Here is a 56405-nt window from a genome sequence, read left to right on the forward strand (position 1 = left end):
TTAAAGGGACTAACCCACACACTTTTTGGGAAAAAAATATTATCTCTTAAAAATCCATAAAAAAGTAGATCTACTCGGAAAAATACTCGTGGTACAAACTTATTGACGTAAGATTTTTCACGATATTCTTATAAATAACCAAAAATATTGTGAAGAAAGTAGTAAACCGTTGCAACGCTTTTGAAATAATGCAGAAAACTTACATTCGTCATTTTAGTCCACTTTATCATTTTTAATGTTCTATATAGATTCTATGCCAAGCTTTGGCGGAATTTTTTTAACCAAACTGGTCGTGTAGTTTTAAACTTAAATCTTGTGTTTCTTTCTTTGGCAGGGTCGCAGGGTCAAAAGGAAATGGCACAAATCAGCCACTTTAAACTTAATATTCTAAAGAAGGAACCCCATTGATGTAACAATAGCTTCTTACGTCAGGTCACACAATTCATTACATGCTTGAACCTATATCATTTTGATTTGTCTATTTTGGGTTAATGATTCTGCAATATTTTAGATATACGAAACTGAAATAGAACTAACATCCTCCCCACAAGTAACAGCAAACTTCTCCACATGAATGATCTATCAAATGGTCAAGGAAAACACCAATAGATTAAACTCATGGCCATACAGTCCATATCTCTATCTGAGCATAAATGTTTATCTTGTTTTATCTATGTTTTACATTCATGATTTTTGTTAATATGGAATGCATTTTTGTTTGAGTTGAATGCGTATTAGTTTCTATCATTTGCAGTTGGAGAAAAAAGTAGGATGTTTCGGGAATTTCCTTTTATTTTTTAAGGAATCTTAGTGAAACGTCCAAAAAGCAGATCAAATTAGGGCCACTTGTCTGAAATTACCTAACATTTTCAACTTTTTGGTGTGACCTTGGCCTTTGAGCTAGAGGTCTGGGTCCTATGTGTAACACATTGTCTAACTGTGGGGAACGTTTGTGCAAAGCACTTTGAAAATGCCTTAATTGATACAACACTTGAGGACACAAAACAGAACCTGTAAACTTTTAATCGTCAAGTTTATGTCATTTAGTAATACATAAAATAGAGGGAGGTTATTTGTCATAAATTCAGTCAAAAGTTATCTACCCTGATTGTCCGAGTCCATCTGATGGCATAAATGACATTTCAAATCAGTATCTTCATTGGTTACTGAGATACACCCATTTTAATTTGAAACAAAGGAAGGTAATTTGACATAAAATCATTCCATAGTTATCTACCCCGATTGTCTCAGTCCAACTAATGACAATAATGAAATTTTTTCAAATGAGTCCTATAAATACTTACTGAGATAAATCCATTTTCATTAAAATCAGGGGAGGTGTTCATGAATTGGTATATGCATGTAGAAGATACAGAGTACAAGCCTTTCCAACAATATATTAGACAAGAGGACCATGATGGTCCTGAATCGCTCATCTGTCCCCAAATGACCCAGTTTTGAACTGAGTATGACGTCGTTTTTTCTATTATTTGACAAAGTGACCTAGTTTTTGAGCTCATGTGACCTAGAACTTGACCTAGATATCATCGAGGTGAACATTCTGACCAATTTTCATGAAGATCCATTCAAAAGTATGGCCTCTAGAGAGGTTGCAAGGTTTTTCTATTTTTAGACCTACTGACCTAGTTTTTGACCGCAGTTGACCCAGTTTCGAAACTGACCTAGATATCATCAAGATGAACATTCATACCAACTTTCATACAGATCCCATGAAAAATATGGCCTCTAGAGAGGTCACAAGGGTTTTCTATTATTTGACCTACTGACCTAGTTTTTGTCGGCACGTGACCCAGTTTCAAACTTGACCTAGATATTATCAAGATGAACATTCTGACCAATTTTCATGAAGATCCATTCAAAAGTATGGCCTCTAGAGAGGTCACAAGGATTTTCTATTTTTAGACCTACTGACTTAGTTTTTGACCGCAGTTGACCCAGTTTCGAACTTGACCTAGATATCATCAAGATGAACATTCAGACCAACTTTCATACAGATCCCATGAAAAATACGGCCTCTAGAGAGGTCACAAGGGTTTTTTATTATTTGACCTACTGACCTAGTTTTTGTCGGCATGTGACCCAGTTTCAAACTTGAACTAGATATCATCAAGGTGAACATCCTGACTAATTTTCATGAAGATCCATTCAAAAGTATGGCCTCTATAGAGGTCACAAGGTTATTCTATTTTTAGACCTACTGACCTAGTTTTTGACTGCAGTTGACCCAGTTTCGAACTTGACCTAGATATCATCAAGATGAACATTCTGACCAATTTTCATGTACATCTTGTGAAAAATATAGCCTCTAGAGAGGTCACAAGGTTTTTCTATTTTTAGACCTACTGACCTAGTTTTTGAGGGCACATGACCCAGTTTCAAACTTGACATAGATATCATCAAGATGAACATCCAGACCAACTTTCATACAGATCCCATGAAAAATATGGCCTCTAGAGAGGTCACAATGTTTTTCTATTATCTGACCTACTGACCTAGTTTTTGAAGGCACATGACCCAGTTTCAAATTTGACCTAGATATCATCAAGATGAACATTCTGACCAATTTTCATGAAGATCCATTAAAAAATATGGCCTCTAGAGAGGTCACAAGGTTTTTTTATTATTTGACCTACTGACCTAGTTTTTGATGGCACGTGACCCAGTTTTGAACTTGACCTAGATATCATCAAAGTGAATATTCTGACCAACTTTCATGAAGATCCATTGAAAAGTATGGCCTCTAGAGAGGTCACAAGGTTTTTCTATTTTTAGACCTACTGACCTAGTTTTTGTCGGCACGTGACCCAGTTTCGAACTTGACCTAGATATCATCAAGGTGAACATTCTGACCAACTTTCATAAAGATCCCATGAAAAATGTGACCTCTTGAGTGGTCACAAGCAAAAGTTTACGGATGCATGCACGGACGACGGACGCCGCGCGATCACAAAAGCTCACCTTGTCACTTTGTGACAGGTGAGCTAAAAAGTAAGTAAAAGCAGAAATTTCTTACCATGGAAGACATAAATAACGTTTCAAACCAATCTCATTAGAAGCTGTTAGGTATATTCATTTACATAAACAAGAGGGCCAAGATGGCCCTAGGTCGCTCACAGTGTAAAAAGCAAGTTTTACCTAGTGATTTCATGGAGACAAATATTCTGACCAATTAAGATTGGACCAAAAAACATGGCCTCTAGAGTGTAATCAAGCATTTTCTTTGATTTGACCAAGAGACCTAGTTTTTTACCCCACATGACCCAGATTCGAACTTGTCCAAAATTTCATAAAAAACCAACAAACATTCTGACAAAGTTTTGGGAAGACTGGGACAAAAAATGGCTTCTAGTGGGTATAAAAGCTTTTCCTATGATTTGACCTAGTGACCTAGTTTTTGACCCTACATGACCCACATTTGAAATCGTAAAGACTTCATGATAACAAACATTCTGACCAAAATTTATGAAGATAGACTCAAAAATGTGCCCCCTAGGGTGTAAACCAGCTTATTCTTTGATTTGACCTGGTGACTTAGTTTTTGACCACACATGACCCAGATAAAAATTCATAGATATTTCATGCAGAAAAACATTCTGACCATGTTTCATGCACATCAAATGAACAAGAGTGTTAACAAGCTTTTCCTTTGATTTGACTGGTTGACCTAGTTTTTGACCCCATAGGAATTAGTTTCAAATTTGGCCTAGGAATCATAAAGATAAACATTCTGACCAAGTTTCATGAAGATAAGGTCATAAATGTGGCCTAAAGAGTGTTAACAAGCTTTTCCTCTGATTTGACCTGATGACAGAGTTTCTGACCCCATATGACCTAGTTTCAAACTTGGCCTAGAAATCATCAAGATAAACATTCTGACCATGTTTCATGAAGATAGGGTCATAAATGGGGTCTCTAGATCGTTAACAAGCTTTTCTGACCTGATAACCTAGTTTTCCACCTAACATGATCCAGTTTCAATCAAGGCCTAGAGATCATCAAGATAATCATTCTGTGCAAGTTTTATCAAATCAAAGCATAAATGAAACCTCTATATGGCTGAAATTGCAAAAATAGAAAATTTTGCCCATTTCAGGGGCAGTAACTCTAGAACCCATAATGGAATCTAGCCGGTTTTCGATAGGAACCAAGATCTGACAAATTCATCCAGGAATCCAAGATTTATTGTTGTTGAAGATATTTTGCAAGTTTATATCAAATCAAACCATAAATGTAGTCTCTATATGGCTGCAAAAGCCAAAATAGCAAGGGGCCATAACTCTGGAACCCAAGATGGGATCTGGCCAGTTTTCGAAAAGGAATCGAGATATTACGCTAATACAAGTTGTGTGCAAGTTTGATTAAAGTTGGTTGCAAAATGTGGTCTCTATAGCATTCACAAGCCAAAAATAGCAAATTTTGGCCCTTTAAGGGGCAATAACTCTGCAAACCCAAGATGGGATCTGGCCAGTTTTCGAAAGGAACCGAGATATTATGCCGATACAAGCTGTGTGAAAGTTTGATTAAAGTTGATTGCAAAATGTGGTCTGTATCGTGTTCACAAGCCAAAAATGGCAAATTCTGGCCCTTTAAGGGGCCAGAACTCTCGAACCCATGATGGCATCTGGCTAGTTTTCGAAAGAAACCGAGATTTTATGCCCATACAAGTTGTGTGCAAGTTTAATTAAAATCAAATACAAAATAAGGTCTGTATCGTGTTCACAAGGAAATTATGGACTGATGGATGGACGACAGACGAAGGGTGATCACAAAAGTTCACCCTGTCACTATGTGACAGGTGAGCTAAAAATGTAACTTTACGATGCTACAAATGATAAAACTAAATCGAAATATCTTGGTGTGCAAGATTGTAATGTCATTATGTCATCGCTGTTCATGATATTAACTTTCCTCACTTTTTTTACGCAATGAGAAAGGGTGCTACAAAAAATCATTTCATTTTGCTTTATTTATTCTAGAATTTGATAAAATACTTAATGCAAGAAAAATAATCTATCACTGGCTGTAGATGCAGATGGGACAAGAGCTGTTTGTCCTACTTTAAAGTCACTTTGATCACTTTGACTTTGACTTACTAACCCCCATAACATTATGGGGTCACACTTTGTATGTCAAATCATGCTATCATGTTTGAAGATATTGGATCAAGTTGTTCTCAAGTTAACATACATAAATAGTTATCGGATGTTCAGGCCTATGTGACCTTGACCTTCGACGTACTGATCCCAAAAACAATATCGATCTTCTACTTCATACGCCCAGTCATGCAATCAAGTCTGAAGGATCTGGGTCAAGTGGTTTTCAAGTAATTGAGCAGAAACTGTTTTGAAGATTATGGTCTATATGACATTGACCTTCAATGTATTGAACCCCAAAACAACAGGGGCTATCTACTTGATAAGCTAAATCATGCTGTAAAGTTTGAAGGTTCTGGATCAAGTGGTTCTAAAGCCTTTTTCAAGGTTCCGGCCCCTGTGACCTTGACCTTTGAACTATCAACCCAAAAAACTATGTTGGTCGTCTATTTCATAAGCCCAATCATGCTACCAGGTTTGAATGTTCTGGTTCAAGTGGCTCTAACGGTATTACCATTCACTCTACGGGCCGACTGGCCGACCAACTGGTGCAAAGCAATATACGCCCACTTCCTCGAAGGGGGCCATAAATATTCCAGCTCTTTGGTAATTGTTTTTGAGGTAACCTGCAGAGCCAGAAACATTTACCCTCAAACCATATATTCCCATCTGCATCTACATCCAGTGACAGATTATTATATTCTATCAGTATTTAATTTTACCCTTATTAGTAGAACGTTTTAGACAAAATACATGTAACTCTTTACATTCCATTATACAAGAAGTAAATTACTGTGCAAACAAGAACAATAGTACAGATATAATAATAACATTTATTTTTAAAACAGTCATAAACACTTTTCTGCACCATTCAATAGTCAATAAACCTTTTATGAAAGACAAAATTCCAGATTTACAATCAAGTTCAGGTCACAAGTGTGCAATTTTAACTTTTTGGTTTAAACCCAAAGTTTCCAAACAATTTGCTGAAAAAACCAGCATCTTCTTTTGTAAGTTCAGTATTCACACTGGGTACAACTGTAATAGCACCTGGATCTGTCACCGGAGAGATTGGTTTTGAGGAACTAGGTTTGTCAGGGGTGGTAAGACTTGGGGCACCATCTGAAATAAAGAATAATATCAACACTTGATACATTATAGAAAATAGTCTGAAAAAAAAAAACATCTAAAATTTCATAGCTGAAATTGTGTTGTTGTAAAGGCTAATACAATGAACAATCAACTGTGTGCTGGAAAAGGACAAAATAAATTTTCAATACTTTCATAAATGTCTTGTACAAGGGACATTTGCTTAGAAGACTACATACTTACCGGTAAAAGAGAACGCCACTAGTCCGACACTTAAAAAAATGATTTTGGACAACTCTTTACTATAAAGATATAAATTAATAATTTAAAAAAATGTTTTTTAGTATCTTATATTTCAGAATCAAATATATGGTCATCTTTAAAGTGTGTGGATACAACCATGCATGTCATAACCTAATGGAAACAGCTGAAAACTGATCTATATCTTATATTCATAGTTTCTTTTTCTCCTTCATTTACATTGTTTTGATTGATCCAACATTCTACACATTTGAAGATACAGATATTTCAAACAACAAAATCATCAGTAAGAAAAACAGAAATTCTAACATGACACAACAATGTACGCTTCCAATATCTCACATGACAATGTATAAAGTATATGAACAATTATAGCCAATAGAGAATTTTGACCTCTTAAATGTTCAACTTTTAGGTGAAATCACTGTCATATAACTCATTATGAGCCCATAAACAGGTCATACAGGTTAATGTTTCCAATGCATAAGCAATGTACAAAATGTAAATATTTCCTTGTGTCTGTAATTATAGTAAAGAATTAAATCTACTCTTTACCTATAGCAGGTCTATCACAAGTTGTTGTTGTAGTAGAAACACCATTAGGATCTGTCTTGGTGACAGTTGTACAAGTACGCCCATTCTCTGTAGTTTTCTCTATCCTCTCCACTGAGCCGTCTCCATGACGAATAGTCTGAATGCTCTTCATTCTACCGGTCACCTGTAAATAATATATTATACTGCTGGAAAAAATGGCTTACAGATGTAGCTTACCTTGTAACCAAGGAAAATTCAAATTCATTGAACTGTAGCAATTCACTGGATTTCATACATAATTCAATTAAAACAAATATTTGTACTGCATATAAACGTGTTTGTCTGTAAAGAACACATTAAAGAAAGACAAAGCTTTAGGTTCAGCTCCTTATACCTAGGTTTGATTGAATAAGTGATATTCACAAAAATGGCAAAAAGAACAGTACTCAGTTCAGTAAAGCACTTACAAATGAGTCACTGTTAGAGAAGACAGACAGTCGGTTGTCCGGAGTGTTTGTGGACCAAAATGGTCGAATCTCTGACTGGGAGTTTGGTGAGGACTCCTAAGAAAATATACATTAACAGAAACAGGTTAGCTAGAATAATATAGGTTTATGTTAGGTTTAATCAAGTTTATAAGCTGCATTTTAACTTTAATTTCTGTCTGTACATCGGTCTTACTTCAATGTAAACTGTAATAATGTCCACTAATAATAAACAAATACATGTAGAACTTCAATTCAAAGTACAGAATAGCTTATACATAAAAGCGTGTTTTCTATGTTGGCATATGCATCTTTAAACGGCAAGAAAATACAACAACCAGTTTTGTAATTTCTAAATTCAGGTCTAAGACCAACTTCTACTATTTCAGCCATATTAATAAGTATTCAATTTGAGATTTTTCAGGAAGTAAAACTTAACCAACCTGGGTAAAATTCTTCCTTTCATCAGCACTGTCATTTCCTTTCAACATCTGATCTCGTGGATCCTCATTTAATGGAGGGGAACTTCCCGTCATGCTGGGTGGGTGGAATCCTGTAGGAATTATAAACTGCCATGTAATCCTTGCTTACCATAATACATGTACGTACTTCAGAACATAATACAGGCATGATAGAGGAGTACAAAAAAACATTTAATAGAGATAAACATTTCATATAATATATGAATACTGTACTTGAATCATTTTAACTGACTGCTACACTGGCTCTAGCTGACATGATTTCATTCTGAAAAATGCTGACATCTTTTCATACAGGTCAATTTCTTATCTATGCTCTGGACTGGTGACCTAGTTTTTCAACCCAGCTGACCTAGTTTTCAAACCAGACCCAGATTTCACAACAGCAAACAGTGTGACCATGTTTTATACCTTTATCTATGGGGTGGAAAATGTAGACAAAGTTCTGCTATGATCTGATCTAATGACTAAGTCTTTTTCATATCCCAGATGACTAAGTTGAAAACTTGATCTAGCTTTCAAAAAGACAAACATACAAAGTTACATGAAGGTTTGGTTGTGAATTCTGGTAGATAATATGTGTTCAATTATGGCCTCAACAAGATTTTTCTAAAGACTTGGTATAGAAACCTTGTTTTAGACCCAGATGATTCAAATAGAAACTTTTATACAGACAAACATTTTTACCATGTTTCATGAAGATCACATTAGAAATTAATGTGGTCTCTAGAGTGGTTTTAGGCTCTGAGGGCCAAGGTCTGAACTTGACCTAGATTAAGACAAAACATTTGACAAAGCTTCATGAAGATCATGTAGAAAATGTCGTCTCTACAGTGTTAAAAGCTTTTTCTATTATGTTTTTCACCTCAATAATCCAGTATGGAACAGAACAGAGATTTTATTGAGTTCCATTAAGACTACAAAACAACTGTGACCTTTAGAATAAGTAATAATGGACCAGTGTATTTACAATAACTTTGAACACTTTGTGGGTGCTCAGAGCTAAAATTCCCAAGGTTTATCAGGATGTGCAAAGAACATATTCAACTTTTTTTCCCAAATATATTAAGTCATTCTGAACGATTCTAGTAAAGGTTTCCTCATTAAATATATAACAGAATAAAACATATTACACAAAATGATTGGTCATTCACTGCAGCATATATGTGTAAATTGAAATGCATTGCAAAATGTACAAAACTCCCACTAAATGGTATGCATGTCAGACCATACTCATTACAGTACCTATTTATCATACCTGTGAAGTTTACAGTAAACTGAGAATAATTACCTAGAGGCAATATTGTTCTTCCTAGCCTGTTCTGTGAAACTCTATCACTTTTATTGTAGTCTATACACATAGCAGCAATATCAATCAAAGACATACACTCACACAGAACAAGACTTTTTTAGTGATCATATAATTTCCCTGAGAACGTACTGTGACAACAATAAGCACACTACCTATGTTTATATTTCCGCCCTCTTTGAACATATCTTCCATTTGCCTGGACATTTCCTCCATATGTCGTGACATGTCCTGGAAATATTTGTCAAACCCACTGAACCCTCCGAAAAATGGGAAACCTCTGTCACCATCATCATCTCTGTCATCATTCATCATGTAAGTCTGAAATATTCCAAATGCTATGTTATCAGTATGAACAAGTAAATCATGTAAATTACGTTTATTAGATTGGACGAGAAATGAGTACCCTAATTATTATTTAAAATAGTTTGTCACAACGTAATTTAACATTATTTTGTGTAATCTTCATGAAAATGCAAACAATCTGGTAAATGCTGTTATATGTAAATCATTTAGATTAATGCTTTAGGTGCAGAATGATTCAGCATTTAGATCCAAGTTTTAGGGGAATACTGATTAAGAACTAAGTTAGCATATGAAGTGTCTATCGCCACAACGGTCGTGCCGATTATTTTTCTTATTCTCATGACAGTTGTGCTGATTAGTATCCTTATCCGCAAGACTGGTGTTTCAGTAGCGTTTCTATTTTTAGCTAGAGGTGTATCCTAGTTAAAAGATTATTACTTTAGCATCATGTTAAATCAATAATCAATTGTATATTAACACAACACCATAACAAATAATAATATGACATAACGTTTTTATAGTTAAACTGATTAGTTTTAAATTCATCTACTACGAAAGAGAAAATTAAATACACAGAAAACTAATTTAGATCTGGATACATTAATTGGTTCATTATTATACCTTATTTTTGTCAATGTGTGTCTAACTTTTTACAGGACGTTTTTAATTCAATAAATCAGATTAAATTTATACAACATGCTAATTGTAAGCATCATAATTGCACGCTGCTGTCGGGGGTTGTTAACATAACAAAAGGTGCATGCTAGAAATTGTCAACAAGTTGGTACAATGGTGATCAGATAAGCAATACAATACAATACAATATACAATAAATTTTATTTAAAGTCGGCAAGTAAAGTAACAAGAGCTGTCACAGGAGAAAGCGCGCTCGACTATTTCCATGCTGGATAGTGAAACAGGGCACATCTAAGGAAACTGAAGCTGTCACTGGAGTGTTTAATGACTCCAATAGTTTTTAATTTTGTCCAAATATTATGCTGATTTTGTGTAGGAAATAAGCAATAAATCTATTGTGAAAAAAATGTTATATTAAAATTGTTTATATCGCACATAGTTTAAGAAATAATTTATAGCAAAACAGTGCTTTATCACTGTAACAGTCTCAGGAAAAATGTGCAGCCTCGACCGGGATTCGAACCTCGGACCTTCGGCTTACCATGCCAATGCTCTACCAATTGAGCTACGGAGGCCACCCGTTACGAGAACCGCTACACAACTTCCCTCTTACTGCAAGACATTTGCACTCCTGGACAATGTCTGCCGCAGACTGTTAACCGCATTCAGATGCTCATCCCAGCCAAACTGCTTCGCCCAGTATGGGCTCCAAGGGTGAAGATCCCAGACAGGCCCCCAAATGTAACAGTCTCAGGAAAAATGTGCAGCCTCGACCGGGATTCGAACCTCGGACCTTCGGCTTACCGTGCCAATGCTCTACCAATTGAGCTACCGAGGCCACCCGTTACGAGAACCGCTACAATCACTATTTACAATCACGATGGGCGGTTATACACCGGGCGTAATAATTATTTCGAATGACGTATAACCGCCAGAGTGTATAAACAGTGATAAAACAACATTTTGCTATAAATTATTTCAATTCTAATATGAATTTTATTGTAAAATCTAGATCAAATATGACAGAATCTATTTATCTTCATAAAGGCAGTGGCTACGATTACGGTACCATAATCCTAGCCTCCGGTTCTAGGATTACAGAAGTGCCGTATTCCTAGACAACCCTATGAGAATAGGCTAGGATTACGGAATGTTTAAGAGGTATCAAATATATGTTAGGACATGCATAAATGACATTATAAACTTACTTACTTCACTTAATTTATATTATTTCATGCTATTGATCGGCCATTTTGGGTTAATATAATCTTAATGGCGGCGCGGGGAAATATTATAGAATTATCTATGGTTCGTATATACCTGTAATTCTTTCATCAAGTCAACACAAATGGTCTTTAATAACATACAATATGGGTATAAATCATAAAATTCAAAGTATAGAATTTTTTTTAAATCTAACTTTCACACTCATATTTCAATGATATTTCCGCGCGCCGCCATTAAAATTATACTAACCCAACACGGCAGACAGATAACACGAAAAAATAGGCCAAAGGCAGGCATGAAAAATCGCTATTTTAGTAAAGTGAAGAAAGTAAGTTTACAACATCATTTATGCATGTCCTTACATAAATTTGATGCCTCTTAAATACTTCCATAATCCTAGCTTCTCCTCACAGGGTTGTCTAGGAATACGGAACTTCCGTAATCCTAGAACCGAGGCTAGGACTACGGTACTGTAATCGTAGCCACTGCCCTTCATAAATGCCCTAACAACCTATACAAAATATATAAAATATAATTATCTTAAATATCAAAATATTTCTGGATATTTTCAGTATATCAAAAATTGGGGGTGGAAAGTCTAGGGTTTGTAAAATTGGGGGTGAAAAGTCTTGGGAGGAAATGTCTTGGGGTGAAATGTCTAGGGGAGGAAAAGTCTTGGGGGTGAAACGTCTGGAAGGGCGAGCCTTCCTAGCCTGCAGAAATGCATAGCTTTTGATTTCGGTAAAAACTCACATTTTAGAGTTTTACTGCACCTAACTGATGCCTGAAAAACTACCGGGGAAAACAAAGTCGTCTCACGCAATACGTATATCGTAAATGTTGTTGTTGTTGTTGTTTCTCCGGAACATATGAGTTATCCCCCTGTTACTTCCGGTAAATAATGAAAAACACACTGCTGAGGTTTTTGTGTAATAATTACATCAAACAGTCCTGCTTTGGTAAGGTCAATAGTGGCAATATTTTATGCATTTCTCAAGAAGGTGTTAGTATATTTTATAAAAGGCAAATACCTTTAATTTTCTGAGAAATGTGTTTGTTTCAAGTTTTCGCGACGGATATTTTGACCTTTGGCAAGACTATATCCCGGTACAACCCGTTTTCGGACAGCTAACGGTATATCGCTACGGTTTCGCTACGTGAAAAATGTGCAACAATTATAAATGCTGGAGTTTTGTTCAACAATCATTTATCCTAAAAAATAAGCAAGTAAACAAACCTCATCCCGCAGCATGTTTTAGATATCCTTTCCAACATGGCTGACCCACTTTTCCATTAACCGGAAGTTGTACAACCCGTTTTCGGACACCTGCTTCGAAATATACTGCGCTCCAAAGTTTACGTCACAAAAAGTCAGAAACAGTTTAAACAAATCTCGAACATCAAATGTAACTTTTAGTAACAAGAAAACAACCCAAAACGTATTTACAAAGTATTTTCAGTGTTAGTTTATGGAGTTAGTTGGTGGGATCAGCATGAATGGGACACAGGAACGTGTCTCCTATTCTGATTACCCTCACTGTTACATACAAAATGATAAGTGTACCCATCCCTTACATATTATCAGCATAAGGTCTATATGACCCCCTAGTGGGCAAATGATTCAGAAAAGAAACAGAGAAAAAAAAACTTTTCTACTATTTAAAATTTTATTAAGCAGCTGATTAAGAAAACCTCGTAAGGTACACTGGTCTATAAGTGGTAGCTTTTGTGTGAAGTATACTTTTGCAAAATTTGATAGTGGGGGCGGAGCCTGTAAAATAACCTAATCTGTCGGACGACCAGAGCTTTCAACATGAAAACATTGGATTTATTTCTAAAAACACATATTTTGGACGTGAAATTTTGGGAATAGTGAAAAAAATTAAAAATGTAACAGTATGTAAGTTTTTATCATTTGCTTACCCTTTTCATTTCAATTTTTCTTCAAAACTACCAGCGTGACATTTGTATGGTGTTTGTAAACAAAGCATGCGTGTGGGAAACCGGAAGAGGCGTGTTTTCCAGGAAAACTAAAACATTACCGGGGCCGGCCAATACGGGTTGTGTCCGAAAATAGGTTGTCGCGGGATACCATACCACCGAGTAACCAGTTTCCGTTATGGTAAGGAAACAGCGCGCAATTTCGTTGGAGCACTTGCACTTTAGCGGTCCCTATAATAATAGTAGTTTGATAATGTCTTAAGGGTTAGGGTTAGGGTTACTGTTTGCCTTGTTTTCGATGCTTCCGAGGGATCTAATTTCCAGATTTTATTAAATATTAAAAGTTAAAAGGGGTAACTTTATTTTGAGATGAATATGTTTGGGGGCTGCTGCCCCCACACCCCAGCTTTACCCCACACCCTCAACTTGCGCATGCGCATTGTAAACTTCCGGGAACCGCTAAAGTGCATTCTACCCATTTCGTGAATAGTAATTGTATAAGCTCAAACTATTTTATTTATATATAAAGTGAAAATATTTCCTCGCTTTATCCCCACAGTTTCAAAACGTATTTTATGTTGCTAACTGATGGGCGCTGCCATTTTTAAATATCAACCAGAACTGACTTCCATTTAGATTGGTAGAACAGTTTTCGTTACCTTTACGAAATGGGTGAATTAAACGGAATAAAAGGTACTACAATAACATTAACAGACCTTATAACATTTGGAATTTATTCGTTTTCTATCACTTTTGACACAAATATACTGTTATAATTTAATTTGCATTCACAAATTAACCCTCTCGTTTGCCCTGCCAAAGATAGTTGGAGAATACTATTACTACCTAATTTATAGTTTTGCTAGAGGTGGGCTTCTATAAACCTATAGCAATTTTACAAAGAAGTTTACAATGAACAATCTATCTATCAGAGATATGACCGTTACCTGTATATTGATAAAACAGTCAGGGGTGTAACTGTTTCATGTTATCGCAGTTTATAACCCATTTGAGTTATTGCTTATATTTTCGTAACTTGTTTCAGATATTGTAAAATATTACAAAGCCTTCCTGTGCCAATTCCTCATTTTGAATATGACTAAACTGCAATTATTTCCTGAATACTTGAACTCTTATCTTTCCAGCAATGCAGTAAATTTTTTTACGCAAGGCTGATAAAGTTTTACGCAAAGGTTTTAAGCTATAAAACTCTTAGCATCCCATTATGCTTATCAGGTCATGATCACACTAAAAGAGAATTGGATTAACCACAGATTGCTACTTATTTCACTGTATAGGTCACTTTGTGAGAACAGCAAAAAGACTTTTTTTGAATAATTTACTTAATATATTTTATAACTAATACAGGTTATAAAATGCTTGAAAAAAATAACTGAAATAGGTTACGTAACTTAAAACAGTTACAGCCCTGACAGTAAAATGCTTTGATTGAAACAAATGAGCATGACCTTCTTATTAACCTGCAACAGTACTTCAGGACTGTTTACACTGTACAGAAGTCTTTTCGAGTCTCTAGCCATATAAGGTAGTACCTTTTTCTCTCCATTTCGTTAAATTAATTATAGCTTTTGAACCGCTTCCGAGGCCGTGACCTTCTAGTACCAAATGTAAACAATCGGCTGCAACATGCTGTTTAAGTTATCCGTATCTGCATTTTACTGTTAGGAAGACGAAGACATTAAAAAATCCAAAAAAGTCATAATATACTGGTCAGACTTACTTGCTTTAATAAATTAAACATTAATATTCATGTAGAAACTTCAATGGGTTGAATTTAATTAATAATTTTAAATAAGAGACATAAATCTTCGAAAATATGATCTGACAGGTGCGAGGAGATATCTAACCTGACACTGGTTTCAAAAAACAACAGACTGCCGATTCCACTAAATTGCAGAAACAAAACACAAAATATACATTCAAAAAATGTCAGTGGGGCAAGTTTGTGCTTTAATGTCACCATAAATTCATTTTCAGAGATGTAATAATTACAAAAACTTTGTACATGTACTAGAAAATGTTCCCATGGGATTTCAATTTGAGATTTCCTAACAGAAATATGCAGTATAAGTTTCGACGTGACAGAGACAGTGACTGTCAAAAGTTATCACATTGTCTCGAAACGTCCTATTCAGGTCTTTTAGGATCAAATGCTACAGACTCGCCTTTAACTTTAATATTTTTAATCCATTTTTCTTGTGATCTGACATAAAATGAACCACACAACACCATGTTAAAACAAGTTATACACAAAATTTTCAAATTGGTACCACTGCCTGCAATATTTTGCCCACAACTGCAGTAGTTGCGTGATCGAGGTAGACTCTTCATTTAGAAAACAAATACAGCAGTAAGAATTTTTTGTTCATTTAAACTTTAAAACTAAGGTTTGTTTTATGAACTATGTTAAATATGGGGCTTACATTTATATGTCAACTAAAATTCATTAAATATAAAAAATGTTTATTTTTATATTCAAAATTAACCATGTTTTACGAACTTCGCATGACATGATCAGTTTCTCACGAGAATCAGTGTGCAGATGTTGCAGCTAGACCTGGTTTAAGTAAACAAATGGGATTACGCTATAACTTGATGGACGTGACCATCAGAATACAAAAATAGGGTCAGTTAAGTTATGGTAGCCAGAACTAGGACTTGCACAATTTTATAAACTTGCATGGTGTCATTTATCATCCAAACCTCATATCACCATGATTGACTGTTTTGCATGTTCCCTATACAAAACTGACTGGTTCACAGATGTAATGAAATGATACATGTATAGTATATCCCTTTTGGAACGGAAAGTATCTACAGTCAGGTAACTAGACTTCTAGACCTGGTAGATGTGGCCAAAAATTTGCAGTGGTGCACAGTTTTGGCCAACTATAAGACACAGAGTCTCTGGGTCTAGTAAGTGATGTACTATTAGTTTTGCGGTATATAAAGAAAATCATAATATTATTACAATGATAAGATGGTCCCGAGAAAACATGAATATGATAAATCTTTCATTACATCATACAAACTGCTAATTACTATAAATAAATTATCGAATTTGCAAACTTGATTTTCTAGGGATGAAATGGTATAGATACTTATGTTTTCTGTCACTTTCAGTATTTAACAAAACAAACAAGGGCTAGTTTAAAAAAAAAATGTAAATGTGTATTTAACTTTTGAAATAATCTATTCTTATATTGATAACCCTACTCCATGCCACTGTCTTTCGAAAAAATGTCAGTAATTCCGTTAAAAATGTGCTTCCGTGGTGTAGTAAAAAAAAAGTCCTAAGTACTACTTTAGTAGATCCATCTCAATTTTTCCATATTTTGCTCAATGTTTTTGTATAGCGGTTGCTCCAATCACACGTTTTCACTGCTAGAATGCATTCTGTAGCAACAGTCACCAGTTTTTAGCTCACCTGTCACATAGCGACAAGGTGAGCTTTTGTGATCACCCTTCGTCCGTCGTCTGTGCGTGCGTCCGTCAACAATTTCTTGTCTGCACGATAGTGGTTTCATTTATCATTTTATTTTACCAAACTTGCACACAACTTGTATCACCATAAGATCTCGGTTCCTTTCATGAACTGGCCAGATCCCTTTATGGGTTCCAGAGTTATGGCCCCTAAAAGGAGCAAAATTAGCTATTTTGACCTTGTCTGCACAATAGCAGCTTTATTTATGATTTGATTTTACCAAACTTGCACACAACTTGTATCACCATAAGATCTTGGCTCCTTTGTTGAACTGGCCAGATTCCATCACAGGTTTCAGAGTGATGGCCCCTGAAAGGGCCAGAATTAGCTATTTTGACCTTGTCTGCACAATAGCAGCTTCATTTATGATTTTATTTTAACCAAACTAGCACACAACTTGTATCACCATAAGATCTTGGTTCCTTTCTTGAACTGGCCAGATTCCGGTATGGGTTCCAGAGTTATGGCCCCTGAAAGGGCCAGAATTAGCTATTTTGACCTTGTCTGCACAATAGCAGCTTTATTTGTGATTTGATTTTTACCAAACTTGCACACAACTTGTATCACCATAAGATCTTGGTTCCTTTCTTGAACTGGCCAGATTCCGGTATGGGTTCCAGAGTTATGGCCCCTGAAAGGGCCAGAATTAGCTATTTTGACCTTGTCTGCACAATAGCAGCTTTATTTGTGATTTGATTTTTACCAAACTTGCACACAACTTGTATCACCATAAGATCTTGGTTCCTTTCTTGAACTGGCCAGATTCCATCACAGGTTTCAGAGTGATGGCCCCTGAAAGGGCCAGAATTAGCTATTTTGACCTTGTCTGCACAATAGCAGCTTCATTTATGATTTTATTTTAACCAAACTAGCACACAACTTGTATCACCATAAGATCTTGGTTCCTTTCTTGAACTGGCCAGATTCTATTATGGGTTCCAGAGTTATGGCCCCTGAAAGGGCCAGAATTAGCTATTTTGACCTTGTCTGCACAATAGCAGCTTCATTTATGATATGAATTTAATCAAACTTGCACAAAACTTGTGTCACCATAAGATCTCGGTTCCTTTCTTGAACTGGCCAGAGCCCATTATGGGTTCCAGAGTTATGGCCCCTGAAAGGGCCAACATTAGCTATTTTGACCTTGTCTGCACAATAGCAGCTTTATTTATGATTTGATTTTAACCAAACTTGCACACAACTTGTATCACCACAAGATCTTTGTTCCTTTCTTGAACTGGCCAGATTCCTTTATGGGTTCTAGAGTTATAGCCCCTTAAAGGTCCAAAATTGGCTATTTTGGCTTTTGCAGCCATATAGAGACTTCATTTATGGTTTGATTTGATACAAACTTCCAAAATATCTTTAACAACAATAAATCTTGGATTCCATGACAAACCTGTCAGATCCAGTCGTAGGTTCCAGAGTTGTTTTATATATCTTATTACCTCCCCTGATTGTAATCAAAATGGATTTATATCAGTAAGTACTTATAGGACTTATTTGAAATTTCATTATTGTCATTAGTTGGACTGAGACAATCAGGGTAGATAACTATGGACTGATTTTATATCAGATTACCTCCCATTATTTCAAATTAAAATGGGTATATCTCCGTAACTAATGAAGATACTGATCTGAAATTTCATTTATGTCAACAGATGGACTTGGACAATCAGTGAAGATACATATTTACTGAATTTATGACAGATTACCTCCTTTATTATTTATCTAAATGAATACACCTTAGCAGCTTCTAATGAGATTGGTTTGAAACGATCATATCATTTTGAGCAATGGTACTCAGGTGAGCGACACAGGGCCATCATGGCCCTTTTTAGCTCATCTGATTTTTTGAAAAAAAATGATGAGTTATTGTCATCACTTGAGCGGTTGTCGGCGTCAGCGTCGGCGTCGGCGTCTGCGTCGGCGTTGCCTGGTTAAGTTTTATGTTTAGGTCAGCTTTTCTCCTAAACTATCAAAGCTATTGCTTTGAAACTTGGAATACTTGTTCACCATCATAAGCTGACCCTGTATAGCAAGAAACATAACTCCATCTTGCTTTTTGCAAGATTTATGGCCCCTTTTGTACTTAGAAAATATCAGATTTCTTGGTTAAGTTTTATGTTTAGGTCAACTTTTCTCCTAAACTATCAAAGCTATTGCTTTGAAACTTGGAATACTTGTTCACCATCATAAGCAGACCCTGTACATCAAGAAACATAACTCCATCTTGCTTTTTGCAAGATTTATTGCCTCTTTTGGACTTAGAAAATCAGTTTTCTTGGTTAAGTTTTATGTTTAGGTCAGCTTTTATCCTAAACTATCAAAGCTATTGCTTTAAAACTTGCAACACTTGTTCACCATCATAAGTTGACCCTGTATAGCAAGAAACATAACTCTGTCCTGCTTTTTGCAAGATTTATGGCCCCTTTTGGACTTAGAAAATATCAGATTTCTTGGTTAAGTTTTATGTTTAGGTCAACTTTTCTCTTAAACTATCAAAGCTATTGCTTTGAAACTTGCAACACTTGTTCACCATCATAAGCTGACCCTGTACAGCAAGCAACATAACTCCATCCTGCTTTTTGCAATAATTATTGCCCCTTTTGGGCTTAGAAAATCATTTTCTTGGTTGAGTATTATGTTTAAGTCAACTTTTCTCATAAACTATCAAAGCTATTGCTTTAAAACTTGCAACAGTTTTTCACCATCATAAGTGGACACTGTACATCAAGAAACATAACTCTATCCTGCTTTTTGCAAGAATGATGGCCCTTTTTAGACTTAGAAAATCATGGGTAGGACAATATTTCTATTACACAAAAAAAATCAGATGAGCGTCAGCACCCGCAAGGCGGTGCTCTTGTTTATGTTTGGTATTATTCCAGGCCAAAGTCATGCTTTTGCTCTGTTAAATGTGGATGAATGACAAAACAGTTGTGTTTTTGAACATAAAATGTACTGATGATTAATTCCTAGATTTTGACAAGTCACAGCAATTTAAGATTTTTGTGCGCAAGTGTCTACTGCTAATTGCATTTTTTCTGCTGCATACATGTGGATTATGATTTTCTTAAGTTTGTAAGAGATTGTGCCCCATTCTGTAACATGTTACTTTCACTTAGAAAAACAGTATATAGTTTCCAGTCTACACCATTTTATGTATTGAAAATTACCCAGTATACTCTCATATACTCTGCAACCCAGTAAACTAGATTTGATGAGTAATGATTAGCGTTTTGGGGTTTTTTTTGTGGACATATTTTTTAAATCCTGAATCAACTGTATGCAGGAGTTGTCTTTCCTGTGGTTTATATTGCTAAATTCTGCATGAAAACAATTGCAGGTTTTGCAAACCGCTACTGAAAGTAGGAGTTTATTGTATTGACAAAAGCAAATATTGTGTCATTTTAAGTGTAGCAGACCACCAGTGATAAGCTTTTTACTAGAAGTTATTTAACCTTATTATTTTTCCATTTTGTTACTTTATGATGGAATTTTCAGGGGGAGTAAGTCACAGTGTAAGAAAATGTGATGTTCTTTAACTTTTGCCCTGCTAAATTTCAAAAATGGACTGGTCTCTACCATTTATTATTTGAAGGGGCATTGACTGAAAATTTACTAACTGAATAGCAAACAGTGCAGACCAAGATAAGTCTCTTGCCACCAGCAGGCTAAAGGATAAAGACACCTAAATAAGACCCGAATTTTCGCTCATTTTATGTAACAGAGAAAGATTTGAATTAGTGAACTTTAATCTGTGGTCAGAGATAACTCACACAATTGCCGCAAGACACATAGTAATGTTTGGGCCATTAGTTATTTCAGTGCAACCTTGACCTATTTATTTTTCATTGAAGAAAGATTTCTAACAAACTTCTAGCCAGCTGTGTCCTTTACCAGACTGAAAGTCAACAGTGAAGTTGTTATGGTCTTCACGTGGTGAAATATAATGTTGATCTTACTCATGACAAACAAATATCCTGTCTTTTGGATTTTTAATGGAATTTTAATTAAAATCAGTGGAAATATCCAGTTTTCAACATGAAGGCAGGAGTCGGATGGTTATGTACCCAGATGCTTGATGTTAACTTACCTGAAATAATGTGAGTTATGTTTTGATGGGCATCTAGGATTTTCCTCCTATTAAAGCTGTGACCTTAACTGGGTTTTCTTGACTAAAATTCAACAAATTAAGACCATTTAGGTTGTAGCCTTTCTCTGACTATCTGATCTTACCCTTACAGGTTACAGGACAGCTTTGGTTTCATGTAGAAGATGCATTTCCAACAGTGTTCCTCAGGGACAGGAACTGACACAAACATCAGTGAAAACAGATGCCAAAAAAGGTAAAAATTAGCTGCTTTTTACATTTGACCTAGACAAGGTGTAGACATAGAACTAGAGATCAATCATTGACACATATATTATTCCTATCCAGCATTTACCTGTACATCTGCATGACATAACAGGAATAATGAAGTAAATGTAAACTTAGTGATAAGTCATTTCATTGTAATGTCAATTTTCATGGTAAATACTAAAGGGCTTTTTCCTTGTTTTTATATATGATGTGTGATACGGTACAAATAACACTATATCTAAATTTCAGCTTAAAAGAGTGGATCTGAACTTATTTTATTAGACTTAAAACGTTTTCTGACTTTACACAATAATCGTGTATTTGACAACTTTTTTTGCATTGAGATAAGTTCTTCCCGCAATAATCCAGGTATAATAGGGGATTAAATATTTATCAATGACCTGATAGGTAAGACTATCTGCAAGAGCAGCTACCAAGCCATGTACCCGGATAATCTTAACTCTGTTCAGCGACCCTAACTCAGTGTCAACATGGCTGACAGAAAGACGATGTATGTCGTTAATTTCCTTGTCTTTTTTCATGTTTTTATGTGAGTATGCAATGTTAGCGTAAAACTTTTGATAGTCATAATATCCTGTATTGATGACATGTTTTGTGTACTAAATATTTCAATCGAAATGTCACATTATGTGGCTGGAATTCATAAAAATGTACTCAAAAAAGTCTTCAAAATGAACATGTTTTATGTTTCTGACTGTTTTAAAGTACCAGAAATTGCAGTAAGACCTTACTTATTAAATGTATTAGTTCCATAAATATCTCTTTGACATTGTTTAACAGTATCAAAGTTTGAAACTGATTTTTATAGTTTAAAAATTGTATTGATTATGAGGTAGGTTTAAATTTTCGGATAATTCCTAACTGGTATAGGAAACAGTGCTGGATAAATACGAACTTAGAATGGATAAACACCTAACCAAACGAAAACGGCTGTTCGTCTGTGCTTTTTTGTGGACTGTTGATGCTCGAAGTTCTTTGATCTACCCATCCCTGCAGGGATGTGGGATTCCTATGTCCAACTTATCCGACTCGTGATTTTTTGCCAGCGGACAAGTGCATTTTTCATTCTGTGTGTCCGCGGAAAAGCATACTTTTTCAGGTATAAAATGATTAAACATAAAATATCATTTAGATTGTGTGTTGCTTCAAGTGTATGGAGGTGATAAAGATAATGGGTACTTTGACTAGGTCTCGCACCCACTGTAACTCGGTGACTATGATGAAATATCAGAGAAGATTTAGATACAAGAAGATTTATTTAACGTCGGATAAGTATAAACATATAACACTAGCTTAAAGCTATTTTCCGACAAACACATGTAAATAAGCTCAACATAAGTAAAACAGCTGTAATAAAATGCAAATATGTTAAAGCACATTAAAGCAAATAAAGCACCTGGCGCTAAGTAGATAAGAAACAAATCACAAAGTATCACACACATGTTACAGCGCATTAAAACAAAATAGCACATAGGTACTTGCAAATAAAAGGAAAAAGTAATTTACCACATACAGATTTAGCACATTTAAAGCAACATAAAAAAACGATTAGCTGACACTACACAAAAATAAGAAGAGTCACATTTTACAACATGCATTTAAAAGAAAAACAACATAAAAGAAGAAATCATATACATGCTAAAGGGAACATAAGAACTACTTAAAGTAGCAGAAGAAAAATATTTGCATCATCAGCATATAGCATTCTGTAACTAAAACTAAAAAAGGAAAACAAGGGTTACACACAGAGAACTAAAAGGACATTTAAAGACATCAGAAACGTAAACAACTTAAAAAAGTATTATGACAAGTTTGTAATTAGAATTCCAACTGCTGAGACAATAAGTCACTGTCAAAGAAAATATTTGAGCCAGTAATCCGCCAAATTAAAATCAAAAGCACACAGAGATCGCAAGTATGACTAAAATAAGTCGGAAAGTTTTAAGAGTCTTTCTCTGAATTCATCTGGCTTTGCACCATTGCGTGGGCAGTGTTTCGGGCATGATCCCAAAAGATCCCGAACACTGCTTACGCAATTTCAGACTTTTATAAACGTTAAAAGGCAAATATTTCAACAGCTTATTTTTTACCACAGTTACTGAGATATGCTTTTCTATTTTATTGTCCTAAATAAAGACCTCGATCTCCAGTCTATTTGCGCTTTCATGAAAGTTTAATATTACAAATCAGAGCAAGTGAAATTTGACTATGGACAAATGGGTTTTTAAGTGTCCGTGGACAAGTGAAAAAATGTAAGGATAACCACACCCCTGTCCGGTCAGTCCATGCATCATTCCCCCCACCACACCACACACACTTTTCTCCCCTATTTACCGTCTGAAAAATATCATATTTAATAATTAATCATAAATCTAATCCGATTTAAACAATATCAAAAATATTCCATTAGCACCTCTATAAAAATCTCTTACACTATACGATATACAAGATTTGAAACAAACATAATTCTTCTGAAACAATGTGTGTGTGTGTATGTGTGTGTGAGAGAGATGGAGGGAGAGAGGGTAGGGACTACAGAACTTCGAACATCGGTGGTATTAAATAATTTCTTATATAAATATAATAATTTTGACTTTAATACCGAGTTATTTTTGAGGGTTTATCCAGATTTTTCCAAACATAGCTATTTGCATAATATTAAAAATTATGAAAAAATATTTGACTGTAGTGGGCATACATATAACATCTTGTAAAATTAATGACAAAGTTTGAAGACAATACCGCTTATAAAGTAATGTTTACAATAATCAGACCATGTACATGTCAACTCATTCATTTCTATAGAATACTAGTCAGTTAGGTGTTTATCCGTCACGCAATTTCGTGTAAGTTAGGTTTTTATCCATTCCTCATGTAAACTGAGTTTGGTATTTATCAAATCAAAGTTAGGTTTTTATCCCTTTTCTCGCTGTCAGTACATTTGAACATGTATTGTGTTAACATGTAGTGGGTGAACAACTTAGTGTAAATGGGCCTATAAAGCAGTATATCTTTGCTTTCAAACAACAAAATAGTCGAGGCATCAAAAGCATAGAAGTATTTTTAAAGATTTTTTGTAAAAGTTTTCATTGAAAAAGTTGCCTTGTTTGTCGTTTTTCCACCTGAAAACACAATGATTGATATATTTAACATGATACATTTTGAAATATATACTTGATCAATGGAGATGGATGTAACAACAGAAAATTCCTTCATACATCGTAATTACACAGAAAACAAAGTTGTATCGGCTTTACATCCACCATGTTGGCACTGAGTTAGGGTCGCTGAACAGAGTTAAGATTATCCGGGTACATGGCGTGGCTACATAGAAATTAAATAAGAACTTCCAGAAAATCTTAAATAATATGCTTCAGAATGACCAAATCAAGTCTTAAGTATTATATTCAGTCTTTAAAATGTTACATAATGGCAACCAGCATTTTTTTTAATTGTTTTTTCATAAATCTAAATTTTTATGTACAGTCTTTACAAGGTGTCCTTTAACACCTGACCTGGTGTTTGAATTTAATTCCAATAGTAAGAATCAATCACTGCTTATAGCCAGTGCATTTCAGAAAAAGACATAAAGGGTTCAGGGTGAGCTATTAATTAGTATAGGCAGATGGTCTGGCGTCCATTGTCAGTCGCCCTGCATTTGTTGTCAACGGTTTACTTAATCATTTTCTCCTCTGAAACTATACTGGTCAGAATTACACTGAACTTGGTCTGCAGTATACTGGTAAGGTCCCCTTTCAATTTTGTTCAATGGGGGTACTTGGCCCCTTTTAGTGGCCTCTAGAGCTAAAAATAGAAATGCCTTTAAGCAACTTCTTCTCACGAACTGACTGATGGATTTTCAGCAAACATAATATGTATAATCATGTTATGGTCTTCCCACAAGTTTGTTTAAATCGGGGCATGTGACCTGTTTTTGTATGCTAAACATAAATATTGCCATTTATGATTCAGTGTATCATAAGTATATTCAAAGGTCAAATAATCATGGTCAGGTGAGTCACTGTAGCCATCTTGTTCAGCATGACTGTTTGAAATATTTCAACTCGTAGAACTTTTGTTTTTCCAGTGAGCAGATCTCTCAAAAACTACTTACATTATATACATGTCTTCGGCATTGATCAGGATATGACCTCACAGTACAGAATTATGCCACTATTTAACATAGTGCTGCATGTAAATAGGTTTTAAGAATGTACTTGACACTAAGTTGACAGAATGCTTTTCAAAAAGTCACATGTCTTTGGCATCGTAAGATGATCTCACCAAACAAGTTTCATAAATTATGCTCAAATTGTGTCAAGAGAATGCCCTGTTTTAGCATAGCAATTTCCTTGTACTGTATATACCCTTATTAATACCCTCCCCCAAATTAATGCCCCCACATTACTATATTTTTTTTAAAAAGGTCATAACAATAATAATAACATCTTTACTATGAAGATATAGATCAGTACAAAGTACAAAATATGATACATCTTAACTTAAATACTGACTTCTGAACACCAACAACCAAATACAATTTACATTTTTATTACACTATTATTTTTATTACATTATTATTATTGCTGTTATTATTGTTATTATTACATGAGTGAATACCAGAATTATGATAGTGCTATAATTGTTAAAATAATAAGTCATAACACCTTGGATACGTAGTTGATATTTACTGAAATATAACAAACAAAAACATTAGGGCCTTATAGCTCCTCTCTTAATTCCCCCTTTGCATGATGTAGTAATGTGTAATGCCCCAGGCATCAAGGAAGTAATATGCCATTACGGTAAGCCAGTTTATCAGAAACTACTTAACCAAAACGTTTTCTACATACATCCTTGGCAACATGAGCATGATTCATAACTCCGGCTTACAATTTGGCAAATTTAGCTCCAATATATCATGAATCATGCCCCCTTTTTACTTAGAATTTCAGTTAATTTGGACACACCTTTACTAATCTTTATCATTATGCCTCCGAAGGGAGGCATATCAGTTTTCAACTGTCCATCCGTTAGTTCGTCCGTACGTCACAACGTTAACTTCTTGCATGAAGGCACTTTACTCGCGAACCACTGCACCCTTGACCTTCAAACTTCACATGCTGATAGTACTTATTGAGTACACGACCCCTACTGGCTTTGGGGTCACCAGGTCAAAGGTCAAGGCGCTGCGGGGGCATTTGTCACCATTAGTGACAGCTCTTGTTACTTTATCAGTTTGATTCAAACTTAAGGTAGTTCTGCATGTTTGGATCGAAAACTTTTCTACAATGTAGAATTTGATTAAACCCTGATCTTTCAAAACTTCAGAATATACTGAGAAAATTCAGTAAATAAAAATGATAGGGTCGTGTGCTTGATTTTTTGCTAGACTGATTAGAAAAATTTGGACCTCACGCATTTTTTTCACAATGGGAGTCTACGTGAAAATCACAACTTTCATATCATTTTCGTGAATAGCAATTTTTCTACAATGTAGATTTTAATGACACTTCTCACAGTCTTAAATAAATATATGGTCTATATTATGGTAAAATAAAATGTATAGGTCCGTGTATTTATTTTTGAGCTATTTGACCAAACTTAAAGTGAACGGCACGTTTCAAGATAATTTAACACATTATTTTAATTTATTTAACGTCAAAGATGTTTTAATATCATATATTAACTTTATAGAGATAGTAACAATGCCACTGAAATAAATTTACTCACGGGTTGCCATTAATTCATAAAATGATTTTCATTTCAGTACGCCAAATCCAGGCTTTATTCTACGTTTTCCGGAAAAATGACGTTACGCCATCACTTCCGGTTTATTAAACGTGCAGAACTACCTTAAGGATAACATGGTGTAATAGCCATATTTCATATCTTGTAACTGGATGACAATATTTAAATGAAATTTGGTCACTTTAAAGACATTCAAAATTAAAAACATTTCCTCGAGAGAATTTTTCGAATTTTATCATTTTTGGGGAAGGTAATCGGTATTGAAGCTAACATTGATGCCTATGGGAAATATATAATTTCTTTGAATATGAGAATCTGAGCTTGAGTTTCGAGATAATTTTGCGGTAGAAAGCTGCATTATACGATTCTGATATCAAAAAGAAATCTAAAATTCACCATAGGGAAAAGGAGAAAATTATTTTTTTCTAGTTTTCAGGGGAGATAACTCATGAAAACAAAACAAAATTATCAGGGGAGGTAATCTAGAGGAAATTTTTGAGAACTTCTGTCACTATAATTATAACTTGTCAATATGCACCTTATTTCTATTGTTTGACATTTTCAAGGCTTACATTATCAAGTTGCATGTACGCTTTTGGTGAAATTGATGCCTATTACGGGTAGTCATCCTTAATATAGTTCTTCCACATCATCACCCATATTAATGACGTAAGGTCCATGTCTCTGGCACCATTATTACATGAATTATGCCCCCTATTTACATAGAGTTACTGTTAAATTTTGATGCTTTTTATACGAACGAAGGGACGTATTATTTTATACCCCGGTTTCCGTAAGTCCGTCTGTTAGCAACTTTATGTGTGCTGTCTCCTGAGGCAGCTCTTGTTTTGTAAATTCTAGAACAAGATTGAACAGTGATATCTTGGGTCAAACGTAAGATCACTATGTCAACTCATAGAAAAACCACATTGCCATTTTCTGTTGTTTATTACATGTATAAAATATTGATATATGTGATACATCATTAATCAAATGTTTTTTGACTGATTTCAGAGGTGGACACCTGGGAAGCCCTGAAACATGATGACTACTTCAATTTGAGGAGTCTGGTTACACTAAAAGATTTGTTCAGGATCAACGCACACTTTGGGCACCACCAAGGTGGCCGGAATGTCTATATGTCACCTTACCTATTTGGCACCCGCAGTGGCATTGATATTATTGATTTAGAACAAACAGTGCCTCTGTTTCAAGATGCTCTGAATTTTACAGCACATATTGCATATAGAGGTGGGGTGATTCTCTTTGTCAGTAGAAGCAAGCCTATGATGCCGTACATCGAGAAAACTGCGGAATTGTGTGGAGAATACGCTCATTGTCGTTACTGGATGCCAGGACTATTTACAGATATGCCAAATAAATTTGGCCAGAGAGTACGCCTTCCAGATCTCTGCATCTTTATAAATACACTTAATAGTGTGTTTGAAACTCACAAAGGTGTAATAGACTCAGCAAAGTTGTTAATCCCGACAGTAGGTTTAGTGGACTCAAATTGTGACCCTAGATTAATAACCTATCCAATACCTGCGAATGATGATTCATTTAAGGCAGTTAAATATTACCTGAATTTGTTCGAGACGGCTGTACTTAAAGGAAAACAGAAAAGGAAAGAAGATGAAGAAATGTTGTCAGATTCTGAATTGTAAACGAGTGCTTGATAATATCTGAAGTATTTGTGATACAAAACGTTTTGTCCATTTTACTAGTTAAAATGTAAGTAGAGGTGAAATGTTATTTTATTTAGAGAATTTGCTCCAGGATGTCACAAACAAAGACTTTTATAAAAAAATGTTATATATAAGAAAGGTTAGATATAAAAGATTCAGTATGATCCCTCACCAAAAAGAATTTAACCGAAATCGTGTTAATTCTGTCATTTAACAAAAAATTGTAATAAACTTTTGTGAAAAAGATTGATGGACTTGATACATAGATCTGCGTAAAGATAAAGACAAATTAGCATGTTCTATAAATATACATGCTTAACCTGAGAAATGTGAGAATTATCACTTGACACTGGCATGATTTTAAAGCAGCATGCCTCCAGATTTGGTTAAAAAATAATCTTTCTTTCAAATTGAAGTCTGGTCATATCATGAACATTAGAATATGAATTTTTGTTTCTAAAATATTTTAAAAATACCAAATCAAGAAAAAAAGATGACCGCGTCGAGAATCGAACCCCGGACCGCCGCGGCAATAAAGACTTTTTCCCATCGTCATAACCAGTAGCACTACAGCTGAAGTAATGAATAATGACCTCGAAATATAGATATTTATAATCGAGACAGTTTACTTCGAGTAAAAGCGTGACAAACACTTTCTGATTTTCATCGTAAAAAGTAGTAAAAACAGCAAATTATCATGTGTTTCCGTAACATAAAGTTTGTCAGTAATGAAGTTTTAAAGCCTTCTTAAGAAATATAGCATTTATTTCAAGATACTTAAAAAAAAAATTTTTTGTTGTCGAACGATCTGGAGGCATGCAGCTTAAATTGATCTGTGTAATTAAAAGAATATTATTTGAAGGAATTCATTTGTTTGGTATTTGATATTATGTTAATAAAGACATGTTTTCATATTGGCTCTGTCTGTCAGATAGGCCTATGTGATGGATCAGGGGTCTGTTTGCTGGTCATTCTGAAAACGCGTTTCAGTTGTTCGAAAAAATTTACACACTATTACTACATCTTACTGATGTTAGGTTGGACCTGTATAATACATCATGAGAAACAAATCATTGGACAGCACAATGATTGGGCAGAACGGACTTATCAAATATAAATCTATTTTCAAAGGGGTATAATGCACATACCAGAATGACCGTAATTGGGCCTCTTTTTCCAGCTCTGCTACAGGAGTAGGTTACCTATTAGCCAGTCGCAGTCGCTCTTTCATTGGTATTTACCTCTCCATTGTTCAAGTTTTTTCCAACAGCTCTTGTTTCTTTATCATGTAAAGATATATTTTGAAGTTTGCAAACAAAATCTTGTGTGTTTATCACTGACATGTCTTTAGTATGCTGACTTATAGACCGCTCCAGATTTGTAATTACGTCCCGATATGCAGTTTAAGCCCTCCTGTTCTTGTACTTTCATTGTTATAGGTAGGTTCTGATTGTATACAAATGTATTACCAAGCACAGGATATATATCATAAATTTTTGTTGGGTGATAAGCATGCTGAAAGAAAACATTTATTTTAAAATCTGAAGCTACTTTTTGTATTGGTTCATCCGATGCCCATGCATTTGGGTTTTTTTTTTCCATGAATAATTGAGACTCTATATATTTAATGTAGATTGAATGAAGCTTAATATCAATGCAAAATCTTCCATTACAATTTATCAAAGTGTTAAATTCAAAATTACAGCCTAAGAAAAAAATTCTTGTAGTATTTTGTTTAGTTCACTTGAACACAGAGCTCAGATCACTCTATGTTGTAGGTCCAAGTCTGTAAACCATTTTCTTAAAATTTACATCACTCAGAAACCATTTAGCGGAAGTTGATAAAACATAATCTCAAGGTTTCTTCGATAGTCTTCATCTAAATTTGTTAATGGTTCCACGTTGTTGCATTGGGGCTGCCAGTGCTAAAAAGGGAAAAATCTTCAAATAACATCTAAACGGTGAAACCGCTTGTCCGATTTTCACTTTGGTGACACCTTGTCAAAAGAAATTGTTAATAAAATATTTTTAAATATTGAAACACTGTAACACTACAGGATCATACTTCATCTATTTATTTTGGTATAAGAGGGTCATGAAATTATACTGGACATGCTGTGGTCTAGGGTTCCATGTTTTACTCCAGTCTATTGGGATTTATTTTCTGGATTCTATGTTGTAATCTACACTGTAATTTTTGAGAGCCATTTCAGAAAAAAACAATAATTTGTTCATAGGTGTAATCTACACTGTAATTTTGGAGAGCCATTTCAGAAAAAATCAATTTATTCATAGGTCATCTTGGTCCAACTAACTTTTTCCTCATTTTCCACTTGTAAGATACTTTTCTCTCCTTGCAGTAAATTTCTGGAACTAGTTGGGCTTGCAGAAAGTTTCGTTCTGAGCATCCAAGACCAGTATGAATTATATTTCAGTGGAAAACAATGTTTTCAGCCCATCTGTCACAAAATTGTCTGTATCCTTTTACCCCATTGAATGATTTACATACAATTGCTAATTATGTCTCCCATTATGTGTGGAGATACATTGATTTTGTCTTGGCCATCAGTCTGTCACAAGTTTGTCTGGATTATTCCTCATAAAGTACAGGTGAGACTTCAACCAAACTCCAAAGTTTGTAGGGATGCTCAGTACCATAGCTTGTTGTGCAATTCATTGGCATTTTCGAGTTGAAATGTATTTTAGTAAAGGTATTGACCCTTACATGTCAGTTTTGGAGGAAAAGAAGCTTTACCCATTTGTTATGTATGCTTTACTTCAGTAATTGTAGTTTAAAAGCAGATGGGACAAGATTAGTAGTCATTTCTATTGTTCAGATTAGTAGTCATTTCCATTGTTTAGATTATTAGTAATTTCTTTTGTTTAGATTAGTATTTTAAATTTGGTATAGTGCATCAGCACAAAGAAGGAACCTATGTTTCAGTACTTATAATTAAAGGCCAAGAAAAATTGTTTATGGCTGAGGGAACTATTTCTTTCTTGAGAGATACAATGTACATTGCTGATTTTTGTTAAATATTAGTTGCCCATTGTATTATTTATAAATATATTAGGTGTCCATCAAGAAATAGAGCTATTTTTTTTTACTAGTTTTTAGCTCGACTTTTAGAAGAATATTTTGAGCTGTTTGACTCGCACGTACGTCAGAGTCCGTGTCAGGATTTGGTTAAGTTTTCAGTAACCACTGGGAATGGATTGAAAATTCACACATTTGTTCACAGTGAGTGTTATGATCTGACATTCATTGCACAGGGTTCATAACTGTACTTGCATTTTTACAAAATTATGCCCCCTTTTCGAGTTAATTAAAACCAATGTTTTTAGGTGTGCATTTTCAAACATGAATGCTTTCCACATTAATTAGAGGATGTGCAGAATCCTTCAAGGTGGTGTGGGGAGATCAAGGGCCAGATGGAAGACAATTTTTAATTTGAGAATGAAAATTCTAATTTAAGGTATTGGACCCCTAAAAGTAATGTTTAAGAAATGGTATTTGCTTGGTATATTCTTAAAGTTTACCGTGTTTCGCACTGTGTTGCAGTTTTTAAACAACTTTTACCGTGCCGTTTTTATAAATTTTGTATAATTTATGGTATTTCCTCAAGCTCAAGTACCGGTAGAGACAAATTTCAAAGTGATGGCCACTGTCCAAAACGTTTGCAGAAAATTTATTATACCATTAATTTTGATAGAAGAAACATCAAACTATTGGTAAACAATAATAAAACACAAACTGGCAGTATAATTTTTTCTAGGGTGATTCAAGTAAACGGATTTAATGAGACAGAATTCAAACTCCAACATTGAGAAATTAAGGTTGAATCCTGTGGGACTGTTTTAAATTTTGCTCACTTCATTCAACAATAACCTTAGGGTAGAAGTAAAATCTACCTACATTTCTTCCACAATATGTAATCTAGAGAGTGAAGGCGAAATAGAGAACTTTTACCGCATGTAACTCAGTATCTTTAAAGATAACCAACTCTGCCCCTTCTGTTTACGATTGGTAGAGACATTATTTAGGGGTATGGACATACAGAGAACTGGTATTGCAGAGATGTTACTTATTTGTAAAACTTACACACAGACAAAAAAGCTTTTGATCCCGTGCTATATTGACCAGAAGGCTACAAACCAGTGTTGCGAGAGTCATTATTTCATTCTTTGGTATTATGGAAAGATATTTCTAAAATCGCTTTATATGAAACAACTCACAGAGGGTTCCAGAGCTGTAATTCTTGTGCACTCTTTCTTAAATTGAAACTTAGTTTTTTACACATACATATAATTATAGTTTTCAGTCTCATGTATGCCAGGACATTTGTCATTTACTGACCATTGACGATCCTGCTGTTTTGTTACATGGTCAGACAAGCGGCTTGAAATGTCAGTGACCATGACCTACTTACACCCACAGCTGGAATCCAGCTGGGTATTTCCATTCATACCTACAACTAGTGATACCGTATTCTTCAACTAATAGAAGAAACAGTGAATAGAGTATTGCCATGCAATACAGAGCTCTTTACTGGAAGGCGACTATTATCTGAACCACAGCAAAACAATGGGTGTTACAAAACATGCTGTTTCATTATGGAACACATTGGTGCCAAGTAATACTATGTTCCCTCGATTGTTGGCGGACATGAAACGGACTTTGTTAATACCATGTTAACCTTTAACCTCAGTGTGACCTCAACATTTATGTTAGGTATCTGGAATTTGTGCACAGCATACTGTCTCATTACAGGAACATTTGAGCAAAGTAATATTAAAATTCCTTCATTGATGGTGGAGTTACAAATCGTACAGGATAAGACCCTTGACCTTCAAGTGTGAACTTGAACTTTGAGCTAGGGATCTGAACATTATGCACGACATGTCGTCTCATTATAGGCAACATTTTTGCCACAGAATGTTAAAATCCCTCGACAAATGACAAGTGTTATGGACTGGACATTGAAGTGTGCATGAACTAAAAATCACAATCCTTGTCCCTTATGATAACTGGGGAATTTTAAAATGCTTTTCTTTTAACCAGTGTGTTATCATAGGAGCATAATGGATTTAAACATCTTGCAACCCAGGTGTTAGAAGTTTTTCCAGCACAGATACAAACACCAAAAACTCCTGTTCAGAATGCAAGACAAGAGGTCCAAATGTGCCCAAGTCACTCACCTGAAGAAAACTTTTACCTCTAACAAGGTTTGGTGAAAATCCATAAAGCTGTACATTAAGTTATTTAAAGATATTTTTTATATTTTTTATACTTTTACTCCGATGCCCCAAAAGTTCAAACTTCCTGACACGAAGTTGTTTAAAATTCTTTTTCTGATTTTTATCTCTACAATGATACTACAGACCAAGTTTGATAAAGATTGAAAACCTGTTCATGAGAAGTTACTAAAAGGTTATTCTATTTTTAGCTGAAATGGCCCATGGGAAATGGACCTTACAATGATGCTACAGGTCAACTCTGACGAGGACCCAGCCAGCAAGTCATTTAAAGGATTTTTAGCTCACCTGAGCACGAGGTGCTCAAAGGTGAGCTTTTGTGATCGCCCTGTGTCCGTCCGTCGTTGTCGTCGTCAACAGTTTCACTGTTAACACTCTAGAGGTCACAATTTTGGCCCAATCTTAATGAAACTTGGTCAGAATGTTACTCTCAATAAAATCTTGGACGAGTTCGATATTGGGTCATCTGGGGTCAAAAACTAAGTCACCAGGTCATATCAAAGGAAAAGCTTGTTAACACTAGAAGTCACAATTTTGACCCAATCTTAATGAAACTTGGTCAGAATGTTACCTTCAATAAAATCTTGGAAGAGTTTGATATTGGGTCATCTGGGGTCAAAAACTAGGTCACCAGGTCAAATCAAAAGAAAAGCTTGTTAACACTCTAGAGGTCACAATTTGGACCCAATCTTCATGAAACTTGGTCAGAATGTTACCCTCAATAAAATCTTGGAAGAGTTTGATATTGGGTCATCTGGGGTCAAAAACTAGGTCACCAGGTCAAATCAAAGAAAAAGCTTGTTAACACTGTAGAGACCACATTTATGACTGTATCTCCATGAAACTTGGTCAGAATGTTAATCGTGATGATCTTAAGGTCCAGTTTGAATCTGGGTCAAGTAGGATCAAAAACTAGGACACCAGGTCAAATCAAAAGAAAAGCTAGTTAACACTCCAGAGGCCACATTTATGACCATATCTTAATGAAACTTGGTCAGAAGGTTAATCCTGATGATCTTTAAGTCAAATTTAAGTCTGGGTCATGTGGGTCAAAAACTGGGTCACCAGATCAAATCAAAGGAAAAGCTAGTTAACACTCCAGAGGCCACATTTATGACCATATCTTAATGAAACTTAATCAGAATGTTAATCTTGATGATCTTTAGGTCAGATTCAAATCTGGGTCAGGTGGGGTAAAAAACTCTAGTTTCTATTTTCATCTGTAGCAGCTGCTAAAGGTCAAAACACCACCACTGAATAATTTTCGGAGAGTGCCTTAAAATGATGCTACAAACCAAGTTTGATGATGATCGATCAAGCTTTTCATTAATTTACAGGTATTTCTATTTTCAGCTCTAGCTGCCTCTAAAAGGGGCCAAAAGCCCACAAAATTGGGAGAGGACCTTATAATAATGCTACAGACCAAGTGTGATGAACATCCACCAAGTGGCTCATGATGAGTTGTTAGGTTTTTTATCCCCCGAAGATGGGCATATTGAAATCGCACTGTCCGTCCGTGTAAACTTGTCCAGACTGTAACTCTGCCATCCATAAAGGGATTTTGAAATAGCTTGGCAAATATGTTCACCATGATGAGATGACGCGTCACGCGCAAGACCCAGACCTCTAGCTCCAAGGTCACACTTGGAGGTCAAGGGTCTGTTTTGTGTCCGGTCCATAATTCGGCAATCCATAAAGGGATTCTGAAATAACTTGGCATAAATGTTCCCCATAATGAGACATGCCGTGCGCAAGAGCCAGACCCCTAGCTCAAAGTCACACTTAGAAGTTAAAGGTTAAGATGGGCTGTTTCTTGTCAGGTCCGTAACTCTGCCATCGATATTACTTGGCATAAATGTTCCCTATAATGAGATGATATGTCATGTGCAAGGCCCAGACCCCTAGCTCCAAGGTCAAGCTTACATGTCAAAGGTTAACATGGTCTTTTTCTTGTCTGGTCCATAACTTGAATTTTAAAATAATTCCAACACAAATGTTAACCATATCGAGTTGTGTAATGGTTATGACCAAGGTTTCTTAGGTCAAGGTCACAAAATAATTCATACCTGAACTATTCTGGCACATTTTGTGCAGACAACTGTAGCATTCTTGGGTACGCTTCAGGGGCACGACAGCTCTTGTTAAGCCCTGTCATACCAGTCTGATGATCCATCTAGCGGATCGGGATAAAAGAAAGTTGATTAAAGTATCTTTTACCTCTAATGGTCCCTAGTAAGGGTAAGAGGACTGCCCCTATCTTAACAAATTTTGGAGAGAATCTTACAGTGACACTATAGACAAAAGTTAGATGTAACCCATTGAGCGGTTCAAGAGAAAAGTTGTTGGAAGGTATTATTCCTTCTAGCCCTAGCAACATTTAAAGGGGCCAAATTGCCCCCATTTGTTCAAATTTAAGAGAGAACCTTATAATGATGCTACAGACCAACTGTAATGGAGATCCATCTCTCACTTTCTTGAGAAGTCAACGGTATTTCTAATTTCAGCTGTAGTGGCCCCTATCAGGGGCGAAATGCCCCCATTTGAGCAAAATTGGAAGAGGACCTAAAATTATGCTACAGACCAAGTTTGACGACGCTCCATCATTTAGTTCATGAGAAGTTCTTTACAGGTTTTTCTACTGATCTCTGCTAGCCCCTAAAAAGGGCCAAGGTAAAACATTTGAGCAAACTAGATGGATGTTCCTGACCAAGTTTGGTGCAATTCTAACCAAGTTTTAGAGAAGATATTTAAGTAAAAAGAGGGTCATGATGACCCTGAATCGCTCACCTGAATAATACGAGCCACATGTTTAAAATGGCAAACTGATGCTATAATATTACGAAGTGTGTCAGTTGTTCACATACATGGTCAATGGAAGTCAGTTTTAAGATTGGTGTGCTAAACTATACATGTCATCCAAATTTCAAGGCTGTATCTTAAAAAACAAGAAAGTAGATCAGTAGGTCAAGTGACCCGTGCTTATAATTAAACAGTCTAGGGAATATGATCTGATAATTTTTGAAGTATTTATTCCTAACTGACTCATATAACAAGTGACCCCCAGGGGCATAATTTGAATAATCTTGTTAGGGATCCACTAGGCAATGCTATATACCTAATATCAAAGGCCTAGGCTTTAGACTTTCTGAAAAGAATTTTTTTTCCCGTGTAAGTCTATGTTAAATTTGGGATCCCCAGGGCAGGGCCTCTTCACCCCAGGGGCATAATTTGAAAAACTTTGGTAGAGGACCACAAGGCAATGCAACATATCAAATATCAAAAGCCTAGGCAATGCCTTGCCGTTTCAGGCAAGATTTTTAAAGCTTTTTCCTATACATATATTAAATAAATATATGTCTATGTAAAACTTTGACCCCGGGGCAGGGCCTCTTCACCCAAGGGGCACAATTTGAACAATCTTCATAGTGGACCATTAGATATCACATCCCAAATATCAAGGCTCCATGTCTTGCGGTTTTGGACAAGATTTTTGAATTTTTTCCTTTTGGCTGCAGAGTTCTGCATGGAATTCAATTCTTTGAACAGTTTTGAAAGGGAGCCACCAAAGGATCATTCCTGTGAAGTTTGGTGTAATTCTGCCCAGTGGTTTTCAGTAAGAATTTTTTAGAAAATATTGACGGACGCACGACGGACATTGAGCGGTCACAAAAGCTCACCAGGAGCCTTTGCCTCAGGTGAGCTAAAAATGTTCATGCAGGATGATTGACCATCCACCTACACTAATGGCTCACCTTGAACAAAGTTCAAATAAGCTAAAGATGCTGCTATGAAGTTTGACCCTGGCATTCTCATGCTAATGATAACCGTCTTCAGTCTCCATGTCACTATGACCTTGAACTTGTGACTCTCAAAGTAATCTACTAACAATCATCCTGTTGAACAGTCCGAGGCCATTTTCCCTCTCAAAATGCACAGTTGGATTTTACAGCAATTGATCATATCTGGGTCACTGTGGTCATCTAGTGACTGGGCAATCATTCTATGACGTTTAACAGTCATAAGCCAAAGTATTCCCAACTGAATGACCAGAAAACTTTTCAGTCTTGGTATAAACATTGACCTAAGTTCTTGCTTTTGAAGGGTCATCTAATGACCATCAACAATACTATAAAGTTTGATGGCTATAAGCCCTAGCATTCTCCAGCTATTGTCAAAAACAGTTTTCAGTCTCTAGGTCATGGTGACCTTGACCTACTGACCCCAAAAACAAGGTCATCTAGCCACCACAGGCAATCCTTCTATAAAGTTCGAGTCCTTGGTCAAAGCATCCCAATTATTGGCAATTTTCAGCCTCAAGGTCACAATGATCCTTAAATAACTCTAGCCAACAGGCAATCTCCTATAAATTTCGACCACTCTACTATAACCTGAACCTCTAGAACGATAGGTGTCATCTACTGACCACACTCAATCATCCTATGAAATAACGCCAGTGTGCCAAAGCATTCCCTAGTAGTCAGCAAGCGGAAACCGAATTGTCTACTAATGGACAGACCCACGTAAGCAAATTAGATTAAAATGCCATGCTAAGCAACTGACTGCCATCTTTTGAATTTCCTCACTTTTTTAAGTTTAATTTTTGTACTGTTTTGGAATTTCTTTCAACTTTGTTGCCACCCAGGGATATGTATCCCAACTCTATGTTGGTATCACCGAAACTACCAAGACATGAACACAGATTTCTCTTCAGAGTGCTTTAATATAATTGATATCAGCACATAAATAGAAACAAAGTCTATTATTCATCATCTGCCTCTAGCTTCTTCATGAAGGCAGCCTTCTTCTGTTTGACACGATCTTCACGTTGGGCCTTGGTCATCTTGGCACGGTTCCATCTGAAATGAAGAATACTAAGTTAGTTATATTTTACCTTGTTAAAGCAATATTACAGAATGGGCAAACTGAACAGAAAGCAAACTGCCTGGAATCCTCAATTTCTCACAGAAGACTTTGTGAACAATTTACAGGTCTTTACCATGTACCATGCAGAAAGTGGTTAAAGAAGACCAATCTTTCTTAAGATCCGAGTACTATGACCGCAATCTCACCGTGTTGACTATTCTTTTTTCTTACTGGGTGAAGTCCGAAGTATAATATACGTCAATACTGATGTTTCAAAAATAATTTTTTAAAAATTCATTCAGACCCAGGTTTTTAATAAACACATCTATTCAGCTTGAAGCTTATTAGAATCACACTGGAAGCCATTTCCTGGGAAAGATCAGTACCAAGATCATATGTAGTATAGAGAAACCCAGTGAGGCACAAACCACTGAACTATTTGTGCAACCCCCACTTTAAAACACTAGATCACTCTTACCTCTTGACCTTCACCTCCTTTGTTGGTTTGGCCTTCGGCTCAGGATCAGAGCGGATTGCAGCATGACCTTTCTTGTACATTTCTTCCAACTGAAAAAGGCAAATGTTTTGGTTTTCTTACTAAAAGTGAAGGGGGAAATGCATGATTCAGCGCAGTTATCTAGTGTTAAAGGAACAATGTTTGCGTTCAGTCAAGCTGAAGTATTCTGGAAATTCAACAGGTGCCAGGCATTATAGCATTTTCAGAAATGGTAATAAACTAATTTTCTCATGAACAGCAAGTCAGCTAAGTTTTAACACAAGGCCCCTGTAGACGAATGGATGCTGACATTACATTATTTGCCCTTCACTGCCGTGTTCAAGCCTGCTGGAACTGTAATATTCTGTTTATGCAAGAAAATGTCAGTGGCTTGAAATAATATCCCAAGGGGCACCACCATTTCAAGCTGGAAAGTCCCCTTAATAAAACAAGAGCACCGCCTTGCGGGTGCTGACGCTCATCTGATTTTTTTTGTGTAATAGAAATATTGTCCTACCCATGATTTTCTAAGTCTAAAAAGGGCCATCATTCTTGCAAAAAGCAGGATAGAGATATGTTTCTTGATGTTCAGTGTACACTCATGATGGTGAAAAACTGTTGCAAGTTTTAAAGCAATAGCTTTGATAGTTTATGAGAAAAGTTGACGTAAACATAATACTCAGCAAAGAAAATGATTTTCTAAGTCCAAAAGGGGCAATAATTATTGCAAAAAGCAGGATGGAGTTATGTTGCTTGCTGTACAGGGTCAGCTTATGATGGTCAACAAGTGTTGCAAGTTTCAAAGCAATAGCTTTGATAGTTTAAGAGAAAAAGTTGACCTAAACATAAAACTTAACCAAGAAATCTGATATTTTCTAAGTCCAAAAGGGGCCATAAATCTTGCAAAAAGCAGGATGGAGTTATGTTTCTTGCTGTACAGGGTCAACTTATGATGGTGAACAAGTGTTGCAAGTTTTAAAGCAATAGCTTTGATAGTTTAGGATAAAAGCTGACCTAAACATAAAACTTAACCAAGAAAACTGATTTTCTAAGTCCAAAAGGGGCAATAAATCTTGCAAAAAGCAAGATGGAGTTATGTTTATTGATGTACAGGGTCTGCTTATGATGGTGAACAAGTATTCCAAGTTTCAAAGCAATAGCTTTGATAGTTCAGGAGAAAAGTTGACCTAAACAAAACTTAACCAAGAAATCTGATATTTCTAAGTACAAAAGGGGCCATAAATCTTGCAAAAAGCAAGATGGAGTAATGTGTCTTGCTATACAGGGTCAGCTTATGATGGTGAACAAGTATTCCAAGTTTCAAAGCAATAGCTTTGATAGTTTAGGAGAAAAGCTGACCTAAACATAAAACTTAACCAGGCAACGCCGACGCCGACAACCGCTCAAGTGATGACAATAACTCATCATTTTTTTTCAAAAAATCAGATGAGCTAATAAGTGCAAATTTAACCAATTCTTTTAACACTTATCATGCTGGACACGATTGATTCTGCCTTTGCGACCAGTGCAGCTATGATCAGCCTGCACATCCATGCAGTCTGATCAAGATCTGCACTGTTCGCCATTCAGTTAGTATATTTTTGTTTAGCACCCCTATTAACAGCTAATAGTACCAACCAAATTGAAAGATGGAAAAGTTCATTATAAAAATTTAGCAAGGTAAGGGTTAACCTACTAAGTATTGATCACTGCTGAATGACAACAGCTGAAACTGCCCCATTCTTTTTTTAAATTCTGCCATTCTCAAAGTTATTCTAAGCTGTTTGTTAGTTGCCATGTGTTAAGGACTTACATTGTCAGCATTGAGTCCATTCTTGATGAAGCGGGAGAACTGTTTCTTGTACAAGTCTTCATCATCCTCATTGAGTTTCCTCATGTACTCTGCCACATGTTTACCGAAGATGTGGTCCCTGTGAACCTCCGCACTGAATTCACCACTCTCCGCATCATAGCCAGGGAAACGTTTGGTGCTGAAAATGCATAAAAATCCCAGTAAATCTTTGTATACTTAAAGCTAGAGTTATATGTGTATGACAAAATCAAATACACCACATCAGACTTTCAGGTTAGCCTTTATAGTTAAACTTGCTCACATTTCTACTCTCAAGCTGTTTATCCCAAACAGGAGTGAAAACATTTCATCAAAGAAAATATATGGAAATTCAACCATCAGTGGTAACTACTGACCTCATTCATATGCTATACTTCCAGTGTATGTTTGGACACACTCTTCTATAGAAACTAATTTTCATAGACATGACAAGATTTTCTATTTTTAAGCCTCAGATAGGAGCGAAAGACAAATGTATCAACATTATGTTTTCAGATGAACTATGCTATCATCACTGGCATTCCAACTGTTCCCTCAGTTGACATTTTATTTCCCGATTAATCCTTACATTTCTATTTGTTCAAATTTCCACTTGATCACAGAGCTGTTTACCTAAGACTGGAGTGAAAATGTTTCATCAAAGAATACATGGAAATTCAACAATCACTGGTAACTTCTGGCCTCTACACATCCTCATTTATATACTATACTTCCAGTTTTGGGAGGGACATATGGGAACTAATTTTCATAGACATGACAAGATTTTCTATTTTTAAGCCTCAGATAGGAGCGAAAGACAAATGTATCAACATTATGTTTTCAGATGAACTATGCTATCATCACTGGCATTCCAACTGTTCCCTCAGTTGACATTTTATTTCCCGATTAATCCTTACATTTCTATTGTTCAAATTTCCACTTGATCACAGAGCTGTTTACCTAAGACTGGAGTGAAAATGTTTCATCAAAGAATACATGGAAATTCAACAATCACTGGTAACTTCTGGCCTCTACACATCCTCATTTATATACTATACTTCCAGTTTTGGGAGGGACATATGGGAACTAATTTTCATGGACATGACAAGATTTTCTATTTTTAAGCCTCAGATAGGAGCGAAAGACAAATGTATCAACATTATGTTTTCAGATGAACTATGCTATCATCACTGGCATTCCAACTGTTCCCTCAGTTGACATTTTATTTCCCGATTAATCCTTACATTTCTATTTGTTCAAATTTCCACTTGATCACAGAGCTGTTTACCTAAGACTGGAGTGAAAATGTTTCATCAAAGAATACATGGAAATTCAACAATCACTGGTAACTTCTGGCCTCTACACATCCTCATTTATATACTATACTTCCAGTTTTGGGAGGGACATATGGGAACTAATTTTCATGGACATGACAAGAGTTTCTATTTTTAAGCCTCAGATAGGAGCGAAAGACAAATGTATCAACATTATGTTTTCAGATGAACTATGCTATCATCACTGGCATTCCAACTGTTCCCTCAGTTGACATTTTATTTTTGGTTTATATTATCAGCTTACTCATCCAAATGCATATGATATTTATATAATGCAAGTCCTAATGAATCAGTTGTTTTTTCTTGTTTTTTTATATACCACTGCTTCGAGTCAAGACACCTGAGCTACCAGCCTCAGATAGGAGCGAAAGACAGATATATCAACATTATACTGTCTGATGAACTATGCTATCATCAGGGGCTTGTATCCAATTTATCCAATTGTTACAGAGCAGTCTAATACAATGAGCAATTTTCAATCTACATGTTAAAATTCTAAAGTCTTCTCATTAAATAAATGTCAGAATGATGAAAACATGAACAAGGCAAAGACTTTGGAGTCATAGAACTTTCCACACTTACGACTCTTAATGAAATTACAGATTACACCAGGAAAATTGCCAAGTTCAAAATGAAGCATGACTTTGTGATAGAGCAAAACTGAGTAATGAAATCTGTGCACTGCATGTCTTACCATCACAGTGAACAAGTGTCTCAAATTTCAATCAATATCCACATGTGGTCGCTGAAAAACCAACTTAAACATAAAAACGCAACCAAAAATTGCCAAGTTGAAAAAGAGGCAACAAAGTTAAGAACCTGTGCATCACGTCAGATCATCACAGTATAAAAGTGTGTGAAGTTTCAATCTATTCCTTCAAGTGGTTACAAAGACATTCGCTTACATATAATACTATCATCTATGAAAAACGCTCTTTAAAACGTGGACAACATTCTATGACCACTTGACATGCACTTAATACAGGTCATTCTTTAATTTCAGACTTTACAACTGTTAACATTCCCTAGAATAACACGTCATCAGCCTCAGATAGGAGCGAAAGACAAATATATCAACAGTATACTATCTGATGAACTATGCTATCATCATAGGCTATTTCAAATATTGTCCTTTTAGCCACAGCTGTGTGTATCATACAACGATGGTAATGATAACAAGTGACAAGAAGATTTAATCCAAGAGCTTTCCCACTTTGTTTCAATGAATATTTTAACTGTGACAAACTTTTCAGCTTTGCTCAACTTCATCCTCTTTAATTCCTACATGAAGAACTAGGCAAACATTTCACAGCAAATACTGCCACAGTCCAGTGTTTACACCATTGTAACAAAACGCTAAACTGCAACAATTTGAAGAACCATCAGATATGTTATGAAAATTGCTTTCATTTTACCAGATATGCAGACTAAAATTAGAATGTTTCACATAATTCTTTAAACAGCCTCAGATAGGAGCGAAAGACAAATATATCAGCATTGTACAATCTGATGAACTATGCTATCATCACTGGCTATTTTCTAATTACGGTCATTAAGACAATACAAGAGGACCATGATGGTCCTGAATCGCTCACCTCTTCCCACATGACCCAGTTTTGAGTATGATGTTGTTTTTTCTATTATTTGACATAGTGACCTAGTTTTTGAGCTCATGTGACCCAGTTTTGAACTTGACCTAGATATTATCAAGATAAAAATTCTGACCAATTTTCATGAAGATCCATTGAAAAGTATGGTCTCTAGAGAGGTCACAAGGTTTTTCTATTATTTGACCTATTGACCTAATATCGAAGGTACGTGACCCTCTTTTGAACTTTACCTAGATATCATCAAGGTGAACATTCTCACTAATTTTCGTGAAGATCTCATGAAAAATATGGCCTCTAGAGAGGTCACAAGGTTTTCCGATTTTTATACCTACTGGCCTAGTTTTTGACCGCACGTGACCCAGTTTCGAAACTGACCTAGATATCATCAAGGTGAACATTCAGATCAATTTTCATGAAGAGCCATTGGAAAATATGGCCTCTAGAGAGGTCAAAAGATTTTAATAATTTTACACCTACTGACTTAGTTTTTGACCCCAGTTGACCCAGTTTCAAATTTAACCTAGATATCATCAAGATGAATATTCAGACCAACTTTCATACAGATCCCATGAAAAGTATGGCCTCTAGAGAGGTCACAAGGTTTTTTTTATTATTTGACCTACTGACCCAGTTTTTGACGGCACATGACCCAGTTTCAAACTTGACCTAGATATCATCAAGGTGAACATTCTGACCAATTTTTATGGAGATCCATTCACAAGTATGGCCTCTAGAGAGGTCACAAGGTTTTGCTATTTTTAGACCTACTGACCTAGTTTTTGACCGCACATGACCCTGTTTCGAACTTGACCTAGATATCATCAAGATGAACATTCAGACCAACTTTCATACAGATCCCATGAAAAATATGGTCTTTAGAGAGGTCACAAGGTTTTTCTATTATTTGACCTACTGACCTAGTTTTTTATGGCACGTGACCCACTTTAAAACCTGATTTAGATATCATCAAGATGAACATTCAGACCAACTTTCATACAGATCCCATGAAAAATATGGCCTCTAGAGAGGTCACAAGGTTTTTCTATTATTTGACCTACTGGCCTAGTTTTTGTCGGCACATGACCCACTTTCGAACTTGACCTAGATATCATCAAGGTGAAAATTCAGACCAATCTTCATGAAGATCTCATGAAATATATGGCCTCTAGACAGGTCACAGGGTTTTTCTACTTTTAGACCTACTGACCTAGTTTTTGATCGCAAGTGACCCATTTTCAAACTTGACCGAGATATCATCAAGATGAACATTCAGACCAACTTTCATACAGATCCCATGAAAAATATGGCCTTTAGAGAGGTCACAAGGTTTTTCTATTATTTGACCTACTGACCTAGTTTTTGATGGCACATGACCCAGTTTCGAACTTGACCTAGATATCATCAAGGTGAACGTTCTGACCAATTTTCATGAAGATCTTGTGAAATATATGGACTCTAGGGAGGTCACAAGCTTTTTCTATTTTTAGACCTACTGACCTAGTTTTTGACGGCACGTGACCCAGTTTCGAACTTGACCTAGATATCATCAAGATGAACATTCTGACCAACTTTCATAAAGATCCCATGAAAAATGTGACTTCTAGAGTGGTCACAAGCAAAAGTTTACGGACGGACGGACGACGGACACCGCGCAATCACAAAAGCCCACCTTGTCACTTTGTGACAGGTGAGCTAAAAACACTAAACCAATGACCTTCAACAGCTAATATGCAAATATGCACAACTGGACTCGGTAGTAAACAATCGCTACAAGTAGTATTCATAAAGACATATTCTGGAAAAACTTATCAAAAATGACCTTTAATGGGCCAAAAATCAATCAACCGGAAAATGCAAATAAAACAAGCCTCATTACTAAACCTTTTTAAGCAGTCTCTGACCATGTGACAGACATTCAGATAGAACTAAATCAATACATCAAATATAAGTATGGCCTAATGTTTTTTGTCCATATTCAATCCTTACCAGAGGCAGACATATAAATGAAAGTATTCCTGTATTTTTGTTCACTCCATCACAAAATAATAATATACCAATCAACATAGCTCAGAATCCTAGGTACAGGAAGTTTTTTTGACCTATTGAGAATAGAGATTATCTTTTCAACTTGAACACTTGCTTTTTGTTTGATTTGGGTTTACAATATGAAATACCGGCAGGTTGTTCTCTATAAGGAACTGACTAATTCACCGGTCCAAGTCTTGTGCTTTACCCATGAAGTTAACTTAATTGGCATTATTAAAGTGATGTGACAATTATCCAGCAGAGGTTGCAGAGATCTTGATAGAAAACCTATTTAGAGAGCTTTGTACAAATTAGACTGCCTCAGCTGAATAAAAGTGTATCATCAATGCACTTCAGGTGAACTATGTCATTTCAGTACATCACTGGCAATCAAGTAATAAATCTCAATTACTACAATAAGGTAGTTTTGGTTTTACAACTACAGCCGTAACATGTCCTTCTCAGCTTTTAGTTGGCAACATCTATGTAATTTCAAGAAAACTTTATAAATGATCATATAACCAACAGGCATCATACAGTTTACCAAACACCACAACACAAGATTCTCACCTGTGTGGGATATCAATGCCACCATCAGCAGCTCCCTTCATGGCTCCAAAAACACGGGCACCAGTGGTGGTCCTCATGAGACCAACATCAAGGTAACAACGGAATGCTCCTGGCTGTCCATCAACATCTTCTACATAAAATTCATCTCCATCAACTTGTTCTTGTCCAGGGTAAATACTGTCCAAGTTTAATTTTTTCAGTAACTGGAAAAGGTTTAATTATAGAGCATCATAAACCACAGAATTCAAACACCACCTCTAGAAAGACAGCTAAAAACCTACCAGATTGTTTTCCTGACTTTGGAAAACAAACATGCATCTCCTCTGCCATCACTACATCGCTTGTTTGGCAGGCATGTTATCTGAACAGACATGTATTTCAACTACTTTGTAACAGCAGTAATTTACAGGTACTTAACTATATGTTAAACTCACATGCTAAATAGTTTTTATGTATTTCATAGTATTAAAACTAGTCTGAATATCCAGAGATATCTAAATTTTGGTCTCATTTACTTCAATATTACGCAAGACAATGCAATATTTTTTTAAGTGAACCTGTTAAGTAGATCATTTACTTGGCAATATGGAGGTTGCTTATGTTACATACAGATGTACTTTTTTTTTAAAACATGAACAGTAACTGAGTTCATAGATCACTTACTGACCTAAAGAATAAAGTTGTTGCTTTCATATCTCTGCACTTTTAAAGATGCAAAACCTAATTTCATTAAGTCACTAAATGATCTATTATTTCAACGTTTTGAAGGATTGATTCATACCCTTCTTGCAATTAGAAGTCCTGTGCAGTATGCAGCGGCGTAGTTTGTTAGCCCGACCTTGATACCATAGCGAGGAAGTTCATGTGCATAAGCAGCACAAATGATCACGTCTCCCTCGATTCTGGCATACGCTATCTGAAATACATAGGTAGAACAGTTTTCAACACATTTAATTGAAATTAACACAGGCACTAAAACTACGAACTACAATTATGCTAAATGTGCTATATATGATACTCTACTTCCAAACCTTAAGAGACTACCACTGCCATACCCGATTCTGTTGCTTCCTTTCCAAAATATTAAGTTAAATAAATGCAGTTTTAAGAGTTTTTGCAACTTAAACAGGATATAAGCATAATGCTTGCTTTTCTTTATATACATTCAACACTGAACATATCAAATGTTTGAAACTTCAGACTTATTGACTGAATACAAAGCAACAGATTAATGTCCTCCTCTTAAAGACCCACCACAACCTAGTGACCTACTTTTTCCTCCCACATGAACTTAGTGCAAATTATTCTGATAATACTGATATCATACCGCTATTCTACAAGATGACAGGTGGACAATTTAGGTCACCCATGACAGGTGTCAGAAACATTTGATGAACTCTGAAATTATTTACCTGACAGATGATGTCCTTGTTGGTAAAGCGGACGATCAGTCTGTATTTTGGGGTGTTGTATTTATTCTTTTCTTGAACAACCAGTCTTTTACGAGCATAGAAGTCAGTTCTACCCTCTTGAAAAAAATAATACAAAATCAATATTTCAGCTTTAAATAGTCATAAAAGACAATTTCTTAACTCAGTCTGACTTTTTGACTTTTTTTTTTTTTTTTGGAACAGTGGTTACAGATCCGATGAACATATATTAAAACATATATTTCAACGAGCCAAATACACTCTAAGACTTTGACATAATATAACGACAAGGCATTTTTAAAGTCCTCAAATGTTTAATATATTAAGTAGTAGGAGGCACCTTGGTAGAACCTTCCATAAGCCAGCCAGATGGCTTCCTTCTGTGACAGCTTCCTACACATACAAAAAGTTTTGAACCCACTGCAGTGAGGGGCAAGTGTAGCAACAAGACTGGCCTGTTCTAGACAATTGGGACACCTTTAATGTAGACCTACTTTTTCACTCCAGACAACTTTGCTTTCAAATGCAAAATACTGCTGGTACACAGAGGGATTAATTTGTGCATGCTCATATGATTTAGTAGATAATGTCCCCCCCACAAAAAAAAACACTAAAGCCTACCTCTCCTCCTTCGGAATTTGACTTGAAATCTTTTGAAGTAGGCTTTGTTTTTAACCACTTTTACAAACCCCTGAAAATGAAAAAAGACAACTTTGTAAAGGAATATATCTATGTGTCTGGTAGTATTAGTCCTCAGCGTTCAATAATCATATAATTTTGACAACGATAATGTACATGCAGACAAAATATGCCAGAAATTAATGTTTCAGATAAATTACTGTCTAGGCCAAATAAAAAAATATGCAAGTTTCCGGTGACCCAACCGACCCTAATTTTAGCCCCCGACCCTAAACTTTTTTTCGGACGAAAATTAGCGGGTACGAAAAAAATCATATGCTCTCATTTAGGAACATCGGATCGATGTACATTTACCGAGCTGTTTGAACAAGTCCACCCGCCCACAGGCAGTTTCTTGTGAAGGATCTTCCAGTTCTATATTCTTATTCATCGTACATCGATGAGTTAAATTCTGGATAGGACGAGTGGACTTCGCTGTATACTCGACCAATCGGGCGAGTGGTTTTTACGTCGTAACTTTACCAAATTCAGAAATTATATCACAAAAAAATACCTGGATTGACTGGAATTAACCCGCGAATCGTAAAGATATCAAAACGTCATGCCGGTAATTCTCCATTCCACGAGCACGTGCGACCTATCGTTATATCTGATTTACATTGCTGTTACTTTTGTTTAGCGACACGTACACAGAAAACGCCCTTAGTGCATTTATTTTTTAATATAATTGCTTCAAATTGTCAACACCGCTTGAGAAGTAATACAGTTTGAATTCTATAATAATTTTAATAAGACATCGGCAAAAATGTAGTCAAAATTCTATAAAAAAACAGCCGAATTTTCATATAATCACTTGTAAAATTTCAAACAGCACAATCTTAATTACTTATTTCTTTCTTAAAGAAAATAATCGATACATAATATGGTCATAAAATTCAGACTTTTGACCAGAAAGTATAAAAAAAAGAATTAAAAAATCTTAAATAATGAAAAAGCGGCAGCAATTTAAATACAAGGAGTAAAACGATTTTTCGCAAACAGATATCTGTTAGCGCGGCAGAATAGGTTATGTGACCTCGTGAATGTAAATAGAAGTGGCTTTAGAATAAAGCAGTATGATGTTAGTGGTTTTTGATTATTTTTTAAATGAATCTTCGTACAAGTATTATTTTTGACACGACCCTTTGTAAGATATTCTTCTCTAACAATAATGTAAATTCTTTGAGGACAAACAGGTCACAGAGGTAGGATCAGTATAATCATTTGACACATTTATCTGTCAGTTCATTCGTGATATTGTACATTCGCTTTTTTTTTAAAAAAAGAAGAAACTTATTTTATTGATTTCTTCTCAACAATTTAAAGAAGCGAGGCGGTACGATCAAACAGCGATGTTTCACATGGCACGAAAAAATGACGTAATGCCATGACAATCTCGGGCAACTATACCGTGCTTTGATCTCCACTCCAGATGCCATGATACCGACACACTTCTTTTAGCTCTTTGGAGGGTGTTAATTAATGATGAAAACAAGGCCAATTACTTAGTTTATAAACAAAATAATTTCCGATAATTGTTGTTTTTTTCGCGTTCCCAACGGGTGTGTGGATGATGATAATTATGTCCATATTTTGGGGACACTTTTCAAAATAATTATTTTCGGGAAATAAGTCTTTAGAAAATGAAAATAACTAAATATTTTATGCTGTCCCAACACTTTACGGTAGGGGATAGACTTTAATTATTATTAATATCGCTGCAGTTGTTTTGGAGAGCAACTGGCTGGTGCTGCTGACAAAATAGAGGAAAGAAAAATTAAAATGTCTGCTGTAAAAGGTAAATTTAAAAAGAACAAACATGCCACCTTAAAAAGGAAATGTAGTGTACAAGAGAACAGTATTTGTCTACTGTGTGTTTCATTTAAAATCTACTTATTGTACATGTATAATACTCCTTTCATAAAAGTGACAATATTAAACATGTCAATTATAAGGACAAATGACTGTTCACTAAGTCGAGTAGATTTTAGTGGTTACTAGTCCTGCAGGGCGAGTGGTGTGAAAAAAATTTACACCCCTGCCTTAAACTCGACACAAAAAAATCATGATTTTAACTAGGCTTGAACCAACGAAAACCAAAGGTGCATCTGTCGAAATATTCTAACGCCATGTATTTAATAATTTGACTAAAAGCCAAAGGGTATATAAAAAGCTGTGTATTTAAAGTGTATAGCATCTACCATCTAGTACAGGCATATATGTATTGTTAAGACAATAGGCAAAAGCAAAGACAAGGGAATTCTACTACTGTGAAGATGCGTGTTCTGCTCTATCCTAAAAAAAAAAAGAAAAAAAAAAGAAAGAAAACTCGACCTACCTACCCGATTTTTTTCTGGCATGTCACAGGAAACATACATATATTTTTTTTGGTCCTATTTTCGCTAATATACGACACATTTCTGAGTTAATATTTCAAATTAAACGTTGGTAAGAGTATTATGTATGTCCTACAAGGAAATTACAAGAAAGTCTAAAGAAATATCGAATTCTGTCACACAACGTGAACATCTATTTCTCTCTATGAAAAGTGATACTTTCGTTTTCAGCAGACATTCACGTAACGGTGATAAAAAATCTGTATGGCCAATTATAAGTTAACAATTCATTATTGAATTTATTAAGAGTTAATATATTTGTACCTGTAATATATTTTGTTTAGTAATACAAATGTTTTTTCCCTTTAAAAATAAAAGTTTTCTCAAGAAATACAATGCTTCAACAAAATCTCCCAAATAATTTAAGTTTTAAAATTTTATTAAAAAGAAAAAAAGATTTGTATAATTTTCTGTCCTAGAATTCAATGATTTTTAGTTCTTATGCTAATAATTAATTTGCGGCTTTTAATGGAAGGCAGTTTGTCTTCCAAACAAGAGACTACCTTTAGATCTCGATCCACGTGAAGTCTCCAACCTGGTCAAAAGTGGATAAAGGTCAAACGTAAAAGATAGATTCAACATTTTGTCACGTAACTGAACAAGGAGTGTTGTCTTCCTTGATACCCCTCCCTTCGATATCTCAAGCGTTTGACCGATGAAATGTGGTAAATTAATCGATATTCCACAAGGCCTTGTTTTCATCTTCATTCAACACTCAAACCTTTATATGTTTTGAAAGTGTGATCATGCATGTAGAGGCTGCAAGTGTATAAACGCCAATTTTGGCATGTTCTACAAGTATGCCAAGGAAAGACGATGTAGTGATAGTAGGTTTTATAGGCCACTTCCAACAGCCATGCTGGGTTAACCCTTTGACAACATGGTTCATGTCCGCCTATGACCAAGAGGTCAGGAGTTCGAGCCCCAGTTGGAACCTTGGTATTTTCTCTCCCAAGGTTTACTTTCAATGGCGATGAGGGTTTGACTGACTCACAGGGATATAAATTAACAGGGACCAAGTAGCCCATGGCCCCTAGATTTTGGGCTTGGCCCTTAAATTTTTGGAGAAAATGCTCATATATCTAATGTTAAACATTTATTTTTGACAGTCTGGGCCCCTATTAGAATTAAAATAAAAATAGCTAGTTTATATCCTCGACTCATGCGGTGAGCATGGAGGGTCATTATGGAAAGCTAGTGAGCTCTGAAAAGAAAAGGGGGAGGTGTTGCGACAGTAGGTTTAAAGGTAAAGGTAAGCTTTATTTAACGTCGCATATAATCCAACATATAACACGAGCTACAAAGCTCCTGTACGACAAACTAGGTATCCACTAACAGATACTTACCTGTGCTTATTTTACCTCCTGGTACTACCCTTTCAATGCAGAGTGCCAAGCAAGTGAGCTACCAGTACCATTTTTCACGTCTTTGGTACGACGCAGCCAGGGATCGAACCCCAGACCTCCCGTACTCAAAGCGGTCACTCTACCACTAGACTATTGAGGCGGTATATAGGCCTTGCTGCTGAATTATCCCTTTAGAGATGTGGTTGGTGTGTCCGCCTATGGATCACTAGGCCTGGGGTTCAATCCCCATACTCATGCAGTTCAGTAACAATACTGTGACTGGATTTTGGTCATTAATATTTTTCAACTGAGTATAGCAATGCAACCTCCGCTAGGTGGCGCTGGTGTACTATTTTTCCCGTACTATTTTTGGCTGACCTCATTTTTGGTATCATTTCTTACGGTCGATTTCGGTATTAAAACAAGAAAAAAGCTGGGAACCACTGTGCCATATATGGAGAAAAAAGAAGTCCGCAATGGGAAATGGTACGCATTTTTTAATTATTGCGCGAAAACATAAACAAAACATTGATTGAAAATTTCATAAAGTCAAGAATTTGTAAAAACGGTGCCTTTCGCAAGAAATTCTGCCTGTGTGAGGTAGTTTGATCATTGTTTTACTTAAAATACCTCTATTATCCAACGTAAACCACCGTAAACTATTACGATTTGGTCATTTTGTGAAGCATGTGCAGAAAGCCACGAACGGCAACTCTTGATTTTCCGAACGTAAAACGCGCACTTGTTCGTACCGGGTACGATAATTGCAAAAACCTTGAATCGATTTTAAGGTATTTTACACCATTCACAATTAGTTGATAATGTGTTGTTGAAGTTGTACATTCATAAATTACAAAAAGTGAATAGAAATTCTACAAAATAAGTGAGAGTGCAACAAAATGACACTAGAAATTGCCGACTTGTTTCGTAACCAATACCATTCGTACCCAGCTATGTAATAACAACGCCGTAGGTGAAAGAAAACGTTGCTGACGTTTTTAAAGCCGAGACAGTTTTAGCAATGCATAAATCATGGAAAATTATATTAAACTCATAAATTTATGGTCACATAGATGCTTTATATCATTAATTTTACCATTTTGAGTGAAAATAATGTTGTTTCAAATCCAGTCAGTGTCACTTAGTGTCAATAAACCACTTGACTGGAATGGGTCACCTGGGTGTCTGATCTGTGCAGCAGGAGTCATCTTAGTGACAAGCTTTGATTACTTTTATTTATTTATTTACTTGAAAAGGTTGAACTTGAATTTTGAACGTACATGGACCCAGATCACAAAACTGTAGATTTTGCATGTTTGACTTAGCTCTTTGGGCTAGCCCTTGCTTTTGTCATTCACACATAAACTCTCTTGGTAATTTTGCTATATCAGGAATCTAGAATGGCCCAGTAATGTGGCCGGTTGTGAAACATACTTTCTGAATATAACTAAGTACTAAAGTCCTATCAATGTTCAGGTGTTTGAATCTTCATCTATACTGCTGAATGGTGAAAGGAAAACTGTAGTCTACAAAGATATGTTAGAATCAAAATATAACATAAGAAGACGAAATATCACAAAGCCATATTAAAATATACAATTATACATAGTTCTCGAGTCATCCGTTACATTTTCCCTGCTGTTCAACTTGTTTAAGTTTAGTTTTAAATTCATGTTACAATGCATGAATTTTTCATCAGTTTCAGATAAAAACCATTGTTGCAGACAAACCTGTGCTAAATACCACCTGAACAATAGCACCTTTCCAGAAAGACTACTCTAGCAGTCTCCTTGAATATTACTATCCGGTACTTTAAAATATTGTATAATGGATACAGCATTTGATTTATTTGCAATAAATGGCTCTTTTGATAGTTCCAGGACTGGTCTTTAAAGACAGGTTTGCATGTAAATACATTGGACAAGTTTATATATTTTCTGTCTTTTTTTTTTCTCATGGATAACTACATAAACGGGAACCCCTCTGTACTGCATAGTGGACTTTATACTTGTTTTAGCTGTGAATGTTTCATTAGATTTTTGTACACAAAAAGCAACATAGCTCTTCATAGCTAGTGGTAAAGTAAATTATGCTTTTTTATGACCCCGGAGGTGGGTGTATTAAAACGCACTGTCTTTATGTGTTGTGTCTGTGCATGTGCGAGTCCATGTCAATACTTGTCTTAGCTGTAACTCTGCCATCTGCAAAGGGATTTTGAAGTTACTTGGCATAAATATTCACCATAATGAGACAATGTGTCATGCGCAAGACCCAGACCCCTAGTTTCAAGGTCAATGTCACACATGGAGGTCAAAGGTTAACAGTGTCTGTTTCGTTTCTGGTCCATAACTCTGCAAACCATTAAGGGATTTTGAAACAACTTGGCATAGATGTTTACTATGACATGTCATGCGCAAGACCCAGACTCTCACCTCAAAGGTCAAGGTGACACTTAGAGTTTAAAGGTTAACAGGATCTAATTCTTGCCCAGTCCATAATCTACCATTAATGAAGGATTTTTAAAACTATCTGGTATAAATGTTTCTTATATTGCGATGATGTATCCTGCGCAAGACCAAGACCCCGAACTCCAAGGTCAAGGTCACACTTAGAAGGCAATGGTGTTCCTTGTCTGATCCTTTACTTTGCCATTTATCAAGGGGGTTGAAAATGATTTGATGCAAATGTTTACAAATTGAGTAGGTGTGTCATGCTTACGACCCGTGTCTCTGGGTTCAAGGTCAAGGTCACGAGATGATGTGTACTTTTTTTGCACAGACAACTTATTATTCTTAGGCATGCTTTGAAAACAATTGTCATCAATAGAGACAGCTCTTGTTTTTCATGCATTTGGAATTACCTGACTGTTGATGACATACTATTCTGAATAGGCCTATATTTATGACCAGAATCTATACTAATATTACCAAGGAATAACAGAAAAAAAGCTTGAGGTTATAGACTTTTGGTGCCTTTTCATACTATAGATACTACTAAAGTCAGTTGCTATTGTTTTTGTGTCAGATTTTTAATAAAATGTAATTTTTTGTTATCAGATCATTTTTCAGGCTAAAAGCTTTAAAAATGGCTTAATGAGCCTTAAAAACGCCCATATTTGCATGAACATATTTTTTCTTAATTTTATGGTAAATTATTTTTTTTACTTCCATGTTGTTCTTGGGTATATACTCTTATGAAAAAATGTCATTTTAAGTGGAAAAGTCTGATTTATAAAAATGTCTTTGCATTGCTACTGAGTACCGTATAAACAGAACATTAGACTAATGATTAGTATGAAAAAGGGGATTTTTGAAAATAAAGTTTACACTTTACCATTGCCCATGATCTCAGGCACTGAAATTGTTCCAGAAAATTAAAATATAATTTGATACTACTATTCAAGATATTCAAACACTCGGGCTTACGCCCTCGTCATCTGAGCTCTGAACCGCGATAAATCAGGTGACAAACTAATGAAGTACTCAATTCTTTGATAATTTTCTGGAAAGGGCATGTGCGCTTCAAAGTTGATTTTAGACAGATTATAGACTCGCATCGCGGGAATATCATCAGTAAAAGTTTTCGCATAATTTCTTCAAGAACTTGTGAGGCGTAAACATTAAAATCATTCTAACCATTGTGTGATATTGCTGGATTTCCCTTAGCTCTCAGGTAGCTTCGGCTAGGGGCTAACGTTTCACCGGAAAAGGAAGTATTTTGAACTGTCTTGTTTACAACTGTCAGAAAGGAACCGAAAGTAATAAAACGACAAACAAGGGCTGTTCTCAGAAAATAGCGGATATCATAAGATGGTGTATGTAAACAATCTGGTATAATAAATAATTGAATGAATAAATA

At 35.7% G+C, this 56405-nt stretch overlaps 3 protein-coding genes and 7 non-coding genes across 10 annotated transcripts; 1 reads left to right on the plus strand and 9 right to left on the minus strand.

The window, feature by feature from the left end:
* Nucleotides 1-5933: 5933 nt before the first annotated feature.
* Nucleotides 5934-12325, minus strand: LOC123540612 (uncharacterized). The gene is made up of 6 exons (XM_045325847.2): nt 12194-12325; nt 9427-9592; nt 7927-8036; nt 7466-7561; nt 7020-7182; nt 5934-6236 (listed from the first exon to the last, which is right to left on the minus strand). The coding sequence occupies exons 2-6, from the start codon at nt 9584-9586 to the stop codon at nt 6061-6063; spliced, it is 705 nt and encodes a 234-aa protein (XP_045181782.2). The 5' UTR covers nt 9587-9592; nt 12194-12325; the 3' UTR covers nt 5934-6060.
* Nucleotides 12293-29626, plus strand: LOC123540566 (28S ribosomal protein S2, mitochondrial-like). Its single transcript, XM_045325717.2, has 3 exons — nt 12293-12399; nt 21137-21238; nt 28039-29626. Exons 1-3 carry the CDS (start codon nt 12342-12344, stop codon nt 28689-28691), a joined length of 813 nt encoding a protein of 270 aa, XP_045181652.2. The 5' UTR covers nt 12293-12341; the 3' UTR covers nt 28692-29626.
* Nucleotides 29627-38668: 9042 nt separating this feature from the next.
* LOC123540484 (60S ribosomal protein L5-like) lies at nt 38669-56313 on the minus strand. The gene is made up of 8 exons (XM_045325603.2): nt 56183-56313; nt 48749-48818; nt 48110-48225; nt 47479-47613; nt 46698-46900; nt 41141-41318; nt 39310-39398; nt 38669-38824 (listed from the first exon to the last, which is right to left on the minus strand). The coding sequence occupies exons 1-8, from the start codon at nt 56183-56185 to the stop codon at nt 38728-38730; spliced, it is 891 nt and encodes a 296-aa protein (XP_045181538.2). The 5' UTR covers nt 56186-56313; the 3' UTR covers nt 38669-38727.
* LOC128549202 (small nucleolar RNA snR60/Z15/Z230/Z193/J17) lies at nt 41623-41703 on the minus strand. Its single transcript, XR_008367520.1, has one exon. It is a non-coding gene; the product is annotated as a small nucleolar RNA snR60/Z15/Z230/Z193/J17 (small nucleolar RNA).
* On the minus strand, nt 41951-42031 carry LOC128549203 (small nucleolar RNA snR60/Z15/Z230/Z193/J17). Its single transcript, XR_008367521.1, has one exon. It is a non-coding gene; the product is annotated as a small nucleolar RNA snR60/Z15/Z230/Z193/J17 (small nucleolar RNA).
* Nucleotides 42278-42358, minus strand: LOC123563111 (small nucleolar RNA snR60/Z15/Z230/Z193/J17). Its single transcript, XR_006688744.1, has one exon. It is a non-coding gene; the product is annotated as a small nucleolar RNA snR60/Z15/Z230/Z193/J17 (small nucleolar RNA).
* Nucleotides 42606-42686, minus strand: LOC123563117 (small nucleolar RNA snR60/Z15/Z230/Z193/J17). The gene has a single exon (XR_006688745.2). It is a non-coding gene; the product is annotated as a small nucleolar RNA snR60/Z15/Z230/Z193/J17 (small nucleolar RNA).
* LOC123563122 (small nucleolar RNA snR60/Z15/Z230/Z193/J17) lies at nt 42839-42919 on the minus strand. The gene has a single exon (XR_006688748.2). It is a non-coding gene; the product is annotated as a small nucleolar RNA snR60/Z15/Z230/Z193/J17 (small nucleolar RNA).
* LOC123563142 (small nucleolar RNA snR60/Z15/Z230/Z193/J17) lies at nt 43532-43612 on the minus strand. Its single transcript, XR_006688755.1, has one exon. It is a non-coding gene; the product is annotated as a small nucleolar RNA snR60/Z15/Z230/Z193/J17 (small nucleolar RNA).
* Nucleotides 43950-44030, minus strand: LOC123563137 (small nucleolar RNA snR60/Z15/Z230/Z193/J17). Its single transcript, XR_006688754.1, has one exon. It is a non-coding gene; the product is annotated as a small nucleolar RNA snR60/Z15/Z230/Z193/J17 (small nucleolar RNA).
* Nucleotides 56314-56405: the final 92 nt, after the last annotated feature.

Source organism: Mercenaria mercenaria, chromosome 15 (genome assembly GCF_021730395.1).
Source record: "Mercenaria mercenaria strain notata chromosome 15, MADL_Memer_1, whole genome shotgun sequence".
Classification (NCBI taxonomy): Eukaryota; Metazoa; Mollusca; class Bivalvia; order Venerida; family Veneridae; genus Mercenaria; species Mercenaria mercenaria.

Bases quoted from the DNA above. Each gene is read 5' to 3' on its own strand.
- LOC123540612 (XM_045325847.2), bottom strand. From the start codon at position 9,586: ATGATGAATGATGACAGAGATGATGATGGTGACAGAGGTTTCCCATTT. The intron at 7,183-7,465 runs GTAAGTGCTTTA...TATTATTTACAG, and splicing joins TCTCTAACAGTGACTCATTT to GTGACCGGTAGAATGAAGAG. The intron at 6,237-7,019 runs GTAAAGAGTAGA...TCTTTATTTCAG, and splicing joins TTGTGATAGACCTGCTATAG to ATGGTGCCCCAAGTCTTACC.
- LOC123540566 (XM_045325717.2), top strand. From the start codon at position 12,342: ATGAAAAACACACTGCTGAGGTTTTTGTGTAATAATTACATCAAACAG. The intron at 12,400-21,136 runs GTAAGGTCAATA...TTACCCTTACAG, and splicing joins CATCAAACAGTCCTGCTTTG to GTTACAGGACAGCTTTGGTT. The intron at 21,239-28,038 runs GTAAAAATTAGC...GACTGATTTCAG, and splicing joins GAAAACAGATGCCAAAAAAG to AGGTGGACACCTGGGAAGCC.
- LOC123540484 (XM_045325603.2), bottom strand. The intron at 48,226-48,748 runs GTAGGCTTTAGT...ATTTTTTTCAAG, and splicing joins CAAATTCCGAAGGAGGAGAG to AGGGTAGAACTGACTTCTAT. The intron at 46,901-47,478 runs GTATGAATCAAT...AACCTTTTCCAG, and splicing joins GACTTCTAATTGCAAGAAGG to TTACTGAAAAAATTAAACTT.